At 38.4% G+C, this 72,089-nt stretch overlaps 1 protein-coding gene across 4 annotated transcripts; it reads left to right on the forward strand.

Annotated features, from left to right (window-relative positions):
* The first annotated feature begins 12,531 nt into the window (after window positions 1-12,531).
* On the forward strand, window positions 12,532-48,229 carry LOC109417975 (F-box/LRR-repeat protein 6). Of its 4 annotated transcripts, none has more exons than XM_062853448.1 (10): window positions 12,532-12,630; window positions 22,874-24,160; window positions 38,366-38,671; window positions 38,730-38,940; window positions 39,003-39,172; window positions 39,227-39,367; window positions 39,432-39,599; window positions 39,671-39,903; window positions 46,946-47,080; window positions 47,154-48,229. In XM_062853448.1, exons 2-10 carry the CDS (start codon window positions 23,573-23,575, stop codon window positions 47,356-47,358), a joined length of 2,157 nt encoding a protein of 718 aa, XP_062709432.1. In that variant the 5' UTR covers window positions 12,532-12,630; window positions 22,874-23,572; the 3' UTR covers window positions 47,359-48,229. The 4 variants fall into 4 exon arrangements, with proteins under 4 accessions (XP_062709432.1, XP_062709430.1, XP_062709431.1 ...); XM_062853446.1 differs by having other exon boundaries at window positions 12,533-12,691; XM_062853447.1 differs by having other exon boundaries at window positions 12,536-12,772.
* The last annotated feature ends 23,860 nt before the right edge of the window (window positions 48,230-72,089 follow it).

Genomic DNA, 72,089 nt, shown 5'->3' on the forward strand with positions numbered 1-72,089 from the left:
AAATTTCCCCAGGAGTTCCTTGGAAGTTTCCTTCAGTAGTTCCTCGGTAGTTCCTCAGAGGTTTCACAGGAATTCCTCCAGGACTTCCTCCTGATTTCCTCCAGGAGTTCCCCAGATATATATTCAAATTATCCGGAAATACTTCCTGGAGTTCCTCGGATTTTCCTCAAGGAGTGTCTCAGAAAATCCTCCAGTAGTTCTTCAAGAATTACTCCAGAAGTTTCCCGGGAATTTTTGAATCCCTGGACGAACTAACGATGGACTTCTGGTGGAATTCCCGATGAACTCCTCAAGAAATTCCTGAGGATCTCCTGTAGAATTTTCCGGGCAATTTCAGCAAGAATTCTCGGTGAACTAAATGAGGAAAGTTCCAGGGAAATCGTGGGTAAATTTCCGGGGCACTCCTAGAGGGATTCCTGGCAGAATTTTCGGGGAGCTCCAGGAATAAAATTTCGAAGTACTCCTGAAGCAATTCCCGAGGAACTCCTGAACGAATTCCAGAGGCACTTTTTCAAAATTTAAAACTCAGCATTGCGAACGGCCTAGTACCTCTCACTGGATTGAAAAACACTGACCTTTACAAATCAACAATTGAAAGTGTTTCCTTTCAAGTATCGTACTGTAGAAATCCTCTGGAATTTCTCTTGGAATTCCTCTAGAATTCCTCTGAAATTCCTGTGGAATTCCTCTGGAATTCCTCTGGCCTATAGGCTACCATTTTACAGTATCGGTTGAAAAGTTTCAGACAAACTTTTTCAACTTATGGCTAAAATGCAAAAAAGTATGTTTTCCCATACAAAATCCCATACAAATTTAAATTGCAATGCGCAAAGTGTAGACGCAACCGATCGTGCTCAAATTTTGCACAGATACTCAGGACCCGAAACGGAATCAAAAAAGCTTTGATCTGAGAAAACGGTTCCGATGACCCACACTAATAGGTACTACAAATGGTCATGTTCTTGGAGGCGGAGAAATCGATGAAACGTGAATCGTTTTTGTTTATCAGCTGGTGGGCGTTGAACTTTCCAATCATCGGTCTGAATTTCTCTTCCTGGCCCACCTTAGTGTTCGTGCTGCGCGTAGATTTGTGCTGGCCATCGTCAGTGAACATGCCTAAGTTGAATAATCGGCCCTTGACCTCAACATGCACATTCTTGAGTAGATCGGCCATCCATCGATCCCCAGCCTCTGTATAGCGCCCATCACGATGAATCCTGATTCCAGCTCGCGTGTGTTGCGGCATGATACACTAATGATGAGTACACTAAAATGATCATTTTTTTACCGGGTTTTAAAATATTGTACACTACAGTGTTACTGATTCAGGCTGATCAGACGCGAATGACCCCATGTAGTCTATATAAAAAAATCGGCCTGATATACTTCGACCTAACATACATCGGCCCGATGACTCATACCTGCAATACCTGATCACCATAAGATACACCGGGGCAATTTGAAATGGGTGGAGCAAGATGAAACGCAAAGTTTTGAAAAAGATATCTATACAATTTGAAGAATTATTTTTTTATCAACAGTTTCTTTGGTTCAAAAACTATGAGTTAAGACATTCAAATTGTTTATCATGATTAAAATTTACCTGCTGTTTTATCTTACCCCACCCGTTTTTACTTGTTACGGTGTATATGAACCAGAAACACGCCTGACTTTGGCGTGGATTTAAGCTATAACCATCAAAGTATCAGTATTCTAAGACTCCTGCATACGAATCGTGCTGTTCCGGTGAAGGTCACTGTTAATTTCAGACCAGTTGCAAAATATGACTAATAATTTGTAACTGTACTCGGTTCTTGGCACCTGCGAGACCAAAATCTTCCAGTCATTTATCGTCGAGCATTATTTCAATTAGTCACCATAAATTTTCCCAACACGCAAAACCCATGCTTCGCTGAACAAATGGAGCCTCCATTCTACAACAATGGCCGTAGCCACTTGGGCCCCGACCGTAGGCGGTGAGATATGAGTCGCACGAGTGCAGAAAATTATAATTTTCGGCGCTTTTCATCCGCAGGTCTGAAGGGTGAGAAAAGTTGCCAAAGGCAGGCGTCGATTGTGTGACCGACGACGACGACCGAGCCAAGTAGAACCGAACTTTACCCTTTTTCAACGACATGCTGTGGCTCTACCTTTGACTTTAAGCCACTTCCACCCATCATGCAGAAGCGAAGCGAAACAATCTTAATAGCAGTGCCTAATCGTGATCGCGATAAGCCAATCGCCTCATGTCCATCGCTCTTGGTGTTGACCGGGGGGAGGTTCATAGCGCCTGAGAAGAGGCAAGATGGATCTAATTTTGAGAAGTTCCATGTCTCTTGTCGTCTGCGAGAGCTAGTTATTTCCTAAGCGATTGGACTAAACTGTCGCAGTTTGCGTATGGTAGGGCTTCTCAGCTGCGCGATCATTGCACCATTTAGTTGGAACTTCCAACTGTAAGGTAAACGTCTTCTTGCCATTGAAGCATCATAGCTTCACGGTGCGATGTGACCTGAAAGGGGGCGGGCGAACCTTGTACCAACCAATAATGAAAACAATATGAATAAATTCTGCCACTTGGAAAATTTATTGCAGCGCCAGTCAGTGCGTGGATGATGAAGAACAGGTACCGGCCATGTCATTCATATTTCCAACGCCGAATAGTCCGAACGCGGTCAGATTCAATAGGTACATCAACATCACGCTAAGAACCCCATAGTGGGTGCTTGGGGCGCATCAAGTGCTACCGGCTTGTTTGTATCTTAATTAATGCAGATTGTTAATTGTTTCAGAGATGATGCTCTCTAGGTGAGCAGATTACGAATGATGGTGCTCTGGAAAAATAGATAAGCAGTTTTGTTAAATAATTAGATGCCTAATGTTGAACAATATTGCTCAAAGTTTTGTTAAATAATTAGATGCCTAATGTTGAACAATATTGCTCAAAGGTCATTACCGATCAGATTGGATATGCTACATACATACAATTCAATTAATGTTGAATCTTTTTGAATAGGTACATTTTTCCTTGTGTTACGGAAGGTAAGGGTAACTCTCATACATGTATATGAAATCATGAACAACCAAGAAAAAACTTGTTCTTCCACAATGCTATTCAGCAATAAACTTACTCATCTACAAGGTGTGAGGCCATTCGGCTGAAGGTTGTTAGGCTGATAGATCATCGGGCCATATGGTCATCAAGCCCTTTTTGAAACACAGGTTAAACTGAACTGAACTGAATTGAAATTTTTTGGGGTATTTACACGGGGAAATGTTCTTTTTGCATGTTTTGATTATTCGATAAGGTTTGCCTAAGAATTTTTAATCCGTGATGTGCCTAGGAAAAATTGTCGAAGACTGCAAACCGATCCGAAAGGCTTCTAAAACATGCATGCATGTGGTATAGACGTGTAAAGGAACACCAATCACAATAAAATCATACTGTTTTAGCAAATAATGTCTACGCTATAAATTTTGATATAAGCGTCAGGTTACCTCGTGGTTTTCGACAAAGTTTTTCGACACATTCAAGTAGTGGCGTAGCTGGGAATTTTGGGCCCGGTGCGGAAGCAAATTTGTGGGCCCGCATGAAAATTACAGATGTCCATATTTTACAATGATAAATCTTTACATTTAACTCTCGAATGATCGTGCTGGTGTATTTTGTACAACACGTTGAAAAAATCTCGATTTTTGTACTCAGCATATTAGCGTAATGCTGACTGTGGTGGCCAACTGACTGACGGAAGATGAACGTAAGATTTTTTTTCTCAGAATTGTGCCAAAATTTTTGTTTACCAATTTATTGAGGAATTTTACCGATCCTTCAGGAGTTAAGTAGAGATTAACGCTTTCTTTAATAATAATCTTTCTTGAAGAATTATTTGTCTTCAAGAATTTTAGGCGGTTGATGTATGAATGTCATTGAGTATTTCTCTAAGCACCCCAACAGGAATTCTTACAGTGTTGTCTTCGATGATGTTTTCGAAAGTACTTCAGAGTACTTCAAAAGATTCTTGCACAATCTTCATCGAGTGATTCTCGAAACATTTGTTCAGAAAGTCCACTAGGGACTCTATCAATATTATCTCTGCGGATTCATCTTGAAGATCACCCAAAGAACTCTTGAGAAATTCCAGAAAAAAAATACACTGGAACCTCTTTTTATGCACATGGCTGGGACTGCATAAATTAAAAATGTGCATAAATTGAAAATGTGCATAAAAAGAGGGAAATTTATGCATAAAATAAGTTTGGGCTTCAATTAGAAAATCTAGTTTGCGAGAACAGATCTTGCTCCTGGGCAGATGAGGTGGGGCTAAGGGGGTTTTCAGAATGTTCCCAGAGAGCCCTAAAAGGGGGTTCCAAGGGGCTTCAGGGGCGTTTTAAGGGGTTGTTTCGAGCGGTTTGAGGAGCCTTACAAGGGTGTTCTGTCAAGATTTTTTGGTGTTTTCATGGGATTACGGAGAATTCTGGGGTATTTCAATAGTATTAAGTGGGTTTCAGGGGCGTTCCAAGGGGCTTTAGGGGAAATTCAAGGGATCTCAGGAGACTTTAAAGGGCGTTGCATGGGGTTTGAGGGGCGATTTAAGATATTTCGGAGTCTGTTCTAAAATTTCCTGTAATGCCTCAAAAATCCCCCTTGAACCCCCCGGCGACCCCATGTAACGCACCTGAGAGGCTTCGAAACCCCATAGAACTTCTCCGTAACGCTACCGTAACGCCTCTGAATCCCCCGAAAATGCTCTGAAACATCTTGAAATGCCTCCAAAATGCCCCTTAAACCCCCTCGGACCCCATGTAACGCACCTGAGAGGCTCCGAGCCCCACGAAAACTCCTCGTAACGCTTAAGTAACGCCTCTGCATCCCGCCGAAAATGCTCTGAAACGTCTTGAAATGCCTCCGAAATCCCCCTTAAACCCCCTCGGACCCCATGTAACGCACCTGAGAGGCTCCGAACCCCACGAAAACTCCTCGTAACGCTTAAGTAACGCCTCTGCATCCCGCCGAAAATGCTCTGAAACGTCTTGAAATGCCTCCAAAATCCCCCTTAAACCCCCTCGGACCCCATGTAACGCACCTGAGAGGCTCCGAACCCTACGAAAACTCCTCGTAACGCTTAAGTAACGCCTCTGCATCCCACCGAAAATGCTCTGAAACGTCTTGAAATACCTCCGAAATCCCCCTAAAATCCCCTCGGACCCCATGTAACGCACCTGAGAGGCTCCGAGCCCCACGAAAACTCCTCGTAACGCTTAAGTAACGCCTCTGCATCCCGCCGAAAATGCTCTGAAACGTCTTGAAATGCCTCCGAAATCCCCCTTAAACCCCCTCGGACCCCATGTAACGCACCTGAGAGGCTCCGAACGCCACGAAAACTCCTCGTAACGCTTAAGTAACGCCTCTGCATCCCGCCGAAAATGCTCTGAAACGTCTTGAAATGCCACCAAAATCCCCCTTAATCCCTCCGGCGACCCCATGTAACGCACCTGAGAGGCTCCGAACACCCTGAAAACTCCTCCGTAACGCTTCCGTAACGCCTCTGAATCACGCCGAAAATGCTCTGAAACATTTTGAAATGCCTCCAAAATCCCCCTTAAACCCCCTCGGACCCCATGTAACGCACCTGAGAGGCTCCGAACACCCCGAAAACTCTTCCGTAACGCCTAAGTAACGCCTCTGCATCCCGCCGAAAATGCTCTGAAACGTCTTGAAATGCCTACAAAATACCCCTTAAACCCCCTCGGACCCCATGTAACGCACCTGAGAGGCTCCGAACACCCCGAAAACTCCTCCGTAACGCTTCCGTAACGCCTCTGAATCACGCCGAAAATGCTCTGAAACATTTTGAAATGCCTCCGAAATCCCCCTTAAACCCCCTCGGACCCCATGTAACGCACCTGAGAGGCTCCGAACACCCTGAAAACTCCTCCGTAACGCTTCCGTAACGCTTCTGAATCACGCCGAAAATGCTCTTAAACATTTTGAAATGCCTCCGAAATCCCCCTTAAACCCCCTCGGACCCCATGTAACGCACCTTAGAGGCTCCAAACACCCCGAAAACTCCTCCGTAACGCTTAAGTAACGCCTCTGAATCACGCCGAAAATGATCTGAAACATTATGAAATGCCTCCGAAATCCCCCTTAAACCCCCTCGGACCCCATGTAACGCACCTGAGAAGTTCCGAACACCCTGAAAACTCCTCCGTAACGCTTCGGTAACGCCTCTGAATCACGCCAAAAATGCTCTGAAACATTTTGAAATGCCTCCAAAATCCCCCTTAAACCCCCTCGGACCCCATGTAACGCACCTGAGAGGCTCCGAACACCCCGAAAACTCTTCCGTAACGCCTAAGTAACGCCTCTGCATCCCGCCGAAAATGCTCTGAAACGTCTTGAAATGCCTCCAAAATCCCCCTTAAACCCCCTCGGACCCCATGTAACGCACCTGAGAGGCTCCGAACACCCCGAAAACTCCTTCGTAACGCTTCCGTAACGCCTCTGAATCACGCCGAAAATGCTCTGAAACATTTTGAAATGCCTCCGAAATCCCCCTTAAACCCGCTCGGACCCCATGTAACGCACCTGAGAGGCTCCGAACACCCTGAAAACTCCTCCGTAACGCTTCCGTAACGCTTCTGATTCACGCCGAAAATGCTCTTAAACATTTTGAAATGCCTCCGAAATCCCCCTTAAACCCCCTCGGACCCCATGTAACGCACCTGAGAAGCTCCTAACACCCTGAAAACTCCTCCGTAACGCTTCCGTAACGCCTCTGAATCACGCCGAAAATGATCTGGAACATCTTGAAATGTCCTCCTAAACCAAAACCCCTAAAAACGCCTCCATAACGGCTTTGAAACCAGCCTAAAATGCTCTGAGACTCCTGAAATGACTCCGAAATCCCCTTAAGACCCACTCGGAGACCATGTAACGCACATGAGACCTTCGGAAACACCCAAAAACGAACCTGTAACCTTCCTTTGCTCTCATCTGTAAACACCCCTCGGTCGCCGTTGCAATAGTTCCTGTCATTATTAAATATTCTATGCACAATATTGGTTCTGAGTAGCTCTCCCTCTTTTTATGCAGGGCATAAAAAAAGGTGCATAAATTAAAAGTGCATAAAAAAAACATGCATAAAAAGAGGTTTTAGTGTACTACAAAAAATTCTACAATGATACTTTTGGAGCCAAATATTCTTCCAAGAAATTACATCGGATTTCCGCCAGAGGAAGAGAAGTCCTAAAATTTCTTCAAACATTCCTCCATGATTTCTTTTAGAAGATCAGCCAAATATTTCATTAATGATTTTTCCACAGAAATTAACTATTTCTACATAGATTCTTCAAGGATTTCTCAATGATTCCCTCACATAACTCTTTCAGAGATTTCTCCAAGCATTTATCTTGGCATTTCCTCATCTGGCATTCATCACCCATCTTGTCGTTCTTTTGAAGATTTCGTATGATTTTTTCAAAGATTCTGTCGTGACCGCAGCAGATTATTCCTCGTACACAGAAGCCGCAGTGAGGAAACTCTTCTAAACCTCACTGCGAGCCAACTGTTGTACGGCATTTTATATTTTATATTTTATAATCCCAATCTCTTACTCTACAGATTCCTTCAGAAATTCCTCCAAGGATTCCTTCAAAAATAACTGCAACGATTTTTTTTCGTAAAAAATGTGAGGTGTTTCTCTTAGGTTTTACTAAGAGTTTTATTCCGGAACTTCTACAGGAAACTTCCAAAAAAAAACATTGGATAATAATTAAAAAAAACTTCAAATATTCCTACAAAAGTTCTTCTAAGAAAATTCTTTAGAAATTCTTTCGAAAACCCCTTCCGGAATTCCTCCAACGAATTTTTCAATATCCATCAACTCTAGGAGTTTTCCCAAGGATTCCTCCAGGAATCTTTTCTAAGGATTCCTCTGGGGAAGTCTTCTTAAAATTTATTTTTTATAAGACTCCTTCAAAATTCTTTAAAGAAACCTTTTGAAAAATCATTCTAGGTTTCCATCAAGCACCTCAGTCACAAATATCACCAGGATTTATTAAATAATGATTATCAAAAGATTATTTCAGAATCTTGTTAGAAACTTCTGCAACTTTTTCATCAATCGGATAAAGTTTTCCTTGTTCAATTAATATAATAATTTCTCCAAGGTATCTACCGAGGATTGCTTTTGGAATGTTTCCAGGGATCGCTTCAGAAATTCTTACAAGGTTTTATTAAAAAAAAAAAGGAATTCCTTCAAAGAAGCCTTAAGAAATTCCTCCCAAACTTTCTTCAGGAATTTTTCCAAAGATTTATTTAGTAGTTCATCAAATAAATTATCTTGCGATTTCTCCAAAGATTCGTTCAGAATTTATTCAAGTGTTCTCTTATAATTTCCCAAATAAATTTCATTCGTCCATGCTTAAACTGATTTTCCCAGGAACTAAAAAGAAATAATTGTGTACAAGAAATCTTTCGGGAATTCTTTCATGCAAGGATTTCTTCATGTATTTGTATGATTACTGCTGCAAGATTTTTTCAAAGATTTTTACATAAATTCCTCCAAGAAATTCTATAGGAATTCCTCCCGAAGATGCTTGGAGTGTTTTTGCTAGAAATGCTTAAGAAATTCCTACAATAAGCCTTTTAAGGATTCAGGAACAACTTCTATTATAGAAATCCAAATAAATAAAAAAATATGAGAAATTCTTATTGAGAATTCTTTCAAGAATTCTCACAGAAATTCCTCCAAAAAATTCTATTTAAATTTCTCAAAACAAGTGTAGAAATTGCTTTGTGATTTTTTTTATAAAATTGTTTGTGAACTCCTCTTACTTTTTTTAATTCCTTCCAACTTCAGAAGCAATAACACACGGAATTCCGTATGGAATTATCCAAAGAAATTCTCAGAGGAATTACCAAAGGAATGCTTTGAGGAATTACCGGAGATGTTTTCAGTACCAGTCGAATGAATTTCTGAAGGAACTATTGGAAGAAAAAAAAACGTAAGTTTCAGGACTGCCGGTGAAACTTTCAATGAAATTGCTGAAATCCCGCAGGAGTTTCCTGATAAATTTCCAAAGCAATTGCCCAAAGAATTTCGAAAAGTAATGATTTTCAAAAAAAAAAATAACCAAAATCAATTTCGAAAATTATTGTCGAGAATTTTTTTAAAGAATTACCAAAGCAAATTCCGAAGGAATTGCCGAAAGAGTTTAAAAAAATTGCCAAAGTAAATGCCAAATGAATTAATCAATCAATTCCCGTAGGAATTAGCAAAAAAGTTTCTAGAAGAGTGTTGAAATTATTCCCAAACCAGATGATTTTTTAAACGAATTGTCAAAAAAAAAAAACAGCGAAAGGTTTCAGACGAAATTTTCAAACAATTTCCGTAGAAATTAAAATCTGAAGTTTGTTAAGTAATTGCTGAAGCATTACCGAGAATTTATTAAAGTAGTTTCCAAAGGAATTGCCTAATAATTTCTCAAAAGATTTGACGCAGAAATGTTCAATGATACTTCTACCGGAGATTCTAAAAAAACTTGAGAATTTTTACCAAGAAATAGCGAACTCAATTTTCGACACAATAGCTGAGACAGTTTCCAAAAAAATTGCCACAAAAATATTCTAAAAATAATGCAGAATGAAATCAGAAAAAAAAGCTTAGCAAATTTCTGAAGAATAGTATCAGAGTAATTGCTGGAGGGATTAAAAAAAGAAAAAAATCCATAATAATTGCAAATGAAATTTCCGAAGAAACACTTCAGAAATTCGTATAAAAAAATAGAAATTTCTTTAAGAATTATCACAGAAATTCCTCCAGGAAATTCTACTGGGATTCTTTCAATGAATCCTCCAGGTTTACAAGGTTTCCATCAGGATTTTTTGTTTCTATTGATACCTTCAAATATTTCTCTAAGCGATAACACCAGTTTTGTCCGCATTCCCTTCACGAAACTTCTAAAAATAATTCTTACGATTTCATCAAGCATTTGTTCCAAATGAGGAACTTCAAGAACTCTTTCTTGGATATCTTCTACGATTTATCTAGGAATTACTTCAAGGACTTCTTCACAAATTTCTCCAACATTTCCTTCGAAAGTTGCTACAGCGATTGCTTCGGGAACTCCTCCATGCATTTCTGAAGTAATTTCTTCAAATATATGTATTCCCAAGAATTCCATAAAAAGTTTCTTAAAGATTTTGGGGCTACCTCACAAAATCACTTCAGTAATTTTCCAGAAAAATCCTTTAGGAATTCCTTTATGATTTTTTGAAAGAAGTTTCTCCAAGAATTTATTTTTGCAATGCCTCAAACAGTTTTTCTTGAAGTCCTTTCAATTTATTCAAGCATTTTTTTAGTTTTACCTGCAGGAATATCTTTGAAAATCTATCCAATAACACAGCGTAACAAAAAATAACTTTTTGTCTGTCTCAAGAGCAAACTTATGTGTCTCCGAAGGACCAATTAACCTTTTGATTGCTTAAAAAAAATATTTCCAAGCTTAATGGCTTGCAGTCAAAAAAGCCCAAAATCGCATATTTTGCCCTATAAATTGAGGTATAGCTTAAAATTGTGACGTGTTAGAGCAAATCTGAGCCCGGATTCGGATTCAGCGGCCCAAAATCCTTCGGAGACTCATAAGTTTGCTCTTGAGACAAAAAAATGTTGCGCTGTGTAATCAATGGAGGAAATGGTCCAACGATTCTTTGAGCGTTTTTTTCAATTCTTCTTTTACAATTAACACTAGTTTACAAAATAAAACGAAATTCGTGAACTTCTGTCAACGACCAAAATTTTTGAAGCACAATTTAGCGCTGATTTCGAAACCGCGCTTCAAAAAAAAATTAAGTAGAACAGTTTTTGAGTTTTAGCTCAATATTGAGTTTAACAACTTTTTAAAATATGGAATTAACGTAAATTCAAATATCTTGCGTTGTGTTCAACCAATTTTAAATCTTTTTCCATAAATAAAGAGCTGAATATAATACCATTCGATCATCTGAAAGCAGGTTTTCCGTCAAATTGATAAAATTCGAGATACTGGCGAGTTTTGAGGTCCTTAGGCTCCTTAGAATTAAGCAATATTTCAAAAAATATATTGCATTTCCTCTATTCTTTAAAAAAAATCAGGTACAAAGCACATGATTCCAAACAAATCTTTTAAAAACATGTATGTACTGAGTGGACGTTCAATCCAGGGTGAAGTTGATCAACCAATGACAAAACATTCTAAGATTGGAAAAATATTGAAATGAAATAATAAAATTTGATGATGCTGAATCTGATTTAGTTTTCAAAATTCTTTCAACTAGTGTATTTTGCATGTTGAAAATATAATAAAATTTAGTAAGTCAAAGAATGACTCACGTTAAACGCCTAAAAGTAGACAATTTCTTTACAAAAATCCTTGCATTTTCGCAAAAATATGCTATTTTTAGATAAAACTTATATGTAAACATCAATTTTAACTCAAAGCCATGTTCAATAAGCCTACCTTGAATGAATTATTCTAGATTTTTTTACTTAAGTTCGGTTAATATTGCGACATTTGCACCCATTTAGACTCGGCCGAAATTCATTATCATCACAGTCGAATTTCGCACACGACTTCGCAGCGGCTGGCATGCACAAGTTCAGTTGAGTTCGTGACAGTGGCGTCGGATGCACGACAGGTAAACAAAATTAGTTTGATTAGTGTGAAATTTCGCGGGGAAATGATGATTCAGTGGATTCTCAAATTATCACAGTAGTCTAAACATTGATGAGAAACCCAATAACAGTTGAAAGCTAATAGAAAATAGGTTATATTACAACTCTCATCTTAAAATTGGATCGATCCAATTTGCAGCGACACTGCCGTAAGTTTATATTCAATGTTTAGAAAATTTGGCAACTTTAGTTTAAGTTTACATACAAACATTTTAAAAAAGTTTAATTTAAACCATGTTCAAAGCTTCTTATACTTATTAGCTTTTGAATGAGACCTAGGGTTTTTTTAAATCGAACGCAAATTTCGCCAATGGGCCTAAAAAATGATGTGTTTTTGAGGGGATGTCCAAACTTTTGATCGGGAATGTACGTATTGACCAGGTTTATGGTTGAGACCGTATTATGCAGTTTTGTAATATAACATAAAATCTACATGACTTCAACATTTGAGTATTGCAAAACTTATGCTTGTCGATGCAGAATAGCCATGTTGTCAATAATTGATGATGAACAAAAAATTTTATTAAATATATAAAATGTACATTACCGTTGCAAATAGAGGCATCCCAGTAATGATAGATCTTGTTCCAAAGCACGTGTCCAACTAAACTGTCATCTCAAATAGCGCCTCTACCGTCAAAAGCTTGCACCACCGAATATCGCTACAAGTCAATTTTACTGCCTCGTTCATTCACAGCCACCATGTAGTCAATATCGTTCGCCCATTGAAGCAAAATTTACCTTCTCTCCCAAATGCACCCACACAACCAGAATCCAATTCAACCAAGTGAGAATAAGAAAACCACTCCACCGGAGAGAAGCTATCAAACAGAGGAAAATCGCCATCGGTTCGGATTTGCATCGGACGCAGTTTACCGAGGGCTCGGAAAATTCGGTCGAATCTTCGCTTTTTGCGGTAAATCGAGTGTCCAAACTAGTGCAGACCAGTGAAAAATCACACCAATGGGTGAAATAAGGTGCAGTGCTGTGGCAAAAGCCGTTGTGAATGGGAAATTTTCCCAATCGGAAACCATTGTCGAGCTGGCAGAAAAGCATCGGTGAAAGAACTCCAGTTTCTGACCTAAAAATACTTGAACACACAGAAAGCAGCACAGAGAGTGAGCGGGGGAGAGAGCGATTAGCAACAGAGCAGTAGCATTTTTATATACGTTGTTGACGCATACTCTTTCGGTCTTTCATTCTCCCGTTCGCGCTTGTGGCGAACGAACAATGTGTTTGAGAGCGGATTTTCTCTCTCTCACGATTCGCTCATTTCTGATTGGATGTTGTTGTGTTTATTGCTCACATTTGCATCCCTCCCTCGGTCGGGTGGAAGCAGCAGCATCTTTGGGCATCACTGCCGAAGGAAAATAACAGCCGAAGGTGTAAATTGTTGTGTTTTGCTTCTGCGGTTAGTTTGTGAGCGTTAGCTTTCTGGTGGTATTGTATTCAACGCAATAAAACCAATATTGCGAACGGAATACATGAGAGATTGCGGTGTGATTGATTTTGGGAAATATAAACGATGCAAGAACACCTATTTTTTTAAGGAAATTGGAAGGCGGCCAAAATTTAATAGTCAGATTGTTAGCAAGTGTTATACAGGTCGGACTCGATTATCCGGGTGACTCCAAAATTATTTCACCCCGGATAATCGAGCCATGCTTATTTTCTTTTATTTTTGATGTTCTTCAATCAAAAACTATTCGTTAAACATAGAAGCTGACATACAGGGGATACTCAAAATAACTGAGACAGGTAAAAATTTCACTTTTCAAAAAATGTTCAACTCGCTGTAACTTTTTAAAAAGGGCATCAAATATTCTCAATTTTTTACTGTAAGTTCATCAACTAGTTGTGTATCAGTGGTCAAAATTTGGAAAAGATCGGACCATTTTACACAAAGTTATAAAGATTCTAGAAAAAGGTATGATTATCCGATAGCCAACTTTGAGCTGTTATATCTCCGGATTCAATAATCCAAATGCAATGAAATTTTGATCATTTATGACTTATATAATGAGCTATTAAAAACATTTGACTTAACTTAAAATTCTTCACACGAAAGAAAATTATTTCGATTAGTTCATTTTTCTATTATAACACCAATTTATCCAAAACTTCATCATCGTTTCAAAATTCGAGATAGTAATTATAGTTCATTCAAATTCCCTCTAATTTAATTGAATATATTTATGTTTCAAAGAAAAGCAACCAAATAGCCGGCATTAAATAGAAAAAGTAATGGGATGCATATGAAAAATAGATAAATTTACTGAAAAAACATGGAATAAATGAAATCGCAATAACCTTTTTTCTAATTAATAATTTCAAATTAAGTCAACTGTTTTTTAAAGACCATTATATAAGTCATAAATGATCAAAATTTCATTGCATTCAGGGCATTGAATCCGGAGATATAACAGCTCAAAGTTGGCTATCGAATAATTATACCTTTTTCTAGAATCTTTATAACTTCGTGAAGAATTGACCGATCCTTTTCAAATTTTGACCACTGATACACAACTAGTAGATGAACCTACAGTAAAAATTTGAGAATATTTGATGCCCTTTTCGAGAAGTTATAGCGAGTTGAACATTTTTTGAAAAGTGAAAATTTTACCTGTCCCAGTTATTTTGAGTATCCCCTGTACATGACGTTGTAGTACCTGAACTCAACATCTGATATTATTATAACCATGTTTTTTAAAAATGAAATTTTAGCTGAAAAGTATGAAAAAATAAAAACAATTTTCTAATAGGCGAAATCCTATTTACAGGTGTTGTATTTGATGTTTATCACATTTTTTGACATATTGTTATCTAAAAAATTGAAAACAAAACAAAAACAAACTTTTCCCCGGATAATCGAGCCCCGGATAATCGGGCACCCGGTTAATTGAATCCCCGGATAATCGAGTCCGACCTGTATTGAATTACGGGCATATCCTGGGGCAGTGGAGGCTTATAGATGCTAGTACCGTAACGTAATCTGGGGTAACAATGATCAAAATTTTCGATGTTGAATAGTTCTCTTGTTAAAGAAAATGTTACATGTTTTATATGTTTGAAACAATTACTGGTCATCTGAGTTTGTGTTAAGCTACCCAAAAAAGTATTGTGAAACTTAACCCTCTAATACCCAAATTTTTGATTTTGATCTAAATATCATTTTTCGTCATCTAAAATCGATTTAAACATGTTTTGGAAGATGATTCTTTTTGATTCTCGATTTTGTGAATTTTGATTTTTGATTTTTCCAATTTTTATTTTTGAACATCCCCACACTTTTATATTTTTCCTGGAAGCCAATTTGGGGAACGGATTTTTTGAGATGAAAACATTTTGAGATTTTATGATTATTGTTGAAATATTATTATTTTAAATTTTTTTCACTGAAAATTTTATTTTCCGTGTAATTTTAAGGAAAATAATTTTAGAGTGTATTCGATTCCCTTAAACCATTAAACGAGGATAGAATGATTTGGGAAAAATTTAAAATATGTTATTTATAGCGATTCAATACAAAATAAACAATGACTTCTAAAAGGTGACTAAAACATCAATTTTTCAATGATTTTTAAAAAATGTAAATACGCTTTAAAATACACCAAAAACTATTTTGAGATATACAAAACAGTCCTAAATATCAACCAAAAGTTTAAAAAAAAAAATGATTTTCCACGAAACAAAAATTACAAAAATGCTCAAACTATACCCCGTCTAAAGGCGGGATTGGGTATTAGAGGGTTAAGAACATGTTTAAATAAGCTTTTTAATCTAATTTTTGATTTTGTTGATTTGGGGTAACATTGTTCATATCTGTGATCAATGTTCGTTTGTGTTGAAAATACCCCTATTTGTTGTCCAAATTCTTACAAGTTAAGTACTTTTTGAGTAATTAAGGGATTAAAAACGTCTAAACCGCGAATAACTCCTGAAAATTGGCAAAGGCTTAAGGAATTGATAGCCTACTTTGATAAATCGTATAATTTATTGAAAAAAAAACACTCTTATAAAAGATTCGTTTATTAAATCCAACTCTTGGATATTGAAGTTATACAGTGGCTTCTAACCTATTATTCATGCCAAACATGAATGTTTGACAATGTATTTCATTGCGTTACGAAACACAGTTAAGGAAACATGGATTTATTTTAATATTTATGAAACTGAATTTTCCTAATTTCCATGTTATTTAATAGTCAAATAATAGCAGATTACGAAATATCATTTGACAGCAGTAACTGATTCAATTAAAAATGCCTGTTTGAATATTTCATTCAATTAAAACATTCAAAAGTTGTTCGTGAGTTACACTCGGAAGCTCCTGCCGAGGTTTCTCCAGGAGTTCTCTTAAGGACAGACTTGTTAGAATCCCAAAATGGCCGCCACAATGGCCGACTTTGGCACCTACTCACGCTTTTGATCGCACAAATCTGTTCGTAAACAAAACCAGCGCACCTGAGCTTCTCATTTTAAGCTTATTACAAGTGAGCAAGAACTGAATAATGAAACGCGCTTTTGTTTGGAGCTTGCTTCTTGAGATTTGTGCGTCTGAAGTTTTAATGCACTGTTGAAGCGGGATTTCAAGACGTTTGTCCTTAATAAACATAGGTTTTTCATATGCCTGATTATACTATTAAAATGAACAGTGAGATAATACTTACCACATACAAAACCTCAATTTTTTTACTATACTCTCGGTACATAGAATTTTAACCCCATACAGACATTTTCTTGTTTCGCTGAGACATTTCAAATAAGATAAGAGTCATTAGTGTGCATGAGATGGACAACACTCCATACTTTTTTGCCCATTCTCCTTTCTTCATCTTTCGAATGGACACTGAGTTTGAAATATTGCACCGTTATTTAATAAAAAATCGAAAACCAAAATGTGAGGTAATGTATCCAGTTTTGCCTCAATTCTAATTCTTTACGTGACAGTTCACAGAAGATTACATGATATGTGATGTAATTGTATGATATGCCAAGTAAATCTACATGACTATAAGTTTGCATGACCAAGATAAAAATGACATTACATGTAATCCGTGATATTTTTTTTACTGTGTAGAGATTATTCCCGGGATTCCTTTAGGTAAGCCAAGGGATTTTCCATGAATGTTTTGGTAATCACTTTCGAAAAAAATGTTTACAAATTGTATACAAAACAATTATTACAGGGAAACATTTGAAGATAATCTCAATAATGTAGCCAACATAAACTATATGAATTACTCCCCAGGATAGCTTCTATTCAGTTCTTCGGGAATACATCCCTAAATTTCTTCAGGAATTTCTCCTAAGTTTTCTCCACGATTTGTTTTTCATGGCGATAACTACGTCTTCTGCCAAGGATGTCTAAAAGAACTTCTTCGGGAATTCCTCCTGTAATCCATTCGGGTATTCCTCTGTAAGTTCTTCGGATGTGCCTCAACTTGAGGCCCTCAAGGGATTTTTAAAGGATTGCTCCAGTAGTTGCTGAGGGAATGTCTTTGGATTACTTTATACAATATGAACATTCCATAATAAGTTGATAGATTTACTAACGTTACGCAATTTGCGACAAAATTTAAACTTTTTGCCACTGGAAGTACAACTGATCCCTTCATCTTTGATTTTTTGATCTTTGATGGCACAAATGTTCCAAATTGCGGATGACGTGTCTCTGAAGCCGGCCTTCTGATACCTGATCTCATAATCATGGTCATATTGTATTTTTTTAAATTCCTAATCGCTTATTCAAATTTACAGCTTTTTGTCCACTGAGGTACTACATGAGCGATTACAACTGACAGCTGAACATACAGTTTATACAGCGCCTAAATTTATTCTATTCTACTTCATCGAACCGGTCTTTGTGCCGCTTTCACTTTTTCAACTCCGTCCATGGTAGAATGATGAGCACGAAGATGTTGATGTGTAGCTGCTTTCCAATCCGATTGAGGGTGCATTATGAGTTGCTATTTCGCCGATATCCAATTACCCGGGTCCATTAGTGCTATGAGAGCTTATGAGCTCGAACCCATGAGTATCCGCTGAACGTTAACGCTTAGGCAAACGTGTGATCACTGCGCCACGGCCCCCCTCGTCATATTGTTTTATCCTTTAATTTTATTTAGGTGGGTCTGGTGGGAGATCAGTGGTTTTCCAAGACTGTTCTTAGATTTTTCCACTGATTTTTTTCTTTTTTGCCGTGAAATAGCCTTACCGGTGTTTTCGAACAAGGGCTGAGCAAAGTTTTATTCTACATTCAGTTCAGTCCAAATATATGAGAAATTGGATGACCTCCATTCTCTCATTCAGCACGCCGGTTTGTCGAGTTCGATTTGGCTCGGAATTGGAAGAATCGTAGTTGATACCCTAATGAACAACTTTGTAGAAAACCATATCACGATAAAACTAAATTTAGTTGCGGTTTCAGCCAACGAAAACAGGATGAGGGCAGCTTCCCCAGTTTACACTCGGTTGTTACATGCAGCACATGTTTTCCGTTCGAAACTTGCGCACTACATCATAGGCGGCTATGTTGTCCTTCATTTCCATTACTCACGCAGAGACTGGAGGTCATCCAATTTCCCAGATATTTGGACTGAACATCCCATACAAACCTTCAACTCATTTGCGCCAGCTCAGTTTTCAACCGATTGAGCTGAATCTTTCACAGATTGTTCTTCTCATCCAAAGGCACGATTCTAGAGGGTGCCCCGTGGATTTTTTCGACATTTTTGTATTTGGGCCAGTCTAGTGTTCCCACAACACTTGGCAAATATTTTTCGCGGTTTTTCTATGTTTCCCTAAATTTATATTTAGCTAAAAACCTCGTCCACATTTTTGTTAAATGTTGAAGTAAATTGCTTCATAAATTTCAATGTGGATCATTCAAAAATGTCTCCAAAATTAACATAAAACGCTGTTTTTAAAATTTTAGATGTTTTATTCTATTTTTGGTGGGTTTTTCTAGAATTTTCCCAAATATTTTTTTTTCTTGGAAAACAATTTCTTTTGTGAATTTGAATAATGATTTAATGAGGCCTAAAATCTTCCATCATCCCTTTTGTAATACCTACCTTACCTTGATACCTTGTTGGCTACAAAGTAACTTTACTCCAACGCCGAGTATAGTAGAGCACCATCTTCGTCGGTCTTGGGCGATGTTCCTCCAGTTTCCCCGAACGTGTAGGGATCGTAGATCTTCTTCAACCACGTGCAGCCAGCGAGTTCGCGGCCGCCCACGAAGTCGCCTACCTCTAAAGAGTTCTCTGCTGAATATTGTTTTCACTATTCTTTCTTCCGACATTCACACTACGTGTTCAGCCCACTGAAGTCTGCCGTATTTTATACGTTTCACAATATTCGCATCTTCGTACACTTGGTACAACTCGTGATTCATGCGTCTGCGTCACATTCCATTTTCTTGTTTCCAATCGAGAATTGTCCGCAGCACTTTGCACTCAAAAACTCCAAATGCTTTTCGGTCTACCTCCTTTAACGTCAACGCTTCGTGACCGTAGAGGGCAACCGGAAGAATCATCGTCTTATACAGAGCAAATTTTGTTTGCGTTTGCAAGTTACAGGACCTAAACTGGCTACGCAATCCGTAAAAGGCCCTATTCGCAGCTGCAATACGCCTTTTCACTTCTCGGGGAACGTCATTGTCACATGTCACAAGTGTTCCAAGATAAACAAATTCTTCAACAATTTCAAACACTTCCCCATCAATCACTACCTCAGCACTAAGACCACTAAGCCTGCTTCTGTCTCTACCCGCTATCATGTACTTCGTCTTGGTAGAGTTAATCGTCAAGCCTATCCTCGCTGTCTCTCTCTTCATAGGAGCATAAGTTTCCTCCACTGCCCTACAATCGATGCCGATGAGATCAATATCGTCCGCAAAATCGAGGAGCATGTGCGACCGTGTGATGATAGAGCCATTCCTCTGCACGCCTGACCTCCTAATCGCTCCTTCGCGTACAATGTTGAACAATAAATTTGAAAGAGCATCCCCCTGCTTCACAATCCATCCAAGGTCACAAACGACGTTGATACTTCGTCCGCGATCCGAATACTTGATTTTGATCCATCCAGCGTTGCGCGTATCAGCCTAATTAGTTTCGCCGGAAAACCATGTTCTAATATGTCAAAGCTCATTTCTTTTCACTGAATCGTACGCTGCTTTAAAATCAATGAACAGATGGTGAGTCTGCAAGTTATTTTCCCAAAATTTATCTAGGATCATCCGCACTCCGCAGGATATACACTTGATCCGTCGTTGATCGGCCCTCACGAAAACCAGCCTGGTATTCGCCGACGAAGGACTCCTCAAGAGGTCGCAGTCTGTTGAACAGGACACGCGACAGTATCTTATACGCCGATTTTAAAAGGGTCTGTGCCCTTTCTTGTAGATTGGGCATATGAGGCACGTAATACGAGAAAGATATTTGACAAAACTTTGAAATAAGCTTTTGGGGATTTATTAAGAAGAAAAACTTTGAGAGAAAAAAGAAAAATATCATTAATTTGATAAATGTAGTCATTGCTGGCGTTATAGCGAATACAACTATGCCATCCCTAAATGCTCTAGCTTGAGAGCGGAGCAATCAAAAACAAAAAGAAGAATAAATGTTTGGAAAAACTATTTGCATATATTATGTTGTAGATGATGAGATTTGCATAAAATAAGTTGTACAGTTTAGAGGGAACGTTCCAAGCAAAAACTGTGAGCCTCAAGAAACATCTCTAGTATTCTCGAGTAACCAGTATCCGATTAGCTTTATTTTGTAGCACGTTGAATAATTACTGCAAAAAATCTCAGAAAGTTCAGGAAAATCCGGGACGGCATCTGAAAGTCTTTTTAGCATTACACCAGTTCACAGCATTTTTGAACTTGGTAAGCTGATGATCACTTTTTGTGTAGAATCATGCCCTGAGTTCGGAAACGCGATGAAAAAATAAATACAGTCGAGCGGAATTTTTTTCGACTTTCCATACAAGGTTGATGATTTGGAATCGATTTTTGTTCAATTTTTAAACAAAGTCGCTCACTTCACACATCCCATTCTTCGTAGTCAATGCTCCGATTGAGCTGATTTTTTTACTGTAACTCGCCTACATATGATATGTCGAATAAACGTTGATAAAGAATTTTCAAATTTTTTTTTTCTCATTGAAAAACATACATTTCTTCATATATATTTGGAAATTTTGCTAAAATTTAAGAAGATTGTCCCTAAAACTTGCCAATATCTTGAATTTCATCAATATGACGCAATTCAGATGATCGATTGGTATTATATTCAGCTTTTAATTTATGGAAAAATATTTAAAATTGGTTGAACGAAACGCAAGATTTTTGTATTTTAGTAAATTCCATATTTTTAAAAGTTGTTAAACTCGATATTGAGGGAAAACTCAAAAACTGTTCTACTTAAATTTTTTTGAAGCACGGTTTCGAAATCAGCGCAAAATTTTGCTTCAAAAATTTTGGTCGTTGACCGAAGTTCACAACTTTCGTTATAGTTTGTAAACTAGTGTTATCGGAAGATATTATGCTTTTGGTCGAAATACGAAGTGACCGAACGTGCGAAAATTGATTTTTAACCTACTTAGAAATGTCGCAACTCAATTTTGATTAGTGCATATTGTTGCTCTTAATTAGCTTAATGATGCGCAACAGAAAAAATAGATTCAAATTTACTTCGCAGCTGCAACTTCGCATGTGCTTCTAGCGACGACTTCGATTTGGTGGTGCGACGATAATATTTTACAACAGAGAGTTTAGAAATTTTCTCAGGTCAAATATTTGCAAAAAGTTCCACTGATAGTCCCCTATGGAGTTTCCTAAACATTCTCCCAGAAGTATGTTTACACTCAACTTCTACCTTAAAAAACTGAATTTGAATAACTTCTAACTCTTAGAACGAATTTCATAAGGAAGTTTTACGATACAGCATGTATTCACAGGTGGATTTAAATCATATTTAGCAAAATGATATCCCCAAGCGTTGAAAGCTTTTCAATGCGGTTTAGGCAAAAAATCTTAAGGTATTTTGATAAATATTGTAGTTTTTCTCCGCTGAGTGTAAAATATCGTGTTCATACACTCAGCGAAGTTGACTAACGAAATTCATCAAAATACCTTGTGATTGAAACCAACAAATGGATGCCATAAGAATACATAAAGGAAATTGATTGTACTCGTTATGAATTCGAAATTATGAACATATGAAAACAGCAAAGTAATCACTTAATGATACAGACTGGTATCGATTCATGAACGTCGGGATCACTTAGCTAGTGTTCAACCCATATCAACACTCAACGATTCGATGTTGTTAAATATGTATGAAAAACAATGTATCGATTCTGCATCATATTTAGAGAGTTTCATAATTTGGACCTTATCAAAATTTTTACTTAATTTTGCTAAGCGTAGTTTTTATTGATTCCTTAAATTTTATGTTATACGAATTCTTCACACCCTGAGCGTAGTTTCCAAAAAAAAAAAGATTCTCATGAATTTAGCTTTGATATTTATTTTTTTAACATTCTATGGGCCTTTCGCCCAACTGCCCCGCTGCTGCTCTCAAGTTAAAACTAGTAAAGAAAAGTGAGATCTTGTACGTGATGCCTGCTGCCAGAGTGTGACGCTAATTATCGTGACCTGACTGTATAATTATCGTGAACCATTTTTTGGTGGAATATAGTTGGACGCAAGCTGAACAGGAAGTGTAAACTATGAAGACCTGAAGAGATGAAATCGAGTGACGTCCAAAAATCTTTTTGATACGAAGAACGCTAGTACAAAATCTCACATAAGCCGCTTTTGCGTGCAACACCGTCAATTAAAGTGGTGTTGGAGTTGGAGAGTGTGGGTATTCACTCTCAGTACACCATGGATGATTATTTTGCTTGTGTGCTGCTAACTGATAGGACGTTAATTTTCGCGTCTACGTAATTTGTGCTGATGTTCATAGTTTTAGTTTCCAAAAACGCCGTTGATGTGAGAATAACAAGTTTGAAGCTGAAAACTCTATTTTTGAGTTGTTATCATGTGCAAAAACTACGAGAAAAGTCGTGAATAAACCGTCTTGTTTACAATTTATGACATGAGTCGAAAAATTCTTAATGTATGTGTGACTTCAATCCTACAGATAAAACTACGGCAATACGTGTGTTTGTGACAGCCTGTGAAGTGCATTGGAAAAGTAGAAATCTTCATCACTGGCGATTATAAACAGGGATCGTTCTGTTGTCAACTCCGACGCGTAAAAACTGTGAAAAACAAGTGTTTGGATCGTTCTACACTGCGGAAAATGATTACTTTCGAATGGCGAAAAAAAGGTATCAATCGGACAAATGAAAATCAAAGTCGTGGATGATTTCGTGAGCAATTTGACATATTCAGCAGAGATTTTCATCGAAGAAAAAGTTATTAATGATCAAAGGTGGACACCCACACCAACAAAAGCCGAAGAAGTACTGGAGTGATTAAAGTGGAATCCGAATAACGTGCGTGTGTGTTTGTTATTAATGTAAACACAGCCCATACAAATGCAAGGGTGCTGTATGTACAAACAAAATATTTGAAAAAATGTAGGCTTAGGCAGTTTTTGGTCATCAACCAACACATCGGACCTTCTCTCGCTGCTAAATCAATGAGAAGATAGTTTTTTTTTTGCATCAATCACCATCTCCAGTGACCATCAGCTTCGTAGCAGAATTTCTCCATTATCCACCGTCTTCGCTAAAAAATGGGTTCCATGTACCCTACTAAGTGCGCATAGTAACTGTCGAAGTGCATCACTAAACCGTTACAATTTGAGTATCAGTGTAAACTATCGAATCAAATCATGGAAACTCTTACCGAACCCAGCATCGCTCCGGAGCTCCGAAGTGGATCTCTAATCCCAACATCACCGGACGAGGAACGCTCCGTTGATCATCACCATAACAACAATAACGATGACGATGAAGACGTCGACCTTCACCCAAGCAATCTCCTCGAAGAGCAATCCCAGTCATCACAGGACAGTAGTAGTCTAGTTTCTCCTCCGCCGGAAGGCGGAGGGGGAGATGCTCCCGAAGAAACCATAGAAAACATAGCCCGAGAGCTTCAGCATAGCAATGCAAGCTCGGATAGCACCTGCAACGATAACACAAACGATTCCCAACCGGAACCGGAGCGGGACAATACCGACTCCAGCAGTACACCACCGGAACAGAACGAATCTCCCACAGTCGAGCTGCAACCGGAAGCCGCCGCAGCCATTGCAGTGGCTCCGATACCTAAGGTGCACATTGCGCCCATTTCCAATGGTAGTTTGGCGCTCAAATCCTCCGGGAAACCGACGACCATGCGAGATCTGGATCGGAAGATGAACAAGTCTTCCCGTGGGCGGTCCAAACGGACCGCGAAGGTGGCCATGTATCAAAGTGAGGTAAGAATACAGTGTGTTACGTCAGAATACATTGCGTTATTTTGATAAAAGTTACTGGAACTATTAAAGCCGAAGAGTTTTGTCCTATCAATATGTTGCATACAAATAATCGACCAGAGTTCACATAGCGAAATTTGGTTTTTCACCGGACTGTGTCTGATATCACGGTATCATAAATTTTGTCATTTGACCAATCTAGACAATCTAGACCAACATATGAGGAGGGCGGAATAATCATTTCACGCCTCAGCTACTTCCGCCTTTCCTAGGCGTATTTCAATTCACTTATGCAAACCTGTTACTACCTGTTACTGGTCAAAGAAAACATGAATACAGTCAGGTTTTTTTTACGCGGGGGATACGTACCGCGTAAAAAAAACTCAGTTCAAAATTCAAAAAACCGCGTAAAAAAGTCTCACCATTTGTCGACGAATCATGCAAAAATAAGGCGATGATTTTTTTTTTGTATGGAGTTTTCATTTACACGACCGCGTAAATGAAAACTGCGTAAAAAAGACCTGACTGTAATGGAAAATACGCTCAGCAGGAACTGGAGAAGCAGGAATTCGCAATGGTTGTTATCCTTTTTTCTAATGTTAGTTTACAAATGTCTAATGAACTTGGCAAGAATTCAAATGTTTTGTATTAAGGGTGTCGAAAAACTGTAGTAAGATTAAACTTATTTATTTGTTTAACAACAATTCAAAAGTCGCAAAACTACGAATGTAATCTGACACCTCTAAGTTTGTCTTATGTACACTCCCGATCAAAAGTTTGGGGTAACCCCCTAAAAATATATCTCCGCCAATTTGCATCAAATTTCAAAACTCTAGGTCTCATTCAAAAGATATTTAAGTCTGAACATGACTTAGGTGAAACTTTTACAAAATTATTGGTTTATAAACATAACCCAAAGTTGCCAAATTTTCTAAAAAATGAATATAAACTTACGGCAGTGTTGCTGGAAATTGAGTTGACCAAATTTTAAGATGAATGGGGTAATATATAATCTATTTTCTATTAGCTTTCAACTGCTTTATGCCGAACTTGGCTGAAAGATCTAGGAATTAGTTATTAGATTTCTTCAGATTATTTTCAATATAACCATGCTTCCGGGGAATTTATCTACTGTTTCATTTTGAGAGTAAGCAAAGCAAAATCAATATGCACTCGAAATTCTAGTGAAAGTTTGTATTTGAAAATTCGTAAACATTTTCATGGGGGGATGTCTTGAGGTTAGTCCTAGCCAGTCTTGTAAACATTCGACACTTTTCACTACCTTCATTTCGGTGCCGCAGTCGGGTGTCAGCTTGCTTTGTTACATTCATGCGCTACCGTTACCTCTCACACACAATACAAGCGGTAGGACGAAGATCAATAAATATAAAAAAGGGTCAAATCAATGTCATCTGACACGATGAAATTTGTCTAATTCTAGCTTTTCGCTTAGACTTCAGCCAATTCCGATTATGAATGTTCATATCGGTTAACTAGCTGTCCCGGCAAACGTCGTTCTGCCTGCCTACTGTGTTTTTTGACATGTAGCTCTGTATAAAAATGCCCCGCAAAATGGAATTTCAAAATTTCTAGTTTTCGGTGCGTTCCCGGTTGATTTTTCCAATTATTTTTTGCAATTTTTCATCGTAATAGTTCCTTCTATGGTAAAAGGCTGTTTTACCTCACGCAAATCTGTCAGGAAAAGGCCTACTTTCCCACACCAAATTAACAGTGCTGTAATGGTTCATTACAGCACTGATTTGCGTTGCGTAATGAACCATTACAGCACTGTTTTCAGTTTTAATCAACTTCTTGATGCTTTCTGAACGCAGTTTTGAAAAATTGTGACAACTGCACAGTGTAACCTACTATGATCAGATTTTCTTAACATGGCTATGATCACCAGTGTGCAGTTTGATGAAAAAGTTTTGTTAAAAACTGTCCTCAAGCGGAAATTTATGAACTTGCAAAAAACATTGTACGCAACTCGGTGCAGAACTCGTAATTCTGCACCTTGTTGCGTAAACTACTATTTTCGTACGAACACGTCGGAGCCCTGCAGGAATGAAACACTGAAAGAATAGTGTAGATCCGTTGGCCCGTCCCCGAGCCTATTCGTGACATACAAACACAATTCCCCTTTTATAGATTCCTGATTGTTGAATTGAATACGACACACATACGGCCAACACAGCTCTTATTATACATAGATGAAAACAGGAATAACAAAAGCCGAACCGTCTCCCAAAGACGCGATCGTGGTCAAGCGCATTTGTTTGACATTTTTGTTTTGTACGGTAGTTTGATTGCTTGTGTTGCGAATGTCGGAGACAAAGGCAGCCGAATATCGACGAAAAGGTGTCAATGACTGTGATCTCTAACAAGACTGGTCCTAGCATTTTCTTCGCGTTCATTGAAATATTTTACAGTGTTGATAAAAATACTTTAACTGCAAAATATTCAGATGATGCTTTTTTAGTTCATACAATTGTTCTTATTTTTCAAAATTTTTATTTGGGTTTTATGTCGAGTATATCTAGCAGAATGGAGTCTCCAGTTAGCCTAGTGGTTAAGGCTATGGATCGCCAATCCGGAGACGGCGGGTTCGATTCCCGTTCCTGTCGGAAAACTTTTCTCGACTCCCTGGGCATAGTGCATCATAGTACTTGCCACACAATGTACAAATTCATGCAATGGCAGGCAAAGAAAGCCCTTCAATTAATAACTGTGGAAGTGTTCTAAGAACACTAAGTTGAAGGGAGACAGGCTAAGTTCCAATGTGAACGTCGAGCCATAATGAAGAAAAAGAAAAATAATATCTAGCAGAAAACATTCCAGTTTTAATCACCTCATAAAATACCAGTGAGTTTTTTTATTTTTATTTCCTCAAAGAAAATTCAATATTCCATTAATTCCTTCATACATTTCACCAAGTATTTCTTCCAAATTTCTTGCCGGTTTTCTTTTGGAAAATCTCTTTTTTCAGAAATTCTTCTTTCTTGAAAATTTCTACAAGATTCCTCCAGAAAATCTCATAGAAACTACTTCTGGGATTCTTAAAAAAAATCAAAAACTCTTCTGAGGATTCCTCTCAAAGTTTTCTGAAGGATTCCTTCAGAAATTTCTCCAGAAAGGCTTTCAGGAAGTTATCTAGGAATATATTCAGAAAAAAGTTGTAGGATTCCTCCCGATATCCAAGGATTTTATTAGATAATCCTTCATGATTTCATTAAGAAATTTCTACAGATATTCTTTCAAAAAATCTTTCAAGGTTAAATTTCGTCATTTTCTTTAAGAAAAATTTTCCATATATTCCTTCAAAATCCTTTTAGGGGGTTTCTTCAGGAAAATCATTAATGAATTTTCCGGTGTTTCTTTCGGAAATTCTTATAGAGATTCCTGAAAATATCTTTAAGGACTACTTAGAAACTTTTCAATAGATTTCCTCTGGAATTCTTCCCTAGATTCATATAGAAAATCCTGCAAAGATTCCTCTAGAAATCCATCTGAAAATTCCTCCAGAAATCCTTCCAGAATATTTTTTTAAAAAATCTTCGAAAGATTCCTGTAGAAATTTAATCAAAATTGAGAAAGTCTTCTATAGATTTCTTTAGAAAGAAGAAATCTTTCACATCACTTGGAAAATCTTCCATTGATCTGAAGTTGTTTAGATTGCTAGAGATTGCTTCATAAACTTCTGCTAGAATTCCTATAGAAAACCCTTAATGAATATCCTCATTGATTTCTCCAAAAGTTCATAAATTTGGAATTCCTTCAGAATTTCCTCCAGGTCATTTGAAAATGTGCCATTGATTTCGTCCAACATTTTTCTAAAAGTTTCTTTTAAAAGCCTTTCATGGATTCCTTCAGAAATTTCCCCAGGGATTTCTTAAGAAAACCTTCTAGGGATTTTTCTAAAAAATCCTCCGGAGATTCGCAAAGCAACTTATGCAGTGATCCCTTCAAAAATTCCTACAGGCATTTCTTCACGAACTGCTCGAGGAATTCCTGCAATAATTACTCTATGAATTCTATTGGTAATTGTTTTCCGAATTTTCATGAGGGTATTCCTGCAGGAATTACTCCAGAGGTTATTCTTAAATTTCATTCAGTGATTCCTGCAGGAATTGTTCCGGAGATTCCAACACCAGTCATATAGAGATTTCTTCAGTAATTCATCCTGGTATTCATCCATGTCCATGATTCGTCTTATGATTACTGAAAATTTTCATGCAGATCTTTTGGGAAATATTTTGAATAAACTTCAAACAAACATTTGGTTAAGTTGTTGGGAAATATTTTTGAAAACAAAACTGAGTTGAATATAAAAAAAAAAACAAGAAAAAAATTAAATCTGTCAGATTTCCTAAAGAAATTTTTGCATCATTGTTAGGTAGGGTCTTGTACCATTTGGGCAGGTGTACCTATTTTGGGCACTTGCTGCTATAACTAAGTCAATTTCAAACCGATTGATTTGAATTTTTGTATAGAGTTAGGCACGTACAGTATCTAACTTTGTACAACAATTCAAATCAATCGGTTTGAAATTGACTTAGTTATAGCAGCAAGTGCTCAAAATAGGTACACCTGCCCAAATGGTACAAAACCCTATCTCAAATGTCATTTCTTATTATTGTGCTGGTCAGGGCTGGAATTCTCATCAAAGTGTAAAAACGCAGTGAGCCACTGGCTGCGCGCATTGCTGCGTACGGATGCTCATTCTCACGGCTCTTTTGCTCTTTGAGGCGCACTGCGTTTTGGCGCAGTGCGTAATGTATCTGTTTCACGCAAAGAGTAAAGGACACATGATACTCGCATGCTCATTGCGCTGCTCATTGCGCAGTTGGTATGACAAAAATCACAGATAAACGAACGTAACACTGACGAAAATGTCTTCCTATATATCTCAGGATCCTGATAACTTACAGAGTTGGTGTTTTCGGCATAATTATTAGGCTGGTCAAGGACCTACTGGTAATGGGTAGTTTGATTCGGAATTCTTCCGTTAGGCGGCGCTAGTGATCGAACAAATTTTATATTTCATATATCTTAGGACTCTGATCACTAAGAAAGATGGTGTCTTCGGCATTGTTGTTTGGTAGGTCAAGGGCTTACAGTTCATGGACAATTTGTTTCGAAATTTTGCCACTAGGCGGCGCAATTTACACATTTGCAAGATCATGCAAATGATTGATTTTTTTCATTGAGTATTCAACATGCTATAATTTTGTTTTCTTTGATCATATTCAAGTCAAGTCAAGTGTTTTACAAAGACCAATATGTTAGCCGTAAATGTGCAAAATTTCATTTCATTCGGTTCACTAAATCCTGAGATATAGCAGTTTAATGAAAAATACTCAAATATGAATCATTTAACTAGAATCGCTCTAACTTCATGTAAAGTTATCCAATCAAGCCCAAATTTGTACCATTTAGAGCTAACTAGTTGTGGAATACGCGATAAAAATTTGAGAATTTTTGGTGCACTCTATAAAAAGTTACTGCTTGCTGAATATTTTTTTAAATAATTAAAGTTGCATGCTTCTACTCATTTTCGATTAGCGCCACCTAGTAGTAGAATATTGAAATAATTTACCAATCAACGGAAAGGCCTTAACCAACCAAACAACATTGCCGAAGACACCATGTTTCTAAGTGATCAGAGTCCTGAGATATATGGAATATAAAATGTGCTTGATCGCTATCGCCACCTAGTGGAGGTATTTATAATCAAACGGCCTATCACTAGCAAGAAGCAAGACCTTGACTATTCTAACAACATTGTCAAACACACTAACTATCTAAGTAATCATGGTGCTGAGATATACGGTATGAAATTTTCACAAGTATCACATCTTGTTGTCTGTGATTTCTGTTATGTCAGAGACAAACAGACGTATTACTGACGAGTGTTTTATACCAAACTAGCTGTCCCGGCAGACGTTGTACTGCCATTTTGATTGTGATTGTTTGACAACTGCTGGGGAGTCATTTTGGCATCGCACTCTAGATTGGTTTTATTGTGATCGCTTTGAATTTCTTCCCCGCTCATAACAATTTGAGTAATTTTACAATTGCTCTTCTTTTTAGTTGATTTTCGTAGCTTTTTTTACATATAAACATAGCCACCAAGAATACGAATCAAACTCTGCAAGATTCAACCCGATCGGTTCAGCCGTTCGTGAGTTTTGTTGCCTCAAAGGGACTTCAAACTCATTTTTATATATATAGATATCTCATGATCGTGATAATTTCGAGAGTTGATGTCTTCGGGAAAAATATTTGTCTGGTTAAGAATTTACCAATTATGATTCGTTTGAATAAAAATTCCTCCACTAGGCGGCGCTGCAGAGCAAACAAAATTTATATTATATATATTTCAGGATTCTGATCACTTACAAAGATGGTGTCTTCGGCAATGTTGTTTGGTTGGTTAAGACCTTTCAGTTGATTGGTAAATTGTTTCAATATTCTGCTAGTAGGTGGCGCTAGTTATCAATTAGAGGAAGCATGCAACTTTCATTAATTATTGCAAAAATATTCAGCAAGCTGCAACTTTTTATAGAGTGCACCAAAAATTCTCAAATTTTTACCGCTTATTGCACAACTAGTTAGCTCTAAATAGTACAAATTTGGGCTTGATTGGATAATTTTACATGAAGTTAGAGCGATTCTAGTTAAATGATTCATATTTGAGTGTTTTTCATTAAACCGCTATATCTCAGAATTTATTAAACCGAATGAAATGAAATTTTGCACATTTACGGCTAACATATTGGTCTTTGTAAAACATTTGACTTGACTGAATATGTTCAAAGTAAACAAAATTACAGCATGTTGAATACTCAATGAAAAAAATCAATCATTTGCATGATCTTGCAAATGTGTAACTAGCACCGCCTAGTGGCGGAGTTTCGAAACTAGTGGTCCATTTACTTTGAGCCCTTGATTTACCAAACAACATTGCCGAAGACACCAACTTTCTATGTGATCAGAGTCCTGAGATATATAAAATATAAAATTTGTTCGACCTCTAGCACCATCTGGTGGTGGAATACTGAATCAAACGATCCATAACCTTTGGGCCCTTGATCAGCCTAACAACTTTACCGAAAACATCAATTCTCAAAGTAATCAGGATCTTGACAAATATAGAAAGCAAATTTCGTCAGTGTTACGTCTGTTTGTCTCTGATTTCACTTCGTTTCGCCTCACTCATTGTCAATTTACTTTCACACTCTTTCTCAGTGAGCAGAACAAATAACGCAGTGTGTAATGGCAAACTGCTCTCTGCGTGTGAGTTTGCTCACTGCGTTCTTTTTATTTCTCATTGCGTAGCCACCTGCTCTTTGCGCTTTGCGTTTTGAAACTGCGCATTGCGCGCAGTGAGTGAGGAAATGCCAGCCCTGGTGCTGGTCTTAGTAAGATTTTTGAAATGAACACCAAAATACAACTTTCCCCTGAAATTCCCCTGTGGCCCCCTGTTATCCATGAAAGGTCTCTGGAAACCCTCTGAGACCTCCCAAAACGCCTTTGTAAATATCCTGAAACGCCTCAGAGGCTCTCTGTATCTCCATCAAACGCTCTTGAAACACATTGAGACCTGCTGAATCATTTCTGAAACTCCCCGGAAACCCCCAGCTCTGGAAGTCCCCTGATGCTCCATGAAACTCCTTTAAAACCACCTGAGACCACATCCCCCCGCTCCCCATGAAAGACCAAAAAACCTAAACCCCCACTCAGAAACACCACTGAAACCCTCTGAAACCCCATCAGGCCATCTCTGAAACCCCCCTGAAACCTTCAGAGACTCCCTGAAATGCTCCTGAAACCCCCCTGAAATCCCCTTCGGCACGCTAAAACGCCTGAGAAAACTCCCTGAAATCTCCTGAAACTCCCTCAAGCTCTATCAAACACTGCCTGCAAAACATTTCTATAACTCTTCTGAAACCTTCAAATATTTTCCTGAAACCCCCTGAACCATTCCTGAAACTCATTGAAAGTCATCGAAATTCTTTGAAGCCTTTTCGAAACCCATCCAAACACCTTTGAAACGCCCTTGAAACTTCTTGAAATGCCCATGTGAGTGACAAGATACCATAAAACCCTACGAAACCCCCTGAAATCTCATCGGAACCCATTTAAAATCCTCCCTGAGACCATCTTGAGACCCTGTAGTTCACTCATTCATCCTTACCTTCCTTGTTGACTCGGAGATCACTTTTTGGTCTCGTCCATCACCCTTGGAGCCGGAGGGGTCATATATGAAACCAAATAAAAAGAAGGCTGTAGAAAATCACCCACTTTATTGAAGTATACTATGTCATCGAAAAGTTATCACAAGTCTATTCCTATATTAGGAAAAATAAGAGTAAATTGGTTTGATACATCATTGTTATCCTAGTAAATTCTAAACACTAAGAAATAGAAAAAAAACAAAATAATTGATTTAACAGTATGTATTCGAATGAACCTTCTATGAGTATGGAAAAGTTGTTCATATCTTGGAATGTTGAAGGTTTTCCAATCTGTTCTGAAATTCAAATCTTCAAATCTATAGGGGTAATTTCCTCGTTTCAGCAACAACTTGTAACATTGCATAATCTGCTGTAATCCGTGAATCTCTAGGGAAATCGGAAGTCACTCATTGACATTATTAGAACTATGCAGGTAATCCAAACTGACGTGGAGATTAGAATCTCAAATCTATACTTGTGACAGTAGTCATATGTAACATTGCATAATCAACTAGGGTCACTGGACCTGCTCAAAGTCTAAATAGATATCATTATATACATTCGAGGTCGTCCAATCTATCTTGGAGTTTAGCCCTTGACAGACCCGAGTAGAAGGGAATAGCAACAGCATAATAAAATTTGTTATTTTGGAAAAATAACTGAGTAGCGGAAAGAGTTATTTTCGTGCTATTTACATAATATATCCTGTTATAAACTTGTCAAAATAACAAAAAAATGTTCCTGGAAGACCTGATTAATAACATCCCAAGTAACACCGAAAACATAATCAGAAGTCTTAAACTAATCATTTTGTCCTATAACAGTTGCTTCAAAGTTTTAAAAACAAATGTTGTCTTGTATAAGTCATATTCATGATTCCAAAAACTAGTCTTCAATGATCTCTTATTAAAAAGTCGTATTTGAGTAAATATTTTGTCTTTTCAAACAAATCTGACATGTTGATATCAATTTTGTTGGATATGTTCTAATAACGTTTATTTTGCCGCAATATGACAAGTCTGATTAAGTTTTATATTTGTCTTAATATGTTCATCAAACACATTCTCGGTAGGGACTTTCGGTTCTTCGGATTTGTGCTCATGAAAATTCGAGCTGTGGCTTCGTCATATCTTAACGTTTCGCTAATAAATGCAAATACATTACAACACTCCAATTTATTGGGTTTTACATTACAACATATTTCCTGTGTTGCACGCGAACTTCCAAAAGCAAACTTTCAATAGATTCTCCTCTATACTACTGCCGTCCAACTTACCCGATTATTGTAATAAATATGTAAACTATCACAATATTTTGCAGCTCACATTTACATTTTACGACATAAAATGGCTTGAGTCTTCCTAAAATAGTTTCTTTAAAGACCACTTCAGACCACTTACGTCAACTCGTAGCACTATCAGGAGGATTTGTTTTGCTATTTATAATTATGGTATAAGTTTGCTACTATTTAATGGGGTCAATAGTGACGTAGATCGCAAAGGAAACTTCCTTGAATTCCTTCATGCCTACCACACGATAAACAAATGAAAGCCCCTCTACAGCTCAACAGACTCAATATGTTTGATAAGTCGTATTAGAGTAATATTTTCAGTCTTACTTCCAACACTTGTTTTGGTTAAGTTCTGTCGAAACATAATATGTTTCATTTGTTCTTATGAAGTCATTTTCTGGGTTTTTGCAGTATGTATGCAAACATGTGTAACATGATGACATGTTCAGTATGTTTCATAAGTCATATATGAATAACATTTTCAGTCTGTCTTTCAATACTTGTTTTCGATGAAGTTTTTGTTAAACATAATATGTTTTGTTTGTTTACATTAGGGGCCGTTCATAAACCACGTAGACTTTGGGGGGGGGGGGTCTGGCCAAAGTCGACGCTCCATAAATTTCAAAATTTTTGTATGGACAAAAGTCTACGAGGGGGGAGGGGGGTGTCTGAGATTGCCAAATTTTGGTCTACGTGGTTTATGAATAGCCCCTTAAGTCATATTCATGTTTTTTTCTATAAGTAAACAAACATATGTAACATAAACTAAAGTCAATATTTTTAACTAGCCTATGTTACACTACCGATCATAAAAATGTCGATATGATGTTCAATATGTAATAAATTAAGAATAAAAACTATACTTTTACCGTGCCAATGCGCTACAATTTTGATTGTATTAATTAATACAATTTCAATTGGCTCGACGGCATACATCAATTTTATCATCCTGGAAAAACTAGTAGTGTACCATTTTTCTAGATGGAAATTCTTATCGACTTTCACCGCATTTTTTTTATGAAAAATTACCCATTTTACGAACCGACAACAATGTTGATAATGATATTGATTTTAACGCTACCGCCTGTCAAATTTTCGTTTATAAAATCAGCCCAAAAATGTGAAATACATTTTCTTCTTCTTCTGACGTTGTCAACACTGGACCAAAGCCTGCTTCTCAGCTTAGTGTTAGTCTACGAGCACTTCCACAGTTATTTATTTAGAGCTTCCTCTGCCAATGTCAATTTTGCATGTGTCACTTTAAAATTTCTTTATTCATATCCATATAAATTGTGATGGCTATATGTATGACATTGTAAAAAGAATATTCTCAATTGACATTTACAAATTTTCCAGATTGGTAAGCATTAAGCTAATTTCTAATCATATCTCGAATCATTTAGCTTGCCGTGTCCAAGTATGCCATTTATTTTTTCATTAATACTTTTAATACTTATAAAATATCCAGTCAAATATCCCATTTTTATCCATGATGTATGGTTTTTTTTGCAGGAATTAGAAATATTATTTACGAAAACAAAGCACTTTAGGTTACACATGGTCAAGTAAAACGATGGTTTTAATTTGTTTTATTTTATTATCCTTCAAATATACGTGTTTATAAGGCGCGTTAAATTTATCGAAGTACAAATGCCTATTTCACCAGAAAAATGACTCGCACCACAATTTCTGGTCATGGAAATCTAATTTCAAGTTGGAATAGTTTGGCTGAAATAATATCGCAAGCCATATTTTGCACTTGAATAATTTTTTTTTTGACATTTTGAAACATAGTTGAATACGGTAATGCAACAAACATTGATTGCGCTTTAGAAAAGAAACTGAATGTTCATCCTCAATTAGAAAAAGAAGACGTGTAGTTTGTTTATTGAAAGTTGTCAGAATTATGTACTTTAAAACATACTAAGAAACATTATTAAGTATGCTTTGATTCATATAGAACATGATTATAACATCTCAAATATGTTGCCGAAGGGAGCTTCCGCGCTTTTTCGGTCATATATCTGTCTGAAAAACGGTTTTATTGTTATGAACCAAATCACAGTAACTGGTCATATTGGAGTCGAAATAATTCCTATAGAACATGTTGTGTTACTTGGGATGTTTTGTTAGTTTCAATAACAACTTAATAACAACGAATTTTGAAAATATTTCAATAACAAATTTTGATATGAATACGTTATTGATAACAATCTGAAAACAAAATATGCTTTTTTTCTGTTGCGGATAGGAACTCCTCCAATGTCCCATATGCATTCACCCACTTCAAAATATGGATAATTTCAGTAGGCATTACGTAGAGAACATGTTGCTCTGTCGAAAAAGGCCAAACAGAACTCAAAATTGTTGTAGTAAAAACAAGAAATATCAAAACTCCTGAAGGCTCTCGGGCTTCTATTTTGATTGATTGATGAAACGAAAGCATGCTCAGCAAAAAATTAAAAATATTTAAAACTACGTGAAGTTTACATCATTTCTATTCATTTTTTGAGGCAGGGAACGTTTAAAAATTACGTAACGGTAAAAAAAGATGAAATTTTGTTACAATTGCCATTTTTTACGCATGTCTAAAAAAAAAGGTTACGCAAATCGTGTATTTATTAACTATTGCATGACGTCAGTCACCATGCTTAAATTAGGTAACGCTTAATAGGAAGTGTGAAAGTCTAGTGATTTTGCTAAATATAAAGGCGTTTCACACATATTGTAATGAGTGGAAAGGCTATCATAAATAAAGTAATTTGAATGATACGTAAATTGTCAAACATACATTAGATAACACATTGTCTCAGTCTTCAACTGATTGCCGAGAATTACAACTTTTCTAAACTGGATGACTGAACACCTGAAAATTTCAACTTGTCGACAAGTTGTTAGGACACAAATCGGATCGAAATTTTTAACTTGGCGAAAAGTTGTTAGAACAAATCGAACCCACAACAATCTCATTGTAAAATAAACGTATAACAACCCAGATCACGGGAGGTCCCAACTTATTCTGTTTATCTGTTTTTAGAGTACATTACATTGGCATGAATATTTTCTCCCTTTAGAAGGAACTGGAGAGATGGATCTGTCAGGTGGTCCAAAATATGTCCACATATATGTTGGCATGTATTTTTGCCCTACATCAAACCACCATTTTAGTAAATATTATCGCTCCACCAAAGTTAAGAACACTTTATTTTGAGTTCTTACAAGACACTAACTACATTCACATGAAATAAATATTTATTTGTAAAATTGAATACCTCTTCGAATCCGACTACAAATTTGTCACCTTCTTTGTTTTTTTTTTATGCTTTTCCGTGCGTTTAATTGGAAGGGAAAACATTTTCTCTATTTTTGATACTGAACAGCATATTTAACTGACATCCAAAATAAAGGTCATCGCATAATTGAATACTTTTCGTGTTCCAATAAAAATTTACCAAACATTAGTAGAGATTATGTGATAAATATCATAAAACTCCCTAGGTGGGCCAAAATACCTGCCCGGTTCAAAATACCTCCACTACCCTAACAAACCGAGATATAAAAACAAGTTTTGTGATTCCGTTGTTATTATTTTGATATTTTCCTCTGCTCGGGTATCCAGCTGTTACAGTATACTGTAACTATAGTAACTATAGTTGTATTCGCTTTGAACTCATACGTCACGTATCCAACTATTACACAGCGTAACAAAAAAATAACTTTTGGTCTGTCTCAAGAGCAAACTTATGTGTCTCTGACAGATTTTGGACCGCTGAATCCGAATCCGGGCTTATATTTGCTACAGCACGTCACAATTTTGCACTATACCTCAATTTATAGGGCAAAATATGCGATTTTGGGCTTTTTTGGCTGCAAGCCAATAAGTATGGAAATATTTTTTTTAACCAGTCAAAGGATAAATTGGTCAATTATTATCTATATTACCGACTCATGCAAAATATTTCGTTTTACCAAATCGAATTTGATAGTTTTAACCCTTATGTGGCCGACAGGATACCCGGGTACCCAGCACGGTGTAGAAAAAAGCAAAAAAAATGTCGGACACATAACGGTTAAGCGATTTATGTTACATACGATATTTCCCATACAAGTCACCCTTCAAAAGTTGTATGCAAGTTTACATACTGATATAAAATGCTTAAATCTATCAAATTTGATTTTGTAAAACGAAATATTTTGCATGAGTCGTTAATTTAGATGTTAATTGGCCAATTTATCCTTTGATTGCTTAAAAACCATGTTTCCATGCTTAATGGCATGCAGTCAAACAAGCCCAAAATCGGATAATTTGCCCTATAAATTAAGGTATAGCGCAAAATTGTGACGTGCTGGAGCAAATCTGAGCCCGGATTCGGATTCAGCGGCCTAAAATCTGTCAGAGACACATAAGTTTGCACTTGTGACAAAAAAAAATGTTGCGCTGTGTTATCAATGAACCTTTTGGAATTGAACGAATCATTCCAAAATTCTTTAGGAATATTCCAGACCAACCAAACTACTCCAAACAGCAGAACTTCAGGTGTACCGCATTCAGACGCAACTTACTAGTTCCAGACCGACATGATCGTTATTCCAAGAACATCGGCTAAATATGAGTCCATCAAAGTTCAGTATAGCTCAGCATATAATGGTTTTCTTTCTTGATTTTTCCCACTACACCAGATAAGCGAAAACAAAATCGGCATTAAGCTGTGCATAAAAAAGGCATCTGATGCTACAGTACAACAACCAAAGAAAGCCAGCCGCAAGCGGTCACGCAAGCCTCGGGGCCTTACCCAAGTGGACAGCGACGACGATGAACCGGCGGTGGCCGTCTCGCCGGAAAAACGCACCCGACGACCGCGGGACTCGACCCGGCGGACGAACAACAATACGGAAAAGGCCGCCGTTGCCCCGCCGGAGGAGTACAAACGGCCCGAAGATCAGAGCGCGTGGGCCGACCAACTTCCGGAGCATGTGCTGTGTGAGGTGAGTCGTTTAATGGTCTCACGAGGTAGATCAAGACTTAATTTTTTTTCTGATTCAGATTTTCCAATACGTCATCCAAGACGATGGTTCCATTCCATCGTTGATCCGGTGCGGAAAGGTGTGCTCCGCCTGGCATAAAGCTTCCCTGGTGCCTTCCCTCTGGCGGACAGTGGATCTTGGGAACTGGACCAAGGAGCGGTTTAAAACGGAGATCAAACTAAAGTGGCTGATTGAGAACCGCCTTCGCAATAGTACCGATGTCAGTTTTGGTAAGCGACATACAGTTCGGATACGTCTAGGGATGTTGCTATACTGGGTGTTTCACTTACAGGAAACTGGAAGGTCACCAACGTGCAATGTGTACTAGATAAGCTACTGGTAGCCGCGCCCAACCTTACGGGGATTACCCTGACCGGCTGGAAGCAACTCACATCCGATCATCTCATGTTTCTCGTACAGAAGTTCAAGAGTCTTCGGAGATTGGATCTAAGCTCAATAAACGTGGGTTTTCTCTTCAAATGATGTGTCTTCTATTAAGATATCTCTCAATTTTAGGCCGAAGTCAATGCGAATAAAACGGCAGTCGGGCAGGTTTCGTTATGCACAGCCATCACGGAGATGGGCGATCGGTTAACCCATCTCTATCTGGCCCACAATCGTCTCAGTGGCATTCCACAAATCGTTAAGGCACTGTCGGTAAGTTCGACTGAGATTCTCAATTTGAATTGAATGTTCCAATAATGAGCTATCGTCTCCTCAGACCCAATGCCCCAATCTCGTCCTGTTGGATCTATCCAACGTGACCACCATCGCCATCTCACACGGTATACTCAATATCGAGCAGCTCCAAGCCGGATGCCAAAAGTTGAAGGTCCTCCGGATAACCAACTCTCATATCAACATGAGCACGGCAACTCTTCAAGAGCAGGTTTGTAATCCGAAATGCGATCTCATCAACCACGTGTATCTAACGAAACCTCTTTTCTCTATCATCAACAGATGGAATCGCCGGGTTTCCCGGAGCTAGAGGAGCTCTCGGTTGCATCGCTGGCCGATGAATCGCGGCTGTTCAACGACGAGTACCTTCAGAGGATTCTCAAAACGAGCACCCAGCTGAAGCTGCTGGACGTACGAGGCTGCTCCCGGTTGACCCACGACAGTTTGATCCGGTTACCGACGTGGGACCTGAAGCATCTGTTTCTGTCCGGGTGTTCCATCACGAGGGATATGGGGTAAGTGTGTTTGTTACTGAATAGATTACCTCAACCTCGTAATGATCATTTTTTCGATATAACTCTCCAGAGATATGCTTCAAGTGCTTCGGATTATTTGGTACGACATTCTTACGTCTTCGGTTTTGATCTACCGATAAGTTATTTCTTACTATAGATCTCTCTAAAAGTTTGGATATGCAATGCATCCTAGAGGGTTGCAATTTTCGGCAATGTACTTCTGCAAATTTAAAACTTGCGCCGCCTAGTGGCAGAAACTCGAACCAAATGCATGCGTGTAAGACGATGCCCACCGATGCGTGAGTAAACCCAAATTGGCAACCTCTTTCATAACGCACGAACCCCACCAACCGTTGCCAAATCGGTTTGAAAATGACAACCGTTGCTATCACGATTAATATCACTTATCTTCGTGACTTCAATCTGAATAACAAACAAAAACAAGACAGCTTTCTACATGTAAAATATAAAAAGTGATAATCTTTGATAATTTTTGAAACTGTTGTTCTCTCATGCATGTAAGATTGTATTTGTCACAAATGGACACATATTAAAGATAAAGTTCAATGCCGGGCGAGATTTGATGTGTCGCAACACTCCAAATTTTGTTTGCTGGTATTCAGCAAATTTTGCTGATTTTTTTTGTGCTGATTTCATTCAGCAATATGAATTTACTGAATATCAGCAATTATTTTTCAACTTGCTGAACCATTCAGCAATTTTGACAGTTGATCAGCAACGTTGTGCTGAAGTTCAGCAAAAAATTTGCTGAAATTCAGCAATTTATTTTGCTGATTTTTTTTTGTGCTGGAAGCGTTTCGAAAAATTTGGTGTGAAGATTCGATTGTCAGAACAAACCGAAGAACGATGAATTTTTGTAACTGAATATACGAAAACTTCCTTGAAATTTCCACCGGGAACGTGCAAATGTTTTCGGCAATCCTCAAGCTCCGAGTGGAATAAAAAATAAGTGACATTGAATTAACAGAAGCGTCAGCTTATTTGCATGACTGCATGACTCCAATCAACACTCATCTGCAAAGTAGAGCTTCACCAAAAGTCACTCCGCAATTCCTTTAGGGATTTCTCCACTAATCACTTGGCGAATTTCTCCAGGTATTCCCTGAGGTTCCTTGAGATTCTTCTACAAGTTCCTTCAGGGTATTTTTAGGAGTTCATTTATGGAATTCAATAGGAGTGCCTTCGGGGAATTCTCCAGGAGTTCCCTCAAAAAATTTTCAGTCATTTCACCAGGGAACCCTCCAGAAGTACCTTCAGTTATCCGTCCATCAGGAGTTCTGCCTGGGTTGCTCTTAAAGATCATTCAAGGATTTTTCTAAAAATTTCGTCGGGTATTCCAAGAATTTTTTTTTCGGAAAATCCTCTATGTATTCCTTTGAGGAAATTTTCCGGATTTTTCCTTCAGAGATTCCTTCCAGAATTCCCTCTGGGATAACTCCCGGAATTCCCTCATGGATTCCTCCCGGAATTCCCCCGGGGATTCGTTCAAGATTGTCTTAGGGGATTCATCCAGTAATTCCTTCCGGGATTTCCCCAGGAATTAGTACAGGCGTTCCCACGGGAATTTCTATCGGAATTCCCTCGAAATTCCTACCACGGTTTCCCCGGGAATTTCTTCCGAGATTGCCCAGTAACCGCCTTCAGAGATATCTTAAGAGAAGCATTCAGGGAAAGGATATTTTCGATCATTTGGCAATCGTTTGACTCATTTCTCCAAAACTCAGTTCAGAAACCTAATATTGAATTATGGTGTTCGGCAAAGTTGTAGATTAGTGTTTTTCCTACAATTATCATCAAGGACGCCATATTCTCACTTTTATATATACGGCGCTAGAGCGCTAGTACCACCTACTCATACTAAACGATCGAAAAACCCGATCGTTTAGTATGAGTAGCTGGTACTAACATTTTTACCACGTAAATATTAGAGTTTGAATATGGCGCACTTGGTGATAATTGTGGGAAAAACACTAAGCTACAACTTTGCCGAACACAACATTCCAATATAGGGCTTCTGAACTGAGTTGTGAACAAATGAGTCAAATGCCAAGTGATCGAAAACATCCTTGATTCAGGGATTTCTCCAGAAGTTCAGAAGTTTCAGGGATTCATCAATGAGTTCATTCAAGGATTTCCCTATGAGTTCCAACCAGGAGTTCTATCATGGATTCTTCCAGGTGTTTCTTCAAGGATTCATTCAAGGATCACTCCAGGAATTCCATTACAGATTCTCCAGGGATTTAAAAATTTTAACGAAACACCTAAGGAATTAGTTATCAATTACACGATAATATGAGGAATAAAAACGATAATATGAGGAATTACACGATAATATGAGGATTAAAATATTCCTCATATTACACGATAATATGAGGAATAAAAGATGTTGTTATTTATTTGCTTCTCTGTATTTTGCTTACGATATAAAGTACTAAGCAACCACCGGTGGGAACATGAGCTGGTATTTTGCCAACGATGATGTAAACGCACGGTGCGAAAACGGGTGGGTATCAGAAATAAAACGGATTTACACACCTCTACTACTCACCGACTTACTACGCACTGACTGGTGGGGATAGTCTAACTACAGTGATTTGGCCGCTCCAGCTTCAAAGTCTTCCAGCTCTGGCCGTAGTGCTAACAAGCGCTGAGGGGCCAAATGCGCCGTAGTTACGCGCATGACCATTTAACGATGCCATTCAACCGAAAGCCCTTGACCTAACAAACAACTTTGGTACTTCAACTGAAAGCCAAAGCATCCATTTTCTAAAAAATCTAGATCCTAAGGTAAATGAAAATAAAAATTTGTATGCCTTCTAGCGCCTCATAGTGGTGGGATTTTGAAACATATGACTCATCATTTTTAAGTTCTCGATCAACCGAACAACTTTACTAAAGACATAAAATCTTTTAGTAATAAGGCTCCTGAAACATATGGAATGGAAATTGTGTCGGTGTTACGTCTGTTAGTCTTTGATATCACACACATCACAGACAAGCATATGTAACACTAACGACAATCTCATTTATCTCAGGACCCTGCTTACTTAAAGTGTTGGTATCTTCGGCAACGTTGTTTAGCTGGTCAAGGACTTACAGATGATGGGACGTTTGATTCGAACATTCACCGCTAGACATCCCTAGAGCGCATCCAAATTGTGAACTTTATATACTTAAGGATCCTGATTATGTATGTAAAAATATAGAGTCTTCGAGAAAAGTTGTTGAGTAGCTCAAGGGCTTTCTGCTGAATTGCCGTTTGGTACTAGTTCCTGTCACAAGGCGGTGTTAAATTCAAATTTGCAAAAACAAGATTTTTTGTTATTGACTAGAAAATTGACTACAAGCTGTAACTTTTTTAAGAGTACAGCACACATTCCCAAATTTTGACTGCTAGGTAGTTTCTCAACTAGTTATCTATAGTTGGCTTCTTTAGCGGTGTTGAGATAATTATTTCATATTCTGAATCTGCATGCCAAACTTAGCCGAAATTCAAATTTCCATGAATTTTGGTGCTCGGGATAAATAGGTTCAGTTTAAAGTTTGTATGGGAGCGATTTGTCGAATGACCCCTCGTCGCATTTTGTACTGGGTGGAGCTGTTACCCAGCCCTTCGTTGAAAGCTCCAATCTTTCAGTATGCATATCGATATCGAGAACAATACACAGACATCGAAGGCTTGTTCCATAGTGTTTTCCTATGCAAAATGCCATACAAAGTTCAATCTCGATGCGCAAAGTTAAACCAATCAAGTCCTCATTTTGCACAGTTGTTCGGGAACTAAACTTCTATCGCCATCTTTTTTCAATTTTCAAGGCATTTGGGATTATTTTAGGAATTCTTCAACAATTCTTTCTCATTAATATTTGGGAATTCCTTCGGCAGTTCTTTGTTAGTTCCTTCGGTCATTTTTTAGGATAATTCTTATACATTTCTTTGGAAATTCAGAAATATTCAATATATCAATGAAGCAAACTTTTCTAGCATTCGGCGCATGTAAACAGAGGCAATGGACATTAGCATTGTGACAGCAGTCGAGTTATGCCAACACACAAGGCTACGGTCGAATCGAAAAGTAATTTTCAACGGACAATAACAGAGAAATTCCTAAAGGATCCATGAAAGAAATATCTGAAGGAATTTTGGAAGGCATTTTCAAATGAATTGGCGAAGGAATTCTCCAAGCTATTGTCGGAAGAATCGCCAAAGAAAGGCCGAAGATTTTTTCAAGAAATTTCTGGAAAAAGCTCAAAGATTATCGCCAGAAAAATTTTCAAAAAAATTGCCGATGAAATTCGTGAAGAAAGTTCCAACGAAGATATTCTCGAAAAAACGGTCGCAGAATTCATCAAAAGCATCACTGAAGAATTCACGAAGAAATTGTCTGCAGAATTCATAATTATGATTGAAATTCTGTCATGATTTTTTGAATGTATCATAAAAAGATTCATCAAAGGAATTTCTGACGGAAAATGCCAAAAGCATTGATGCACAGTAGGCCGTCCCTGTTCTTACAAAAGTAGGAAATGTTAAAAGTTCAATATTGCAAAACGTTCGTTTTAGCTAAAAAACAATCATGCCTAAATTTGGAGTCCCTACCTTAAGGCTAAGTGGTGAGCCCCGGGGCGAAATCACTCATCATTCCTGAGTTATAGGGCAGTTATTCGACAGTTTTTCGTCAATTACTCTGAAACGAAAAGAGATATCTCAATTCTGAGCACATTTTTGGTTCTTTAGGGTCCAAAAATCATCGATTTTAGTAGAATAGTGTATTTTTTCGTCTAAAAAAAATTCATGCGTTTTTTGTTCCCATACAATTTCTAAAAACTTTCGGCCCCGTGGGAGACCATTGAGATTGGGACTGCAAATTTTTGCATGATTGGTTTTTTTGCTAAAACGAGCGTTTTGATTATTGAACTTTCAAAATTTTACAAAAATATGGACGACTTAATGCACAGTTTCCCAAAGGATTTCCAGAAAATATGCTCGAGAAAAATTTGCTAGGGGAATTAAAAAAAACCGAAATAAATAATATTTCTAAATAAATTACCGAAGCAATCTTTCAAGAATGTGGCGAAAGATTCTTTGAAGAAATTTCCAAAGGTGGTACAAAGGAAAAGCCAATGATATTCCCAAAGTGTGCAGTCTATTAAATATAGTAGTTTGCTGATTGCCTCCGTCAGTTTTTGGAACGCGTTTCACTTTCCCGAATTTTAATAATTTTTCTTGTTGGCACCAAAGAAGTAAAAAACATTCCTATTTGAAACGAATATTAGGGTGTTCTGGAACGAATTCTATCAAAAATTCAACTTTTTAAGGTTCTTCGGGTTACAATGTAATTTTAACCTATATTTCATTATTTGGTTTTATTGACATACCGTCGATGGGGGTGACAATGGGTCTGGGGGGTATTGGGTCAAAACGGAGAAACATAAAATTGAAAATAGCTCATCAACTATCGCTAATTTATATTGATAACTTTATATTATTTCAAAGAGAAGATGTTTTTACACGTCAAGATGCAGAATAAGATGTTTAGCAATAATCGTTTTTTTTGTTAAATTTGTGACTAAACTTATATAATGAAACTACTAGTTAATCACTCTGAAAAAAATTCTCATTTGTAATGTTTCACACGAGTACCCAACCATAAATTTTCTTAAAAGTTGTTAGTTGTTGATGCAACGAAAAAAGCGGGTTGTCAATGCACTTTTTATTCACAAATTCAATATTTTCGACCCTATGACTAAATATTAAGAATGGGGGTGAGATTGGGTCAAGCAAGTTATCGAGTGCACATAACATTAACTAAAAATTCAACTTGTTATCCAGTCCCCATTTGACGTTAGAGTAGTGCCATGTTTACCGTATCTTCATAAAAGCACGATTTTTTCGAAAATATGTCGAGGAAGTGTCAAGCGAGTGTGTTCATACGTTTAGTGCCTAAAATCATTTATAACAATAAACCCATGCGTTTGGACAGCTCCTCTGATCATCATCTAACCTTTAGTGTACTGCAATATCGTGAGCTCACAAAAAAGACTTGATGGCGTTTTTCTTCTTCACTATTTTTTTTAAATTTAAGGAAATATCGTGAAACTACCAGACGGTAGTAGCCTCCAGGAAATACCGGGACCATAAAACCGGTAACATGACAAAATTTCGGAAGACGAACGAACGTCGAAAAATATCATGTTTTTTTTTTCAATAAATCTTTCAATGCGCCTCCCCCATATTGTAATCGCCCCTCCTCTCATGGAGGTTGAAACTTTAAATGAGGATGATTATAGTGGCTAAAAATGGCGATACAACATACAAACTTTATTTTATCAAATTTCAACCATTTTTTCGATTTTATTAGCTCTTTTAGGTGGATTAATCATCTTTTAAAATTACCTAAGTTTTTATTCGTCATGGTTACATTGTATTTTAAGTAGGTTTACTAGATATGATCAATAAAATGAATCTGTATTCTTAGATAGGCGACTTCGAATACTTTGACCCATTCTCACCCCCTCTAAGGGGTGAGATTGGGTCAATTTTCAATCATTTGTAGTTTAGTAGACAATTCATATAATGTGATACTTTCTTGATAAACTATCATTACCATATAGAAGAGTATACATACCAAATAAAAAGTTATTCTGACTTCAACTGCATTTGTTATTTAACAAACAATCTTTGAGTATCCTTTTTTGACCCATTCTCACCCCCAACGACGGTAGTTGATCAGAAAACTAGTAGCAGAAAAGTATATCTTCAAATTCGTGCCAAAATAATTATTTTTCGTCGTTTTTTATTGTAGTTATGATTTTTTGAAGATCAAAAATCGCCGTGAAACACAAAATTGATTTAATTCACCTTCTAATTTCAATGGATTTAGCTGAAATTGTGACCACTGATTTCTTTGTGGATGCCAATCAAAATACGGGGTGGACTTGAGAATCGAAGAACATTTTTGAAAAGTGGACTGGCATAATCAACTTTGTGTATTAATGTAAAAACCTTCTTCTAATTTCAGGTCTGGCCTGGAGCTGATTGCCTCCAAGTGGGCCCACAGTCTCATTGAGTTTGATCTTGCATGGGCCAACGCCACCAAACCGTTGGATGATGCTCTCAAAGCACTAGCCGACAAAGGTCCTGAATCACCTCTGAAGTAAGTATTTCACACCTTCGCCAGTCTCCCTACATGACCAATTCTAACCATTCTCCATCAAACCCAAACCCAGCCACCTCAACCTGTGTGGTTCGTCCGTCTCGCTGGAAGCCGTCAAGGAGGTCCTCACCTGCTGTCCGCACATCAACTCGATCAACCTGTCCTCCTGCCGGGGTCTTCCACGGGGCGTCAAGCGGCTACTGCAAGGCCCCCAGGAAATCGCCGAACTGCGGGAGAACCTCGGCGTAACCTTGAAGCAACCCAAGCACCCCCAGTAGAGAGCCCACTCGATCATTGTGAGAGAGTCAGGGTTTCATTTGTACAGTTTGTGACCTGCCCCAAGCTCGTCGTTTTTTTTTTCTGCGGAAACCACCATACTAAAAAAAAGTGCGAACGAGTCCTGATTGTCCTTACGTAGGCAGAGGGAAATTCCCGTGAGATTATTGTACGATTCGGGCGCGTGCGTGTCTCTGTGTGTGTGTGTGCGTGGGTGTATTACGAAAAGACCCGTTTGTGATATTTTTACTTCGTATGTGCGCATGTGTGGAAACGCAATCCCGCAGTGGATCTGCACGGAACGAGATCTTCTTTTAAGTGTAGCATTAAAATACTTTAGAAACTACGTACAGATATAGTTTGCCTGTTGAACAGCCCACTTTAGGCTTCCAGTTGATTTGTGTTGTATATTTATTTAATCTGCAGTTTTATGTACTGTTTGGTATTCCTGAAGAAAAACGAAAAACCGTCTAACTTTACTTTATATTTCGTCAACTTTGGTAGCTTATATCCCGGCTGGGATAGTCTGTGTAATATTTTTTGTTTTTAACTGTCGTCAAAAAGCCATTAGTATTGATTGCACCGTGGATCGATTGCGGCTTGGGGCCTCCAGAACCTGTGCTCTCTACAAAAGATAAATGAAAGAAACAGAAAAAAAACTTGCATCAACAAACACATAATAACTGTACACCTAGATAAAGCAAAAAACGAGTTCGATTTCAGAGCAGCAGCGGTTAAATAAAATGAGATTTGTTATCGAATGGTTTAAGTCCAATTGTTCTCAGCAGATTAGAACCGAGCCCGGTTCGAAATAGGTGTGTGGATTAATATATGAAATAAATGGCATAAGTTAATTTACCGTAATGAAAATTGCTGCAGTTTTTTTTTAATTCACAGTCCAAGGTTTTGAAGAAGCTTCTTTGTGCATAATTTGCTAAACTCTCACTTCGATGAGAGTGCCACAAAACTGCCAAGTGGCCTGAAGCCTTCTCAATCCCCCTGAAACGCTCCTAAAACTCCATGAAATGCTTAGTATCGTCTCTGAAACCCCTAGAAACGCCCTGGTACTTCCTTGATGACCCCATGTTACGACCCAGACAGGCATACTAAGCGTGCAAGGAAGAAAATATGATTATTGAAGTCTCGGTATGTGGTTTAGCTGATCTCTTGACTTCATCGGCAGCACCCACAAACTCACCAATACACTGGAAGACCACGGGCTCGGCATCGCGGCGTTGCAATACTTGCAAGAGGTGCTTAGATGTAACTATATCACCTACCAGAACTGCATCGATTTCACCACTTCCACGAACATGGCCATACGTAGTACCGTCAAATAGATTAGAAACGGTTTTTAAAACCGCCATAAAACCAAAATAAAAAGTGTTAGGTTTTATGACAGTTATCAAAACCTTTTTAAGACTTATTGTTCATCAAAATGTTACTTGGGAGCAGATAGAATCAACCACGCTCTAATTGACGGATGGCACTTATACGACCTTATCGACGTCAAGACCTTTCGTGACACTAACATAGACTCCGATTATTGCCGGGTGATGGTCAAACAGCGCCCAAACTTTCCGTAATCAATAATATACAGTACCGGCGACCGCCACGGTACAACGGAGGGCTTCAAATAGAAGCGGAAACAGTAGATCCCCTACTTTCGAGAGAAAAAAAAAACTCCGCCTAGATCTAGAAGAAGTGAAGTGCGAACAAATGGAACTACTGTGCCATTCCCTAGAAACACGGACGTTCTACGCAATTCTACTGGAATCAATGCATGCTGAAAATTCGGATTATGGTGCGTCGACAAATCTGATTGTTTTTCCATACATTTCTTAAACTCGCAAAGGCAGCCTATTGATTCATAGTGCACCTATGTCGATCTTGGTGCCGTCATCGGCTGCCATTTGGCTACCAAGATATTGGAAGCATTCAACATTCTCTACTGCTTACCCACCTACCGTGAAGCAGGAAGTGTTGACCGTGTTTACATCCAACGATTTGGTCTTGTTGATGTTGATGTAAGACCTGCAGCCGAGGAACGATCGGCAAGATCATCTAGTTTACCCTGCGCCGTTGGAGAGCAACGTTACAGCCAGTTCGAAGTCATTTAGGTGCTCCATGGTAATGTGCTGCCACAGCAACCGACTATTTGGTTCACCACCAATCGCACTTACCAGGATCTCGTCGCTTACGATGAGGACCCGGGTAGAGGTAAAATACTGACGATCAAAACGTGATATTGGTTTGATTGATATAAGAGATAAAAGATCTGAAAATAATATCTGAAACATGTTCCTGGAACATCTAAACAATATCAAAAGTTGATATTTCAAGATCAAACGAATAGCTTGCTGCTATTGGTTAGATCTTACAAGATCTAATTCTGATCTGATGATGATGTTCCAGGAGTAAATTTTAGATATTATTTTCAGATCTTTTATCTCTTATATCAATCAAACCAATATCACATTTTGATCTCAATATCAATATATGCTATTATTGAGCTATTTTCCTCTACCCGGGGAACAGTCAGGTTACCCATGTTGGGCACCTTTACTAAGACGCTTTGCATCCAGTTGACCGAAAATGTCGCGGTTTCCCATATGTTGCAGAATAATTGATACAGCAGTTGTGCAGATAAAAGGGGGTCAGCTTTGAACATCTCAGCTGATATGCGATCTACCCCCGAGGCCCTGTTATATTCTATGCTACGGATGGCTGTTTCTATTTCATGCACTGATGGAGCTCCTGTGTTGACACGGGTAATGCGTACACTGAAATGAATTTTGTTGTGGAAACTACCGATTCCATAGTAAAATTACTAACCGTACCTATGATTCTCAACCGACAACAAAATCTGTTAAGGTAACTGAAATATGCTTGAAATTACAATGCATTGTAGCAAATTCAACTGAAAGCATAGTCGTCTCAACAACAAAACATTGTTAATTTTTCCAGGACACGCATATCACAACACAGTATGGTTAAAAATACAATGCTCATTTGTTAAATTAAGATTATTTTTGGTAATGTTAACTGCACTGCTAGTTAAGTTGACAGTGTTTTAGTGGAATTAACTGGAAATTGTTGTCGGTTGAGAATCATAGGTACGGTTAGTAATTTTACTATGGAATCAGTAGTTTCCACAACAAAATTTATTTCAGTGTAGAACCCTTAGCGGATCATGTTGAGGTGTTGGGGGCGTGGCCGACGCTTAAAGGTTTCCAAAGTGATCGAGCCAGTGCTTCAGCCGGATCAGCCGGGTCGGTCAATAGATGTCCAGATGTATCTTTCACGGGCATCGTAACATTCATCTTAGACTCACTAAGGCAACGTCGGCTAGGTCCCTCCTACATGAGCGCTTTACTTCCTTCTCGAGAGCCGAATATCGCTCACAAACTACGGCTTTGGCTCGTCATGTTTTCGCTCGCTCTATCGCGGCTTTGGCGTTCCTTCGCTCCTCTATCCTTCGCCAGGTATCATCTGTTTTCAACTGCTACTGCAACTGCAACTGCTACGTAGTTCATCAAAAATATTCTCGTCAATGGCAATGAAGGCGTTCATGATGGCGAGGCGAAACTCGCATGCGCATTATCAGTGGAAGTCGTTCCTACTACGGACTCCAGAAGAAGTTACGATCTAAAAAGGTTATCCCCATACAATTCGCTAATAAGACTTGAGGAATCCTACAAGCACTCAGTGTTTTCAAGCGACGCGTGCTAAGGACGAACTTCAACGGCATTCATGAGAACAGTGTGTGGCGGTGAACGATGAAGTACGAGCTCTATACGGTGAACCTATATCCTGAAAGTGGACGGATACGGTGGGCAGATCACACACTTAATTTGGAATACCGTGTTTAGTAAATTTTTGACGAAAATAGAACAGCTGAATACAGCTATACTGCACACTAAGTTTTTTCGCTGAATCTCGGCAAACCGATTGCCGAGTTTGGCACCGCCAAACTGTCAAAAAAATGACAGCTATCGATATTTTGCCGAGATTCTCAGTAAAAACATTTGCCGAAAGCTCGGCAAAATCATTACCCATCATAAATGAACTTACTTAATCGCGGCATTTGATTTTGTTTTCTTTTGAGAATGGAAGACAGTATTGAAAATAAAATTACGGGTTCTTATTGTCGCGCTTATCTTAGATTCTCAGCAAGCTGCGTTCGAAACGCGCAGCCTCAGATCGCGCCAGACCGCGCACGTATGATTTGTACACGGTGTGCACCTTGGCTAAAACCGTTTTGCAGCCGCCGGTTGGAGCTGTCAGCCGCCGTGTACAAATCAAACGGGCGCAATCTTATGGCGGCTGACTCAGATCAGCAGGATCTGAGTGATTAAGCTAGGATGCACAATAACCCGCACGAAAATACAATAAAAGAGTTCTATTCTTGAACATTTATTTTTCATTGGTCCATAAAATTGTAATGAAAAATATGTATATTGTTGCCGGAAACATTTATTACTCCCAGGGTTTCATCTTTCATTTCAAAATTGGCTACAGCAAAGGCGTACCGCTCCTCGACAAACATCTACTAATGGGAGGGACCGCTATTCTAGAATAAATTGAATATGACGCTAATTTGCAATAATTTACTTATAGAAGCTCGATAGTTCTTACATACCTATCTGGACTTTGTAATCGTTTGGGAATGCACTTCATATGACTTCAGCACCACTACCACTGATTTGTTGTTTTGTTTTTCACCAAAACATGGCACCTGCAAAAGTGACAGTTGTATTACCGAAATTCAGCAAAGGATGACACGATTGCTGATATCTCGGTAATCTCGTTTACTGATTTCGGTAAAATCTGTGTTCACCGACAGGTTTAACAAAAAATGCTGTCAGTTTTCCAATTTTTAAAGCAGTTTGCTGATATTTCAGTAAAATGTTTTGAACAATCTCGGCAAAGACATTTTGTTTGCTGAAATATCAGCAAAATTAGGAATTGCCGGTCTGAATCAGCAAATATTTCTGCCGAGCTCGAGGACCAATTTTAAGTGTGTGCATTGTTTATTTTTTGCTCCCGGTTTTGACAGTTGGCGTACTGAGCCTCAGTAAAATCGATTACCGAAATAATTCTACTGTTCAATTTTCGTCAAAAAAGTGTTGGACAGATAATTCCGTATTGAGTGTGCATGTTGCAAGAATACCGGGCAACAACCCTGCAAAGTTGGCATTTGTTGATGTGATCTGGCGAGTGTTGGCCGCCAACGGCGTTGGAGATCTGTAGCTGAGACGAGACTCGCGAAGAGGAAAAAAAGCAACGTCAAGTGTAGCTCAACTGAGCTGTCAGTTGTAGCCCGTTTGATTACGTTACCTAAAACGAGGAAAGTATTGCTATCCGAGATAAATTCTGAAGCCAAAATTCACTCCGAGCAGCATTTTCTTCTCCTGTACTGTCAAAAATAAATTGAAAACAAAATATTCCAATGATTACTTTGCGTGGCGATTGTTGGCGATGCAAAATTTCACCTCAACATGATTTTGTGCGTTAATGGGATTCAGTCACACTGCATGTGAGGTGATGCGGTCACGTACGTGTTTGAACTACCAGCCCAAAACGTAATGTCAACACAGATAGGAGGAAGGAAAAAACATCAAACTGGAGAAAAAGAAGACCGTCTTCGCGAGTCTCGTCTCAGCTATCTGTAGTTGCAAATCGTGTACACTAAAACCCTAATTTACGCTCAAAGCGTAAATTTGGAGAGCGCTTTTTTTTTTTGGAATAAGTGCGTAAGTCGGGAAGCATTGTTTTCTTTATTTCAGAATTAGTTTGTGGAGATCAAAATAACAAAGTTTCTAACCTGTGATAAGAAGTTAAAAAGTAATTTGGTTACTATCGATAATTTAGCATTTTGGCTTAGTTCAGTGGTTCCAAAACTACGGTTATTTTTCTAGAACCGAAGGTGTGAGGATGAAGTGGAACGATTTTTCGGATTCTGCACATCAGGGAGCAAGGAGAATACATTTTACTAAGGTGGCGCAGATAAACATTGCAAACCACTGGTTGTCTCTTCCACTCTTCTGGTGTTCTTATACAACTAAAATAGTGATGTCACTATTTCAGTTCCATAAGAACACCAGAAGAATGGAAGAGACAACCAGTGGTTTGCAATGTTTATCTGCGCCACCTTAGTAAAATGTATTCTCCTTGATCAGGGAGTACTTATCACTGAATCGCAAAGATCTGTGGTTCCCAATCTGGGGTCACGGGAAAGAAGAACCAACACTGCTTGGAAGAAGTGCAATTGTTTTTCAGATGCATCATCTCGAGGATCAGCATGTATCCCCCTGTAACATTTTGATGATCAATTAGTCTTGAAGAGATTTTGAGAGCCGCCATAAAACATAAAGGGTGTCCACGATGAAATTGGCACACAGAAAATATTGTATAATTTTTGATTGCGTTCGCCAAAATAGCTGATTTTTCGACCATGAATAGTATATTATGTGCAGCTAATACCATAAAATTTTCATTAAAATCGGTTGAGTATTGGCGCAGATATTGTCGATACCATAAAATGAGATTTTGGAAAATTTGGGCACCCATTTCAAAAAATTGCTTAGGCTATACCTTTTTTGTTACCTCATCAAAACGTTTGAAAATTTCACTCGATATTCTTAACATAGTATCAATTAAGTGGTAAAAATTTGATCGAAATCGGTTCAGTACTTTTCCAAAGCTCAAGGTATCGCTTCAATGTAAATTTTAGGTACTTTTTGACCATTTTTAGTTCCGCGTGCACTATTTTGACTGTAGAACTGGTAACACTGTCCCGATTTTTATAAAACTTTGACAGTGTAAAATTGTTGTGTTAAACTGTTTACAGTGAAAATTTCAACCATTTTTGTTGAGTACTTTCAAAGTAACAGCAGTTTGAATTTCACTATACCAAAAACCACATCTGCTTATTGTGACATAGTACGACATATATGGCTATAACTTTTTCACGGTATGTTTAAATTGAATGAAATTTTGACAAGTTACTTCTACATACATAATTTACGTACATAAAAATTTTCATTGAAATCGGTTCAGTATTTTTGGTGCCAGAGTTGAAACGGCAAAAAAGGGATATTTTCCAAAATGTTTGCACAAGATTCTCAAGTGGCAATTCCCGTGTTTCAACGATATCTCCGCCAATACTCAACCGATTTTAATAAAAATTTTATGGTATTAGCTACACATAATATGCTATTCATGGTCAAAAATTAGCTTTTTTGGCGAACGCAATCAATAGTTATACAATATTTTCTGTGTGCCAATTTCATCGTGGACACCCTTTAAAATCTTTTATTTTTGTTTTGTGATGGTTCTAAGATCCTCTTCAAGTCTATTTGACTAAAAAATACTACTTGTATGTCTAATATACACTGAGTGGAAATTACATTTTAATTTCACCGGAAAAAGTCAACTAACCGTTCGAAAATAATTTTTCAGTGGATTTACATGAATGAAGTGAAACCCACTTGAAAACATAGTAAAACTCCATAGAAAAGTTATTGGAAATTTCGCTCTATATTGTATTATAAATTGTATATGGTTTTCAAGTGGATTTTTCTGCAGATAGTATGCAAAATAGAAGCGTGTTGTTGTCACCCATCACTAAGGATCATGCAAGAATGTGATGATGGTAATATGTTCTGTGAATTAAAATGTTTCCTCTTTCTCAAGGGAACCATTTGGTGGTCTCCGATGGCACGGAGATGAACCAAATTTATGAGTATAGGCCAAACAGAAATAATAATTACAGAAGCTAGTACAATTACACCAGAAAGATATTTTAAATTCATATGATTTGGTAGTAAAAATTTTAACTTAAAGTTTATTGTTTTTTTTTCAGTAGAATATTTTTACTAACTAATCATTTAAGTTTCAAATGTTAAGTTAGATGGAAAAAATCCACTTAAGATTTCCAGTAGAATTTAAGTGAATTTTTCGCTCAGTGTAGATATGTTGAAAAAATCAGTAGTTTCCAATCTATGGTCACGGGCCACGTGAATATCTCAGGAACCTCAGGTGGTTTCAGAGTTTCTCAGGGGGTTCAAAGTGGTCTCAGATGCGTTTCAGGAATTTTAGTGTCATTTCAGGGGTTCTAAGGAGGTTCTTACAAAACTAAGTTCAGATCCTCTGCGCAACGATTTCAGGGTGCATACTACTCATATTATGCATATATAATAGTTTCTATACGAAATTATCATTGCTTCAAAGATTCTGTAATTATATTCATGTACTAGACTCAGACATCTGGTGCGAACTTTTGCCCCACAGCTACTGCGAACTTTTGCCCCATTGTCGAGGTTTTAACAATGTCCCTTTCTGTAAGAAGCACTAATAGTTTATTGTTTATTCGAGTGTACCTCGCGAACTACTATGGTATAACGATTCTCCGACATAAAGAGGTTATGAGATTCTTCTTCTTTCTGTTACTACAAATTCTTATTCCAAAAGGTCCAAAAATTCTATCAAAACCCCTAGAAACACATTGTTTCGCATAACTCTGCCAAACCATGACGAAATCGTTCCAAATTTTATTGACGAGTAGCTGACCTGATTATGTGTCGAACCCATACAGATTTGTTTAGGTTCATAACTCGTGCTCAGAAAAAGACCCACTGCGAACTTTTGCCCCGTGCGAACTTTTGCCCCGCATTACTCTATGACAACTAGGTTGCCGGGTCATTAATTGGCTCGGTAGCTTTTGGTAAAGCACTTGTCTAGCGAATAAGAGTCGTGAGTTCAAATCTCACCTGAGCTGTGGATTTTTTCCCAATTTAACCAATAATTTACCCATCTGTACATATGTACGTTGAGTTATTTGAAATTCGTAATTGACCACACGGATTGGTATTACCGAAAATTTGCACTTTGAGTGAGTAGCAAAAATTTGTTCATGAACCATCTAACCAATAGCAAAATATGATATTTGAAGATCAATCAAATAGCTCACTGCTATTGGCTAGATCTTACCAAGAGCTAAATGTGCTATGATGATGATGTTCCAGGAGTAAAATTGAGATATTGTTTTCAGTATTTTCACCTCTTATCTCAAACAAACAAATATCACTTTTTGTTCTCCATATCAAAATATGCTATTATTGAGCTTTTTTCCTCTGCTCGGGAACCGATGCGTAGAGAGATACTGTGAATTCCGCTGATGCGTGTTCCACTGTGTGATAAGCTCCAACATTCATGGGTTTCAACGGGGGCTCCAGGGGTCTCAGGGGCGTTTAATGGATTTCACGGGAGTTTCTGGTGTTCTCAAAGGATTCCAGCGGGATTATAAGAGGGGTCCAGGGGGAATTCCAGAAGGTTCCAATGGAATCCCGGCAGTCCTTTAAAATCATCCGTGCAAACGCCTCATTTCACCCGCGCAGAACCTAACTATACATACTTGTTCCTACATACTTGTCACTTGTTTTCTCCAGCAAATCATCTAACTTGGCCAACTGATAGTCGACTGAAGATGCTTGAAACAACGTTGAATCTTCCGTACATTGGAATACCGTAACGATCTTGATAATATTGAACTACTTACTGCGTCATACTTGCGATAACTGCAGTTAAATTGTGTTTAACAAGAAATGATTTTTGAAAAAAAAATACATGTATGTATTTGCGTCTATTTCAAAGTACTGGGGAGATATGATCACCCTATTTTCAAAAAAATATTCATTTGACTTGAAGAAAAATTTAACAAACTTGATATGCGTTGCTGTGAGTTCTATACATTCAACTCGGAGTATACGAAAAATAAACTTTCATGCTTAGACAGCTATTTACGTATTATATGCTCGAACGAAAGTATTTTTTTTATCTAGTTTATTAATTAAGGGCTCAATCGCGTATAACGCTTTACGGAGCTGAAGATCTTTTTTCGTACTTAATAGTATACATTATACAGAGTAATAACTTCTTAATATTATCTGTTAGTAATGGGTGATAGCCAGGGTACTCGTGGCAGCTCGAAGACAGAAGGTCACATTTCGGGGGATGGACAGGGTAAGGATTGGACCAAAGGTTTCACTGCAGCTCATCCGGGGGTGAATCGCATCTTGCTAGCGTATTCGGTGCCTTATGGTGTTGGTACCAACTTGTTGTGGGACTTGGTCTTCCTGATGGCCAGGAGCAGCTTGGTAACACAAAGAGGACAAAACAGAGAAAACAAAAAACTGGAGAAGAAAACACAAGCGAATTAAACTTTTATACCAGCAGAGCGAAGAAAGTCGAAAATACATCCCATGTATGTGACATCGCGGGTCCCCATCACATCTCTCACAAGAACAAAGGGTTGTCTACCTCGGGTATCCAAAAGTAGTGCTCTGGAGGCGTCATTATCCGGGCATTGCCAAACTACGTGGTCGATGTCATCAGAACCGGAACCGCACTTAGTTGAAACATTGCTCAACGCGAGGTTAATCCTGTGTAAATGCGCATCTAGCGAGTAATAGTTGGACATAAGTCTTGACATTACGCGAATGAAATTGCGACTTACATCTAAACTATACCACCACACTTGCAAAGAAACATTAGGAATAATGGAATGTAACCACCGTCCCAGCTGGCCATTTCGCTAATCATTTTGCCAGCTTTGAAGAGAACTCTGGCGAACAAAATGGAAAAAATCATCATGTGAAATTCTTCTATCATAGATCTCACCTTCCTGTGCGCCCATCTTTGCGAGAGTCCGCCTTCTCATTGCTATAAATTGAGCAATGCGAGGGGACCCATACAAAGGTAATCTTGTATGATCTTTTGGCCAGTGCATCCATCTGCTCCCTTATTTTTGTAAGAAAGTAAGATGGATGTTTTACAAGTTTCATCGACCGGCGTGCCTCAATCGAACTAAGGCTATCCGAGAAGATGAAGAAATGGTCTACGGGCATGTTGGAAATTATTGCCGAAGCGAAGTTGATTGCTGCCAGCTCAACAACATAAACCGAACAAGGTTCCTGAAGTTTGCGGAAGGCGGTGAAATTTTCATTGAAGACACCGAAACCAGTGGATCCTTTTATGCGAGACCCATCAGTGAAGAATCTCTTACTGGAATTGACATTTTGGTACTTTTTAGTTTGAGGTTACTTAGAGGAAAGAGCATGTGACTCACCTGGTGACTTTACTCTCAGGGGCTAGCCTTGCTTCCCTATCCGAGACGGGCAATTTAGGTTGGGAAGGGGTTCCTTCCGCCGCTCTTCAGACCGGTCTGCTCCTGGCACTCCCGCTCACGCGTGGCTCACTATCGGCTTGCTACCGGACCACTCACACAAACTTTTCTCGCCGAGGGGGGAGAAGGGCTCACGATTTCCACTCCCCGCGGCTCACGGTTTCACGGGTGATATTCTCACTGAGCTATATCACTTCTTAGCTCCTAGTGGCCGCTTATCACCGGCCCAGAACTACCGACTTTCAGATCACACCACCAGGGATGGCATGTCACGCAGAAACTGTGCCCATTTACGCTCATCTTTCACTGAACTTCTCACTTTCATTTTTCTTTCAAAAGAGAAAGAGAAAAAACGCACAAAAAATGTACATAATTTCTCTCACGCAGAGTTTTTGTGCGGGTGATTAGAGTGCTGCGTGAGAGCAATGAGAGCCCGCAGATCATAATCCCAGTGCGCAATTTCTGCGCACATGCAGAAAAAACAGAACTCAGTGCACACGCAGTGTGTTCAAAGGGGTCAGTGTTGTTTGAGCATTTGGTGAACCGGAAGCATTCAGTGAGCCCAAAACCAGGGGTATCAAATCCTGTGATATCAGAGACAAGCATACGTCTTAAGCTGGTCAAGTACTTACAGTTGATGGATATTTTGGTTCCAAATTCCACCAAAAGGCTGTGCTAGTGAGCTAACAAACTTTGTTTTTCAAATATATCAGGAAAATTTGCAAAAAATTGCAACGAAATTTCAATCTCATATATCTCATGATCCTGATTACTTAGAGAGTTGGTGTCTTCGGCAAAGTTGTTTGGCTGGTCAAGGACTAACCGATAATAAGGCTTGAGATTCAAAATTCTACCGCTAGGCGGCGCTAGAGAGCAAACAAATTTTAAATTTCGCATATCTCAGCATCCTGATTTTGTAGAAAGATGGTGTCTTCGGCAATATTGTTTAGTAGATCAGGGGCTTTCAGAATAATTACCGTTTGGTTCAAGTTTCTGCAGCTAGGCGGCGCTAGTTGCAGTTTTTTTGCAAATTTTCCTGATATTTATGAAAAACAAAATTGTTAACTCACTAGCACCGCCTAGCGGTGGAATTTTGAATCTTAAGTTTTATTATCGGTTAGTCCTTGACCAGCCAAACAACTTTGCCGAAGACACCAACTCTCTAAGTAATCAGGATCATGAGATATATGAGATTGAAATTTCGTTAGTGTCACATATCTATTTGTCTGTGATTTATGTGATATCTTAGACAAGCAGATGCATTTGCTACTAGACGGCGTAATAGTACTTTCATACTCCCTGTGGTACACACAGTATTGCATTGGAAGCACGACTGAGTGCGCACTCAACGAATTTTTGTGTGCACATTTTCTGTGCGCACAAAATGTGCACGCAGAAACTGAAAAACATGCTTGTTCTATCATTTGTATGAGCACTCATTTTGAGTGTGCCGCTGATGGATGCCAGAGAGTGAGCGGCTGGTTTGTGTGTGAAAAAAGTTGCGTAATTCACCCTCGCTCTCGTTGAAAGTCGTGTGTAGAGTGTATGTTTTTTCTTCTCACGTTTCGCACTGAGGAGCATGCCATCTCTGCACACCACTTTGGCCAGTCTATAGCCGATCTTCAGCCCAGGGGCTCACCACCGCACTTTTTCGGCACTTTATCAAATGGCCTCACCGTAAAATCACGCACTTTAATCGCGGGGCAAGGTTCCGGAGGACCGCTTTCCGAATATTCGGCCACTGGCCCAGCAGGGTTCACTCCCGACCGCACTTTAATACTATAGCGACCACGAGGCGGTCATATGGCGTTGGAAATTCACTCGCGGCGGGATCACTTGATCGATCTATCCTCATCGACGGTTAGGACACAAGAGAGCGCTCTGTTCGACGGTTCTTCTATTCGACCCCTCTTCACGATCGCTCGGGTCTACCTTGGGCGGAAACTCCCAACCGAAGTCTCGGTCATTGCGTTTTCCCCCTTATAATTGCCGTGGGGGGAGCAAACTCGCGTTTATCGCTGTCGGAGTGGAGTCCGGCGTTTCGCGGCATGTCAAAAAGAGGATTTTTATTAACAATTTAACGGTTTAACTCCTAAACACTCACAAAACAATTTTAATGTTGGTTATCTAACTATGGGACATTTATTTAAATGTAACATACTTTTCGTTAAAAAAGCGAGGAATAGATATACATCGAAGTTGATCTGGTGTTCCATGAATAGCTTGTTTCATGTACAGATCGTATTTAACAGAGGAACTGTCATTAGTGAAGTGTACATGAGGACGATTATAACTTGGTAGGCTCAAATGTCAGATGACATGTATAACAGATTTGATTTTGACTGAGTATTCAGAGTGAGCATTTCTTCGAAGTTTTCAATCACAAGTGTGTTGCTCATTCCACACTTGATAAGTAACCTTAGCGAAAGCTCCCAGATGCGGTTCTGGAGAGGTTTCACCCCTGTCAGGACCTCTAGGCTCGCATTATGCGTTCAGTGCATATAGCCAAGGGCAATACGCAAACAACGGTATTGAATTCGTTCCAACTTTAATAGGTGGCAGTTTCATTTTTGCACCAAATACTTGATTTGGGTACCCCAAGTGCCTTTTGAATCAAACCACACCGCTTTCTAGAAAACACAACCAATTGAGTTTTTTGCGTAGCAAACTCGATCCCCAAATCTCTTGCCCACATTGACAGATTATTTAGAGAATTTTGCAATGGTCTTTGCAACATTTCTGCATGTGGGCCTTTTAGAGAAACCACAGCATCATCTGCAAGTTGTCTTAGCGTGCATTGTCCTTCCAAGCAACTATCAATGTCTTTCACGTAAAAATTATAAAGCAAGGGACTTAAACATGAGCCTTGGGGTAGGCCCATGTAACTAATTCTGGAAGTTGTCAGTTGTCCGAGATTGAAACTCATATGTTTTTCTGACAACAAATTATGCAAGACATTATTTAAAATTCCTGGAAGTCCACTATTGTGCAGTTTTTCTGACAATATGCCTATGGAAACTGAATCAAAGACGCCCTTAATATCCAAGAAGACTGAAGCCAGTTGCTCCTTTTCCGCAAAGGCCAGTTGAATATTTGTTGAAAGCAACGCTAGACAATCGTTTGTTCCTTTGCCCTTGTGAAACCCGAACTGTGCATTTGAAAGCAAGCTACTCGATTCAACCCAATGGTAGTGTTAAAAAAAATGGTCGAGTCGCGATAGGATCATTTTTTTCTAACAATTTCCTTAAACATGATAACATAGCAATTGGGCGGTATGAATTATGATCAGACGCTAGTTTACCAGGCTTTTGAATAGCTATTACTTTGACCTGTCTCCATTCTGGCGGAACAATCGAACGAAAGTAGTCTCGTGTGTTATCAGGAGTTGAGGTGATTTGGCAAATTCAGTATAGTTCTCCGAAATAAATGGTAGCTTGAATTACTTCTTATTGCTTTAATATCAAATCAATATAAAAGGTGCAGGATTTTTTTAGTTATTACTGAACTTTACGGATTTAAAAGGAGTTTAATGAATCCACATCGGCGAAATTACCTCGACTCTTTCTAGGATATAAAGAAAAAAATTGAAATGATCTCACCCAGATCCATCTCGTCGGATGGCTGCACCCCCACCTTGACTCCATCACTAATTGTCTGCATTATGGCGGCAAATTGATGATTCAGTGTTATCATGAATTTGATGTTGATCTAAATAAATGAATGACATATTTAATGTGCATGAAATAAGCTTAAAATTTGACTTTCTAAAGTTTCAATGAATGGAAACGAAGCAAAGAATGAGAAAAATCAAGAAATGATCAAATATCGAATATGAAATCTAGATATTTCATTATTATGATCACTTACTGCGGGATACATACATTGACCTAATTAGAAAACATCTGGAATCGATCCAACCAATTTTCTGATTTTATTTCTGGATTCGACTTCCTCATTTCTCCTCTCAAAATTTCCACTCTCAAAATGGTGATATCTTCTAATAACCCAGTATCAAATCGAGTGGTTGACCCGGTTTATTTTACACACTTCCCTTCGACGTCGGTTCCAGTTTTCGAGCGGACTTTTACAATACTGTCTCAGTCTCACGGACATACCTATATGCGGCGATGACACAAGACATCGCTGCCGTGCGGTGATAAGGATGACCTGCTACCATCGTCGTCGTTGTGGGCACGTACGATGGCTATTATTTTACAACCTGACCATATCGTGGTAACGTCGGCCGGACGGACAATGGTTTACATAGCCACAGAAAGACAGATGGTGTGGTGCTTCAGATTATGTAACAATAATGACTAGGACATTTTTAATCTTCTTCACCGCAACCTCAGCTCGCGCGCACACAGGGCTCCAAAATGCTATGCAAAATTTATCGTTATATGGCCAAGCCATGCCATGTGTCGAACGATGTCAATGGGAAAAATGTGAATTCCTAATGGCAGCGTATTTTATGCATTCGCTGCAAACTAATAAAAATGAAAATTAACTAATCTAGAAAAGTTTATTTATTTCTTATTACAATGCATAAATCTTCAGAAACAGAGAACATTGTGACAGTTAAAACGAACACTCGTACTGTTATTGATTGTCGTCTGAACAATGTTTTAATTCTCTTTTTTCTTCTTAGAAGGTTGCTAATAAAATGAAAAAAAAAAATCAGTTAAAAACACTAATGCTTTTTTAAAAGTGTAAAAAGCTTATTAAGCAAGTGGTGTTCACCATATGTAGCTCATAGTAAATCATATTTGTTTGAAGAATCTAATTTAAAAATAATTTCCATCTTAAATCTAATTAGATTGAGGATGGAAATTATTTTTATTTAGATGGTGTATTAGTATTTTCATTGTTGCAAAAACATTTCGCCAGTTCGAAACGGATGCCACCGCTCTGTGGACAAAGATAGCGTAACAATACGCGCGCTCCCATATGACATTCATATAGGCTAATAACACTTAAATGGAGAGCACCTTAGTCACATGCTTACAGGTAGCTCTATATCTGCCAATGGCACGCAGTTCGTATAGATAGATTCAGTGGTGCGCGCGGTGACATCGATACGCGTAGACGACGAACTCGGCAGCCGTTCGACCCCGGGAAGGTCATATTGGTTTGTCTTCTGTTACAATAAGGTATGCAAATTTATTGCATGCGGACGAAGTTCGTTGTGCACGTGCTCCCCAGAGGCGGATGTAATATGGTGTATCACAAGAGCTAGCACCGGTGAAAATTAGTATTCTCGCAGGTGACAGACGACGAGTCGATTCTAGGACTCGTCCTTGCGAACTCTGCAGATGAGTAACCGAGTCTGTATATTGCGTAGATTTTGTTTTCAGTAAAACTAATAAGTCGTGCATAGCCATAGAGAAAAAACTTCTAAAATGCTGATAAAACTAGGCTCAGTGTACCAGTTATGGCTATAGTACCTCAAATTCGCCATAGTTCATTTTAAACCTTTAAAGATACAAATCAACAAGAAAAAATTCGTGAACAATAGATCACGATCACAAAAGATGATTGCAATCATTCAAACTTCACAATTTGCTCAAATTATGGTAGAAATAAATCATTTTCCTTAACTTTTCAGCCTCCTTGCACCCTAATTCGCCATAGTGTACCAGTCATGGCAAATCCCATAAGGAATGCATGTAAATAGTGCGAAGTGGAACCCAAATTAACAAATGTGTCCATAACTGGTACAGGGTTCCTATCATTGGCATACGCCGTAATAAATACTAAAAGTAGTTTTGGCTCCGGTTTTATATTTTTCCTGTAAAGTATGAAAACTAATCAATCTTTTGACTTATTGTTTACATTCGTCGGTCTTCTTCTTATTTTTGTAGAAATAGTTTCTCTTAGGTGGTGCGATAACTGGTACAGGCACCCTACAGTGCGTGTCATAGATTATTTTAAACAAAAATTTTCTAAGTTCAAAAGCTAACGCTCTTTCCTTCGTTCTTCGATGGCAAAATGGAAACTCTTACCGTTTTAGAGATATGGCTGAAAAACCAACGACCATTCGCTATATTTTCAAAGGAAATCATCTACAGCGGCTGTAGTAGGCATTGGTGAATGTTTCTATACTAAGTAGGCAACGACTAGGGTACAATGACAGATAATGACCATTCCGAAATAAACTGTTGAAAGAGAACAACGTCTAGTCATTTCGCTACATCTTCAGAAGTGGGATAACCAACAAGATGTTTTTCGAGAAGCAGAGAAGCGATATTGAATCAGCGGAATCCAGTCTAGGGAATGGATATCTCGCCCATCAAAATGCTCCTGCAAGAACTACACCAAGGGATGAAAAGTCCGCCAACTGTTCAGGAAATTGTTCATTTGGACCTGCGGGATCCGTTCTAGTGGATGGATGCTTCGCCAGTCATGAATCAAGTTCTGGAAATTGGCCGTCTACAGATCACGTGAATCAAGAAGCTGTTATTGAAATCCATGGAAGAAAAAGCAAAACCCCACTGCCGTCTTCAACGGAAACACAGATATCTTTCTCGAGCGGGACAAGGAATTCCGGCATGGTTGAAGTCAATGAGCATTTTTCAAACAATTTACATCCAGATGAAATTTCTTCAATGCTGCCAATGTTTTCTGGACATAATCAAGACGATGTGAATCATTTTTTGAAAATTCTATCGAATACGAAGCAAGCACTTCACGTCAATAGTGAAACGATGAAAATTGTCCTAATCAAGCAGTTAAAAGGAAAGGCCCAGATCTGGTTGCACTCAAATGCAGATTACATGTTGAAGAGTTACACCGAAATATCTGAAAATTTGCAAGCCGCGTTTACCGTTAGCAACAGTGTATATCAGCTGAGAACTCAACTAGCAAGTCGTACATGGTCAGGACGGGAACCCTTTGAAGATTATTACCAGTCAAAACGAATTATCGCGCAGAAACTCAATTTACCAGAACGAGAACTTGTTGAATATCTAGTGGAAGGCATTGAAGATCAAGCACTTCGAAATCAAGCTAGGATTAGGAGCTTTGCCACTGTACACGAGTTGATTCAAGCGTTCCGGTCAATACAATTGGATCCTGTGATGCCACGACGAAAAAAAATGAAGCTATGTTTCAATTGTAACGAGCCAGGACACATCGCTACAAACTGCAGAGCCGATCAGACATCCGTTTTAGATTGTATGGAGAAAGCAAATTCGAGCAGATCATTTGGAACGTTGATGCAAAAGCAGAAAGACGAGACTATCAACTTTTTAGAGGACAAAGGCAAAAGACAACAGAGCAAACAGGTTAAATGTAATGGACTGGTAAAATTTCGATTTTTTAATAGCACTACAAATTTAACAGCTTTATTCGACACAGGAAGCCCAATCTCACTGATACGTCGAGGGTTAGTTAATGGGAATGAAATTCAAAAATATTATCAAAATAAAAGTTTTCGAGGTATCGGTGGGAAACGGCTCAAAGTTTTAGGAATATTCACCAACAAAATTCTAATTCAAAATACTCTTTTTAGTATAGAATTTCATGTTGTTCCGGATAATGTACTAAATACCCTCGAAGCAATCATTGGACGAGACATCATCATGCAGCCTGGTATCCGAACAATAATTGAGAATGATATCAAAATTTGCTCATTCGATCAACCCAATTTGAAATCTGAAGATCATTTAGAAAAGGTAAATAGTTTGTTCAATATCAATTCCAATCCCGTTGATAATGTTAAAATAGGTGATGTCTCCGAAGATCATTTGGCAATTTTTTCAGAAATTTTCAATTCTTATTATGTTAACTATAAAAAACCTTCAAAACCAATAACAGATTACGAAATGGTAATAGGCTTAAAGAAAGGAGAACCATTTCATTTCAAACCTCGAAGGTTGTCTTTCGATCAAAAACGTAGAGTGGATGAGAAAATTAAAGAACTTTTGGATGCTGGCATAATCAAAGAAAGTAATTCTCCTTTCGCTAGTCCAATTGTTTTGATTCCCAAGAAAAATGATGATATCAGACTATGTGTTGACTATAGGAAGTTGAATAAGGACACTATTCGTGATAATTTTCCACTCCCTGTAATAGAAGATTTATTTGACAATCTTAAAGATAAATCATATTTTTCAATTCTTGATCTTAAATCCGGCTTCCATCAGATAAAAATTTCTCCAGACTGCACAAAATTCACTTCATTTGTCACACCTAATGGCCAGTACGAGTATTTACGTGTACCATTTGGATTATGTAATGCTCCGGCTGTGTTTCAGCGTTTCATAAACAAAATTTTTGCCAAACTTATAAAAGAAGGAAAAATATGTGTCTATTTAGATGACATATTAATAGCTACTAAAACAATCAGTGAACATTTTGAGGTTTTGAAACAAGTATTTGAGATTCTAAGCCAAAATTTATTAGAGATTAATTTAGAGAAATGCAAATTTTTATACAATGAAATAGATTATCTTGGATATACTGTGAATATAAAAGGCAGAAGACCTAATAATGGTCACATAGAAACAGTTAAGAATTTTCCTACTCCTCAAAATTCTAAAGATGTTCATAGATTTCTTGGCCTGATGAGTTACTTCAGGAAATTTATTCAAAATTTTGCAGCTATTGCTAGGCCTTTATATTACTTACTTCAGAAAAATGTTGTATTTCGTTTTGATCAAGAGCAAATAAATGCTTTTATGTTGTTGAAACAGAAATTGATTTCAGCACCAATTTTGGCAATTTTTGATCCTCATGCCGATACTGAACTTCACTGTGATGCTAGCTCATTTGGATTTGGTGCAATATTGTTACAAAGACAGGCTGATAACAAACTTCACCCAATTAGTTTCTTTAGTAAGAAAACGGACGAATTTGAATCAAAGCTTCATAGTTTTGAATTAGAAACGTTGGCTGTTATCCATGCAATTAAAAGATTTCATGTTTACTTAGCTGGCAAAAAGTTCAAAATATTCACCGATTGTAATGCATTGGTACAGACACTACGAAAGAAGGAAATTAATCCAAAAATAAACCGTTGGGCTTTATTTCTGGAGAACTACAACTTTGAATTGGAATATAGAAATGAAGAAAAGATGAAACATGTTGATGCTCTTAGTCGAATGTATATGAGTAAGAAAAACAAAACTAGTGAAACAAAAGATGAGAAATTAGAAAATGTTATTTGTTTACTTGCTGAATCTGAGATAGAAAGGAACATAATAGTAGCTCAAGAGCAAGATCAAAAATTGAGAAATATTAAAAACATTTTAGAAACATCGTCTTTCCCTAAATTTGTATTATTGGATGGGGTTTTGTTTCGAAAAGATAATGGAAGGAATTTATTGGTTGTTCCGAAAAATATGATTGATAATGTAATGAGACTGTGTCACGATAATTGTGGTCATGTAGGCATAGAAAAAACTATGCAGGAGATCAAAAAATTGTATTGGTTTTCATGTATGAGAAAGTATGTTAAGAAGCATGTTAAAAATTGTTTATCGTGCATTTTTTATAGCCCAACAGGAAAAAAAGAGGGATTTATAAAAATAATAGAGAAAGGCAGCGTTCCTTTCAATACATTACACCTAGTTCATTATGGACCAATTACATTACCTTCTAGTAGTAGATTCAAATACATTTTAGTTGCAACCGACGCGTTTACTAAATTTACAAAATTTTTCCCAACCAAAACAACAAATACTGATGAAATATTATGTCATTTGAAAAATTATATGAATTTCTATAGCAAGCCAACGAGAATTATAACTGATTGTGGTACTGGATTTACTTCTAATAAGTTTGAAAATTTTATGAACGTAAATTGTATTGAGCACGTCAAAACAGCTATTCGTACTCCGCAAGCAAATGGACAGGTAGAAAGGATTAACAAAACATTGACACCCATGTTGGCTAAATTATGTAATGAAACAAATTTTAAATGGGATCAGTTGTTGCCAAAAATAGAATTTATTTTTAATAATACGTTTAATAAATCAATTTGTAACTATCCAAGTGTTCTACTTTTTGGTCATCTACAAAACAGTATAGAAAGCGAAAGCTTCAATTTCGAATCATTTGTTCGAAATAGACAACCATCGAATGAGAATTCAAATCTTGTTGAAATAAGAGAAAAAGCTCGACAAAACAATTTGAAAATACAAAATTATAATAAAAAGATCCTTGATAAAAAACGAACTAAAATAACTAATTATAAAGAAGGAGATTTTGTTGTATTGAAAAATAATGATTCACATAAATTGTCGCCAAAATTTAAAGGCCCATATAAAATTTCCAAAATATTGCCAAATGATCGATATGTGGTAGTTGATATTGAAGGTCTTCAAATTTCAAGTGTTCCTTTTAACGCGGTATGTTCGCCACAAAATATGCGCATGTGGATACATGATGATAACTCGAATAATGATTGTCTCGATGAGGACATCGAGATAGTCAGGATGGCCGAGTTGTAGTAGGCATTGGTGAATGTTTCTATACTAAGTAGGCAACGACTAGGGTACAATGACAGATAATGACCATTCCGAAATAAACTGTTGAAAGAGAACAACGTCTAGTCATTTCGCTACAGCGGCCGTTCGCTCGTTGCAACATATTTACATGGCATTTGTTAACTGCAACGTAATTTTGACACTAAAGTGCATAGAAGTGTACTAACATTACATCTGTGTCACGATGTACACCCGGACAATTTTCAAATGTATTTTTCCGTACGAACACGTCGGAGCCGTGCGCAAATGCGAAAGTGAAAGAATTGTTTGAATCCGTTGGCCCGTTCCCGAGCCAATTTGTGACATACAAACACCATTCCATTTTTATTTATATATATATAGATGGATAAATGAAAAGACTAATGAGAGCATATTGTTTTGTGTGTTTCATTCAGAACCACGTTTTGAGAGGCCTAGGGGTGGTCCAGGGGTTCCGAGGGGATTTCAGAGGAGTAGCTGGAAGTCTCATGGGCGTTACAGAGTGTTTCAGGGGGTACCATAGGTTCTTGAGGGTTTTTATGGGATCTCAGAGGGTCTCAGAAAGCTTCAGCGGTCATTTTAGAGGATCTCAGGGGCGTTTCAGGGGGTTTCAGGGCCTACCGATTGGTCTCAGAGGCGCTTCAGGGGCGTTTCAGGGGAACTCTGAGGCGCTTCAAGTGGCGTCAAGGGGTCTCAGAGGTGTGACGGGACACTCTGAATTGTTTTAGCGAGCTCAGGGGCGTTTTCTGGGGTTCCGTTTGGTCTCAGAGCTTCAGGGACGTTTCAGGGCATCTGAACGGAATGCCGTAGGAACTCTTAGGCGTTTCAAGAAGTGGTAAGGGATTCTAAGCAGCGTTCCAGGGGTCCCTGAGGCGATTCAGAGTGTCTCAGAGGTGCTTCAGGGGCGTCTGAGGGGGGTTCAGACAAGGGGAATGGCACTTTGTTTGCTAATAAAAAACCACATTTATCCGTTTCGACACGTCAGTAACCGCTGCTAACCGCTGGATTCAAGGGAACTCTGAGGCACTTCAAGGGGTGTCAAGGGGCCTCAGGGACGTTTCAGGGGACTCTAAGTTGTTTCAAGGAGGCTCAGTTACGTTTTAGGGGATGTCAGGGGGCTCCAAGGGGTACCTGGAGGTCTCAGGATCGTTTCAGGGTTTCAGGGATTCTCTTGGGTTGTACCTTCCATAATACCATTAAAATGCCCCTGGAATTCCCGTAATCCATTTGAAATACTTTTGAAACCCAATGAAACACTCTTAAAAGGTTCCTGAAACCCCGGAGAAACGAACATGAAAACCCTTTGAAGGGCTCCTAAAATACCTCGAAACGCCCTTGAAACCTCCGTAAACCCATTGAAACGCACTTGCAAACCCCCTTGAATCTACCTGAAACGTTTCTTAAATGCTATCAAACGCGCATAAAACATCCTGGAACGCCTTGAAACCCATTGCAATACCTCTGAAATCACCCTTAAACACTCTGAAATGACACAGAAATGCCTTGAAACACCTTCCCCTGCAACTCCTTGTAAGCCGTTTAAAGGCTCCGATTTCGAAAGCACAAATCTCTTCATGAACAAAACCAGCGCACCTAAGCTTCTTATTTTAAGCTTATTACAAGTGAGCAAGAGCAGAATAATGAAATGCGCTGTTGTTTGAAGCTTGCTTCTTGAGATTTGTGCATCTAAAGTTCTGATGCATTGTTGAAGCGGGATTTCAAGACGTTTGTCCTTAAAAGGGCTCCTGTTTTTGGGGTTTCCTGGGAACTTTCTTGAAAATCGGGAGTGCCTTAAACATGTGTGCACTAGGCATGTCCATTAGTGTGGCCCATACTTATATGAAAAATAAAAAAATCGAAAAACGCCAAGTCTTACCCCCTAAATCAGTTGTTTTGGACTCCCAGAAGCTACGTTCAAAATTTGAGCAAAATCGGTTGAGCCTAAGGGGGCGCTCAAAACGCTTGAAGTTTGTATGGGAAAACTAGGCCAAATGTATGCAGGATTTTTAGGTTTTCGAATTTTGCCGCTAGGTGGCGCTGTGGGCGTTCAATAATCAAACCCTTTGGTATTATTGTAGGTGACTATATACCAAACAACTTTGTCGAAGACCGCAAAGCGATCCGACGACTGTGAAAAAAGTTATAACCTAGGCAAAGTCAGGCAAAGTGTTGAGATTTCATTTCATTTCATTTATTTAGTTCACATCAAATTCATGATAATATTGAATCAACAATTTGCCGCCATAATACTCGATTTGCAGCTGCAGCTCTCCATCCTCGGTCACGCCCAACACTCGCCAGATCACGCTCCACCTGGTCCGCCCATCGTGTTCTCTGCGCTCCACGCCTTCTTGTACCAACCGGATGGTTAGCAAACACCAACTTTGCAGGGTTGTTGTCCGGCATTCTTGCAACATGCCCTGCCCACCGTATCATTCCAGCTTTGGCCACTTTCTGGATACTATGTTCGCCGTAAAGTGCAGCGAGCTCGTGGTTCATTCTTCTCCGCCACACACCGTTCTCCTGCACACCGCCGAAGATCGTCCTTAGCACGCGTCGCTCGAAAACTCAGAGTGCTTGCAGGTCCTCCTCGAGCATCGTCCATGTCTCGTGTCCGTAGAGAACCACCGGTCTTATTAACGTCTTGTACATGGTACATTTGGTGCGGGGGTGAATCTTTTTTGACCGCAGTTTCTTCTGGAGCCCATAGTAGGCACGACTTCCACTGATGATGCGCCTTCGTATTTCACGGCTCACGTTATTGTCAGCCGTTAGCAAGGAACCGAGGTAGACGAATTCTTCTACCACCTCGAAAGTATCCCCGTCTATCGTAACATTGCTGCCAAGGCTTGTCCTGTCTCGCTCAGTCCCACCTACCAGCATGTACTTTGTCTTAGCCGCATTCACCACCAGTCCGACCTTTGCTGCTTCGCGTTTCAGGCGGGTGTACAGCTCTGCCACCGTTCCAAATGTTCTGGCAATAATATCCATGTCATCCGCAAAACAGACAAATTGGCCGAATTTCGTGAAGATCGTACCCCGGATGTTGAGCCCGGCTCGTCGCATAACACCTTCCAGG

Source organism: Aedes albopictus, chromosome 2 (genome assembly GCF_035046485.1).
Source record: "Aedes albopictus strain Foshan chromosome 2, AalbF5, whole genome shotgun sequence".
NCBI classification, from domain to species: Eukaryota; Metazoa; Arthropoda; class Insecta; order Diptera; family Culicidae; genus Aedes; species Aedes albopictus.

Bases quoted from the DNA above. Each gene is read 5' to 3' on its own strand.
- LOC109417975 (XM_062853448.1), top strand. From the start codon at position 23,573: ATGGAAACTCTTACCGAACCCAGCATCGCTCCGGAGCTCCGAAGTGGA. The intron at 38,941-39,002 runs GTAAGCGACATA...TTTCACTTACAG, and splicing joins TAGTACCGATGTCAGTTTTG to GAAACTGGAAGGTCACCAAC. The intron at 39,368-39,431 runs GTAAGTTCGACT...TCGTCTCCTCAG, and splicing joins AAATCGTTAAGGCACTGTCG to ACCCAATGCCCCAATCTCGT.